The following is a 72,089-nucleotide window of genomic DNA, read 5'->3' as shown; positions in this document are numbered from 1 at the left end:
TAACCAAAAAAGGAAGAGAGACCAAGCTTTTTCCGTTTCCGCGCAAAACGTGTCTTTTTCCTCCCCTTCTTTTTCCTTTTTTTTTTCTTGATGCCGATTTTTCCATCTTTTTTTCTTGTTTTCGATACCTTGTATCGCAACTTTTGCCACGTCGCTAGGTGTGTTCGCGTGAACACGCTCCCAAGTGGATCGTAGCCGTAGACCGTAGCAGCAGACCGTAACAATAGTTGTTCCCTTTGATTTTTGTTGTTGCAATTATCAAATCAAATTGTGCGTAAAATAAAATAATAAAAATATATATGAAGCCAAAACTTGAATTGATTGCATAAATATTATAATTGCCTAAGTTGATAATATGCAATAGCTTTACCGCGGCAGTCCCCGAGTGCCACAAGTCCTTTTTTTTTTTTTTGTTTATCTGCACATTCGTGTGTTCATTTCATTCGCTCGTTCACATTAGTGCCCTATTTTTGAATATGCAACACTATCAATCAGGTCGACAATTACCTAAGCGGTTTCAACTGAAAGCGCTTAGCCAACTCAACTCGATTACTTTTTATTGTTGCTTTCCATGCAATTTGGTAAGCTAGCTAGTGTTTTAATTATACTAGTTAACAGCGAAATACAGCTACTGTAATGTTTGACAGGCTGCACAGTTCAGTAGTAGTGGTATAGAAGTATTACATATATTGTGTCGAAGCGTAACAAAACAATGCTAGCAGACTGATTACAACGTGACGATATCTAACTTTATCGGCGTTAAGCCCGAGTTAAAGTTGACATAGTCATAACCATACTTCTACTTATCCATATCAAATTGGCTTCACTTATTGGTGCCTTAACTTAAAAATCCAGAAAATTGCATAAAAATGAAGAAAACGCAGAAATTACAAACATATACCACAAAAAATGAGACTCTTAGTTAAAACGTATCAAAAACAAATAAGGAAGGCTAAGTTCGGGTGTAACCGAACATTATATACTCAGTTGAGAGCTATGGAGACAAAGTAAGGGAAAATCACCATGTAGAAAAATGAAACTACGGTAACCCTGGAATGTGTTTGTATGACATGTGTATCAAATGGAAAGTATTAAAGAGTATTTTAAGAGGGGCATAGTTCCATAGGTGGACGCCTTTTCGAGATATCGCCATAAAGGTGGAGCAGGGGTGACTCTAGAATTTGTTTGTACGATATGGGCATCAAATGAAAGGTGTTAATGAGTATTTTAAAAGGGAGTGGGCCTTAGTTCTATAGGTGGACGCCTTTTCGAGATATCGCCATAAAGGTGAACCAGGGGTGACTCTAGAATTTGTTTGTACGATATGTGTATCAAATGAAAGGTGTTAGTGTGTATTTTAAAAGGGAGTGGGCCTTAGTTCTATAGGTGGACGCCTTTTCGAGATAACGCCATAACCGTGGACCAGGGGTGAATCTAGAATGTGTTTGCACGATATGGGTATCAAATGAAAGGTGCTAATGTGTATTTTAAAAGGGAGTGGGCCTTAGTTCTATGGGTGGACGCCTTTTCTAGATATCACCATAAATGTGGACCAGTGTGGACTCTATAATGTGTTTGTATGATATGGGTATCAAATTAAAGGTATTAATGAGGGTTTTAAAAGTGAGTGGTGGTACTTGTGCATGTGAAGGCGTTTTCGAGATATCGACCAACATGTGGACCAGGATGACCCAGAACATCATCTGTCGGGTACCGCTAATTTATTTATATATGTAATACCACGAACAGTATTCCTGCCAAGATCCCAAGGGCTTTTGATTTCGCCCTGCAGAACTTTTTCATTTCTTCTACTTAACATGGTAGGTGTCACACCCATTTTACAAAGTTTTTTTCTGAAGTTATATTTTGCGTCAATAAAATAATCCAATTACCATGTTTTATCCTTTTTTTCGTATCTGGTATATGATTGTGGCATTTTTTTCATTTTTCGTAATTTTCGATATCGAAAAGGTGGGCGTGGTTATAGTCTGATTTCGGTCATTTTTTACACCAATACGAAGTGAGTTCAGATAAGTACGTGAACTGAGTTTAGTAAAGATATATCGATTTTTGCTCAAGTTATCGTGTTAACGGCCGAGCGGAAAGACAGACGGTCAACTGTGTTTAAAAACTGGGCGTGGGTTCAACGGATTTCGCCCTTTTTCACAGAAAACATTCATCGTCCTAGAAGCTAAGCCTCTACCAAATTTCACAAGGATTTGTTCGACTTATGGCATTAAAAGTATCCTAGACAAATTAAATGAAAAAGGGCGGAGCCACGCCCATTTTGAAATTTTCTTTTATTTTTTGTATTTTGTTGCACCATATCATTACTGGAGTTGAATGTTGACATAATTTACTTATATACTGTAAAGATATTAACTTTTATTTTAAGATTTGATTTAAACAATTTTTTTTTAAATTTCGCTAATTTTTATTAGGCATACATATAGTAACAGGAGTAACGTTCCTGCAAAATTTCATCATGATATCTTCAACAACTGCCAAATTACAGCTTGCAAAACTTCTAAATTACCTTCTTTTAAAAGTGAGCGGTGCCACGGCCGTTGTTCAAAATTTTACTAATTTTCTATTCTGCATCATAAGCTCACCTACCAAGTTTCATCGCTTTATCCGTCTTTGGTAATGAATTATCGCACTTTTTCGATTTTTCGAAATTTTCGATATCGAAAAAGTGGGCGTGGTTATAGTCCGATTTCGTTCATTTTAAATAGCGATCTGAGATGAGTGCCCAGGAACCTACGTACCAAATTTCATCAAGGTACCTCAAAATTTACTCCAGTTATCGTGTTAACGGATGGGCGGACGGACGGACGGACATGGCTCAATCAATTTTTTTTTTCGATACTGATTATTTTGATATATGGAAGTCTATATCTATCTCGATTCCTTTATACCTGTACAACCAACCGTTATCCAATCAAAGTTATTATACTCTGTGAGCTCTGCTCAACTGAGTATAACAATAAATTAAATCTACAAAAAGTTAATAAATTCTCCAAATCAAATATTTTTATACTCAGTTGAGCATAGCTCAGAGAGTATATTAACTATGATTGGATAACGGTTGGTTGTACAGGTATAAAGGAATCGAGATAGATATAGACTTCCATATATCAAAATCATCAGTATCGAAAAAAAATTTGATTGATAAAGCGATGAAAATTGGTAGATGAGTTGAATTTATGACGCAGAATAGAAAATTAGTAAAATTTTTGACAATGGGCGTGGCACCGCCCACTTTTAAAAGAAGGTAATTTAGAAGTTTTGCAAGCTGTAATTTGGCAGTCGTTGAAGATATCATGATGAAATTTGGCAGGAACGTTACTCTTATTACTATATGTCTGCTTAATAAAAATTAGAAAAATCGGAGAACGACCACGCCCACTTTTTAAAAATTTTTTTTTTTAAATTCAAATTTTAAAAGAAAAGTTAATATCTTTACAGTATTATATAAGTAAATTATGTCAACATTCAACTCCAGTAATGATATCGTGCAACAAAATTCAAAAATAAAAGAAAATTTCAAAATGGGCGTGGCTCCGCCCTTTCTCATTTAATTTTTCTAGGATACTTTTAATGCCATAAGTCGAACAAAAATTTACCAATCCTTTTGAAATTTGGTAGGGGCTTAGATTCTAGGACGATAACTGTTTTCTGTGAAAAAGGGCTAAATCGGTTGAAGCCACGCCCAGTATCGAAAATTACGAAAAATTAAAAAAATGCCATAATTCTATTCCAAATACGAAAAAAGGGATGAAACATGGTAACTGGATTGTTTTATTGACGCAAAATATAACTTTAGAAAAAATTTGTAAAATGGGTGTGACACCTACCATATTAAGTAGAAGAAAATGAAAAAGTTCTGCAGGGCGAAATCAAAAGCCCTTGGAATCTTGGCAGGAATACTGTTCGTGGTATTACATATATAAATAAATTAGCGGTACCCGACAGATGATGTTCTGGGTCACCCTGGTCCACATTTTGTTCGATATCTCGAAAACGCCTTCACATATACAAGTACCACCACTCCCTTTTAAAACCGTCATTAATACCTTTAATCTGATACCCATATCATACAAACACATTATAGAGTCACCCCTGGTCCACATTTATGGTGATATCTAGAAAAGGCGTCCACCCATAGAACTAAGGCCCCCTCCCTTTTAAGATACACATTACCACCTTTCATTTCATACCCATATCGTACAAACGCATTCTAGAGTCACCCCTGGTCCACGGTTATGGCGATATCTCGAAAAGGCGTCCACCTATAGAACTAAGGCCCACTCCCTTTTAAAATACTCATTTTCACCTTTCATTTGATACCCATATCGTACAAACAAATTCTAGAGTCACCCCTGGTCCGCCCTTATGGCGATATCTGAAGCACACTCCCTTTTAAAATACTCATTAACACCTTTCATTTGATACCCATATCGTACAAACAAATTCTAGAGTCACCCCTGGTCCATCTTCATGGCGATATCTCGAAAGGCGACCACCCATAGAACTAAGGCCCATTCCCTTTTAAAATACTCATTAACACCTTTCGTTTGATACCCATATTGTACAAACGCGTTGTAGAGTCACCCCTGGTCCACCTTTATGGCGATATCCCGAGAAGGCGTCCACCTATAGAACTAAGACCCACTCCCTTTTAAAATACTCATTAACACCTTTCATTTGATACCCATATCGTACAAACAAATTCTAGAGTCAGCCCTGGTCCACCTTTATGGCGACATCCCTAAACGGCGTCCACCTATAGAACTATGGTCCTCTTAAAATACTCTTTAATACTTTCCATTTGATACACATGTCATACAAACACATTCCAGAGTTACCCTAGGTTAATTTTCCTACATGGTGATTTTCCCTTACTTTGTCTCCGTAGCTCTCAACTGAGTATGTAATGTTCGGTTACACCCGAACTTAGCCTCCTTATTTGTTATGTTATGGATATGGCAAAAAACCAAAAACCAATTGGTTGGCTATGATATAGTTATGGCTTTAGCGTTATGGTATGGCAGCATAAATCGATTACATTGATTTCCATAAGTCACCATTAATTGGCCCTTTATTATGTTCAAAGCAACGCGACGCGTGGAATTACTTCACCCAAGTGAAACCAAATTCGTGTAACGTTTTACAAGACGGTGCACCACCTAATTGTTATCAAAAATTATCAAAGTTGATATCAAACGGGTTCGACCTCCGTTTTAGGAATCCGAAAGCGGAAATCAAAAATTTGATTTCTGTCGAAAGTTATTTACAAAAATGAATGACCCCGATCCATAGTTTTTTTTTTTTTTGCATAGAACACCCTTCAGCGTTGGCGGCCATCGGGCGCGCTTATAAAAAATTACCCTGGGTGGTTCCGACACCGTTTTGGGGATCAAAATTAGATGCGCGCAGAACACCTTTCTGCATTAGTGTGTGTGTGTGTGTAAATTTAAGAAAATGCAGGCATGTAAAAACACTGCCCTCATAACCGCTACGGGTTTCTTATGTCCCTTGAAGGCCATCTACACAGTGAAGGGAGGGTAATCCCATTGGGGGAAAAAATAAAATGCTGAACAAACAGTTTCTGTTGAAACCTGGGCATCACAACAGACATCTGATTAAATAGGCCTCTCCTCCCAGGGGTTTAAGAAGTCATTTCCGCAAAGCACTACTAGGAAATACGGCACCTGAGAACACAGCCGTATGAAAATGAACTCAGTGATATCCACGAAAAGGCTTCGGACCTCTATGCCACGAGTTGCCCGACGAACCCAGTTCTAAAAGATACTCGCAGAAGAGGAAAGCACTCTCCCTAGAGTTACATAAATGTATCCACACCCCTAATCCTATATATATTTATAGTACTAATACATAATTTACCTATTTACCTTCTTTGCATTCATTACCCTACAATTTCTAATTTCTTAATATACTACTCATTATTACTTACTGTATAACCGTTATTCTCTCATCAGACTTTGCTTATAAATTCCTTTTCTTCTTAGCTTTAATATTTATTACACTCTCAATTAGCTCACCAAATATGAATATATATTTTTAACTCTTACCTTAGTTTTAAGAACAAGCACTAATCAATCAATATTTAACTCTTAACCTGTGCGGATCGTTTTGTAACAATCAAAAATTTAAGCAATTAAATATCTATTAAAAAAGAAAAACACGTTAGAAAGTGAATTTTAAATAAACAAACAATATTTAACAGAAACAAAACGTTTATTTGTCATGTAATTTATTTATGAATGTATGTATGTGTACAAACATCGTACACTTTCATCAAATTGGCGCAGTCGGCTCTTGAACCTTGAAAATTGAAAACCATCAAAAAGAATAAATAGTGCTACTTATACAAACATTAATGTATAGTTAAATATAAAAATAAGACTTTTTTTTAATATAAAATGTGAAAAAACATTGCCATATATGAAACATTGAAAAGTAACGGATACAATTTTTTCCATATACTGTTATACAATAACTAAGAGACCAAGCAAAATAACTTGTGACTTGTGGTAAATTTTAATTGAGCAGTCATCTTCTCTTAAGTACATATTTGCATCAAGTAGTTGCAATGCACTCATAGCTGCATTGAGTAGCTCAACACAACTCACTCATGAGATTAACACAAACAAAGAGCGGAAGTTGGCCTAGCGATTAGCTTATCATAAGAGCGGAAGTTGGTCTCGCGTTTTATGCTCACATACATCCACACACTAACGCATGCATATGAAGAAAGTGGAAACTACTGCTGACACCATCTTTAATAAGAGTGACTTTTAATTCGCATTGTACTATTGAACATAAAAAAAAGAGAAATATTACAAATACACGGCTGTGTAATGCGGCAGTTACTCACGAACGTACGTACCAAAAACGTGTCAGCTGACACGACCTATCTTATGAGTGTGCAATGTAAACGAAAACTCACCGACGTGTAACGCCCGTACGTACGTAGCCCGGAACGTAGAAATCAAAAAAATTTTGATTTTTTCCGTAAGAACGTATCAGCTGATCGCTCTCTCACTAGACTGAGTTGCTTAGTAAACTTTTGTGCGCTAATTTTTGACCGTTTGTAATTTTATGCAAAAACACCTAATTAAAATTTGAAAGATTGTGAAAATAATTCGAAATAATTATGTAAAAGTGCTGATTATAAATATGTAATCTATTTATACTTATTTAATATGTATTCCGGCCTTTTACAATATCAAAAATTAAATTGGAAAAAGTTGATGTTTCCATAAGCATACATGCAAAATGGTCAATGGCAACAGTGCTTATCTGCAAACAATACACACACAAATATGTTATGTACATGTACACAGACGCACACATTGATTCCTACGGGCTTTAGAGTTCGGTCAAACGTGCTTCGTACGACAACCGTCCTTACGTACGGCACACGTCGGTGGGTAACTGCCGCATAAGCAAAAAGGTAACACAAACAAAAATATTTAGAACAAGAGAGCGTGATTAAAGAAATCACAAACAATAAAAACAATAGTTAACAGTATATATGCAATAACAAAACTACAAACAAACTTGTAAAGCATTATTCATCAACGACCTGTGGTATTGAACCTAGAAATAATCAACATGTCTCGACTCACAGTATTTGACTTATTAGCAGATGGTGAAGAATTCGGAGGAAAACCAGAAGAGCTGTTCTATTTATCAAAAACATTGACGAGTTGCGCGCTATAACATTTTCAGCTGATCCGAATTTCTTAAGTTTATTTGATTTAAGGGTAAGATTTAAAATTAAGGATAGGGCAATCGTGCTTATTAATAATAATAACCCTGTAGATTGGCAGAGTATAAAAACAATTTTAAAAACTAATTTCAATATAAATGAAAGCTTCGAAACCCTTGTTAATAAAATTAAAATGGCTGAAATGAGGTCTAGTATTAGTGATTTGTTTGAGTACGTTACAGACCTTTTAACAAAGCTAAATTTAAAGTCGCAAGTCAAAGAAAATAGTTGGTACAGATGCGAAACCAATGGAAAAATGGTTTTGAAAATATTTGTTAGTAAATTACCCAGCGATGCAAAATTAGTGCTTCAAGCTAGAAATCCCAATAATTTATTGGAAGCTAAAGAAATGTTAATTGAAACCGAATATTTCTATAAAAACTTAAATTTAAGAAATACAAGAAATTCTGGTGCTTTCCAACAGAATTTAGTCAACAATAGGGAAAATTTAGCAATTAGTAAACATAATAGTACAGCAAGTACTAATAACTATGCGAGAAATAGTAATAATAATCCAAATTTTACTTTTAACCCTAGAGGCTCTGTGTAAACCAACATGAGAGGCTATAACTCACAAGGGACAGGCACCAATAGTAGTGCGCGCATGCCATCTAATATGACTAGGCAGTCTAGTATTTCCAACAGAACCGCCCCAATGGAAATAGATACCATTGAAGCCGAAAAACAGCAAAATTTTCAATCAACAGCCACAGAAATCTTCCCCAATAGTGGTCAGAACTCAGTCAATACCACTTAAACTTTTAATTGACTCCGGGCAGGTACATCATTAATAAAAAACATCTTTTTCATTCCTCTTTTAGTACAAAAATAGATCAACCTATTACAGTTACAACAATTAATTCAAAATCAACTCTAAACAGTAAAGTAATTATTCCCTATTAAAAGAGTTTAACAAACCTATTATTAAAATAGAAATGCTAGAAGCAGACTTAAATACTGATTTCGACGGCATAATTGGTTGCAATATTTTAAGCCCCTTAAAAGCTAAAATTGATTTTGATAAACAACAATTAATTACGAAGAATGCTACGATTAATTTAGTTTCCTCAAACCCTAATAGTGAAATAAAATATCTTTCTAATGAGTATATTCTCAGTCTTTTTCAAATGTAGCAGATATAAAATTTATTAAGCCAGATATACAAATCATACAGGAAAAATTAATCACATATGCCCTGAATAAAGAAGAGATCGAACAACTTACCGCATTATTAAAAAAATTGAATTAAGTATTTTATCACGAAGGTGAAAAATTATCTGTTATTAGTAAATACCAGCATAAAATCCCAACTTTTAATAGGGTGCACCTCATAATCCCGACTTTCAAAATCCCGACAACTCATAATCCCGACAATTTTCAGAAATCCCGACAAGACACAATCCAGACAACAAAATTCCGACATAACGAAATCCCGACAACACAATATCCCGACAACTCAAAATCCCGACAGCACATAATACAGACAAATTTACTAAAATTTCGTTATTAAACAAATTTTAGTTAAAATTGTTAGAAGAATAATAGAAAATTATAAAATTATTAATATTTCTAAATTTTATTCAGATTATGAAATTACAAGTCAACGTACATGAGAAAGTCAATTAAAACAAAACTTAATAATGCAAATACATATTCGTCCATTATTGCTCTGTAAAAGTATTTATCCTGAATAAGTTATGAGTATGGATTTTAGTTTGCAGGTCGTGCCATATATATTTACCTCAATTACAGCAATTACCAAAATAGCAGCTCAGATTTTATATATTATTTCTTTTTTGTAGCAAATATCAAACTAAATTTATTTCGAGAACTTTTGAAGTAATGCCACTTTTCTGATAAGTATTTATGTTAAAACCATATTTAAAGTTATAAAGTTATATACAGTGATTTAGGGTAAAGTGTAACACTAGTAACAATTTATGTGACGTGCAATAACACCAAAGGAATGAAAGAGGACCGCCTCCGCAGAAATACTGTAGATCGCGTAGCCGGTGTTTGATCGGCTAAGGGTTATTTTTATGAAGCGCGGCCGAAGGCCCCCTACGCAGTAAAGTGTTCTACGCAGATATGCTGTGGATCGCGTAGCCGGTGTTGGATCGGCTAAGGGTTATTTTTATGAAGCGCGGCCGAAGGCCCCCTACGCAGTAAAGTGTTCTACGCAGATATACTGTGGATCGCGTAGCCGGTGTTGGATCGGCTAAGGGTTATTTTTTTAAAGTGCGGCCGAAGGCCTCCTACGCAGAAGGGTGTACTACGCAGAAGGACATCACCGTGGCGGTAGCCACGGTTATACCACACACCCTGAATTGGCATGGCGTAGCCCAGAGTTATTTTTTATAAGCGCGGCCGAAGGCCGCCTATGCAGAAAGTTGTTTTACGTAGAATTACAGTACATGACGCAGCCGGTGTTGGATCGACTAAGAATTATTTTTATGAAGCGTGGCCGAAGGCCGCCTATGCAGATAAGTGTTCTGCGCAGACATACTGTGGATCGCGTAGCCGGATTGGATCGGCTAAGGATTATTTTTTATGAGTCGCGGCCGAAGGTAGCCTACGCAAGAGGGGTGCCTAAAATAATAGAATAATACAGAAGATGTGTATTTTCTATGGCATCGTTTTATCACTGAGTGAAAACTGAATCCAGCTTATTCAAAAATACTGACAAAATATATAAAAAATGTTTAAGTCCCCAATTTACATGTTGTCGGGATTTTTTTGTCGGGATTTGGTCGTGTAGGGATTATGACTTGTCGGGAGTTGGTCGTGTCGGGATTATTTGTTTCGGGATTTTTTCGGGATTTTCTAAGTCGGGATTAAGTTATACACCCCTTTTAATAACACCACGATTTATTCGAAAATATATAGAGTAGCAGAGGTCCATAAAAAAGAAGTAGAAACGCAGATAAATGAGATGCTATACTCTGGAATTATTGTAAAATCTTCCAGTCCTTATAATGCCCCCATTTGGGTTGTACCCAAGAAATTAGATAATTCAAAAATCGAGAAATGGCGCTTGGTTATTGATTATCGGATTCTCAATGCCGTAACAATTGAGGACAAATTTCCAATGCCAAATATGAAGGATATGTTTTCAAAATTAGGCAATTCTCAGTATTTCACTACCCTGGATTTGGCTAAAGGGTTCCACCAAATCCCCGTAGCTCTTGAAGATAGGCATAAAACTGCTTTCTCAACCTCAACGGGTCACTTCGAATTCACAAGAATGCCTTTCGGCTTAAAAAACGCCCCGGCATCATTTCAGCGGATGATGAACGAAGTCTTTCATGATTACATTAATACGATTTGCGTAGTTTATCTAGATGATATACTTATATTTTCGACGACACTAGAGGAACATGTCCACTCACTAACAAAAATATTCACTAGATTATCTGAATTCAATATGAAAGTTCAGATAGACAAGTGTAATTTTTTCAAAAGACAATCCGAATATTTAGGCCATATTATTTCGATTGATGGTGTTAAACCCAATCCGAATAAAATAGATACCGTTCAAAAAATACCTGTGCCGAAAACAATAAAGCAAATTTGTTCATTTTAGGGCTTACCGGCTTTTATAGGAAATTTATAAAAGACTACAGTAGAGTTGCACTTCCCCTTACTTCTTGTTTAAAGAAAAAATCTAAAATTAATGTAAATGACCCTAGCTTTGTTGAATCTTTCTGTAAGCTGAAAAACCTAATAAGCACAAGTCCGGTTTTGGCTTATCCCGACTTTAATAAAATGTTTACCCTTACCACGGATGCAAGCAACGCCGCTTTAGGTACTGTTTTATCGCAAAATGGTCGTCCAATAGCATACGCTTCCCGTACCTTAAATAACCACGAATGTAATTACAGCACGATAGAGAAAGAGCTGTTAAGTATAGTTTTGTCACAGGGCCGTAGAGAGAAAATCCGGGCCCGGGACTAAACAATTTACGGGTCCCCTGTGATAAAATCCACTAATACATTTGATTAACTTCATTTAATGACGTCTCATTCATGAATCAGTTTTGATGGATTACATACAAAAAAAATTTTGCCACATCAACTAAATGATTTTTCGACTAAGAGCTGACAATAAAATTAACACAGAATATTTACCATTTATAATATTTTATTGTAACGTAGAAATAAAATATTCTTTTAACAGCCACATATTGTTTTAAATAATCTTTTCTAGTTATTTGGTAACATTTTAATACATTTCTGATAAATTGAATGATGATTATAAATTTAAATTATTCAATATAAAATGTTCGGATATCAAAGAGTGGCTTTTCTTGCTTTTCTCGCTGCAAATTTTTTTATAATAATATCAAAATTTAACTGTCTTGCCAAAACGAACTCAACACATAGCGTGGCAAGTCCTGAAACTCGCTCTTGAGATGAACACGATTTTTGATTCTTGAAAGGACGCTGAAGGAACGTTCTGCACAAGCTACAGGTATAGTGCAAAAGATAATTGTATACAGACTTTGAAGATAGATGGCATTTAGCAATTCAAATGGTGACAGACCTTTATGAAAATTTGCTTCGTAAATGTGTTTCAAGTGAATTATTTCGCATTCTAAGCTTTGAGAAATGTCCGACTTGTATTTTTCGACAAATTTTGCTGCGCTCGCCCGAATCGTAGTTTCATCAATGTCTTCAAATTGCCACAAAAAGAAAACGTCTCGCTCAAATTTCTCATAGCTGCAAATCGTCAGTAATGCCAGTGATTACCGAATCAACGATCACCAGGAATGTATTGTTTTTAAAATCAGAATTTGGATCATCCATAATCATCTCATTTAAATTATCTTCAGAACGTCTTTTCGGGTTTCTCTTTCGAATGTCGGGAAACTTTGGCGAGATGTTAAATTGAATAGCAACTGTTTTTCATTCGTTTAAAAGTGTTTCCCATTGGTTCCTGATCAACTTCAAATCACCTAATAAGGCATCTAGATGTCGGACCTCAACATCTATGGTGGCGTCTCTAGCTTGGAGGACCACGATTTTTTCATTAATGGTAGTCAGTATTTTGAACCAAATTTAGGAAAGCAAGATACATTCGAACTTGTTGATGTACTTGAGAATGCCGGTAACATCTCCGTATGCTTGCGCAGTCAAATTTGGCTTTTGTCTGAAAGACTATGAAGAGAGTTCGGTACATTTTTTTGAGGATGTCCCATCGTTGTGGAGTGCTGCTGAGAATAGTAAAACATTTGTGTACAACTCCGAAGAAAGTAAAATGTAGCCGTACAACATCAGCATGCACCATCAACACCACATAAATTGAGACTGAGGGTTGCACAAGTCGAGTAATCAGCGTTCGAGTTTTTGTCGAGAATGTGGCGAAGTGCTCTGTTGTAAGCTCGTTTCATATTGGCGCCGTTATCGTACCCTTGTGCACGACAATCTTTTAATGGGATTTCATGTTTACGTCAAGTATGGCAAATTACATCAGCGATTTTCTGACCAGTTTTTTTGGTTACAGTTACAATTCACGAAAGCCAAAAACCGTTCTTGAATTGTAAAATTTGTTGCTTTCGAATTGGAATGGAATTAGCGCAAAATGAACGTAGTCAACGTGACCAGCATCAGGCATAGCATCAACGATAATAGCAAAATACTTGGCTTTCTTGCCTTGATCTAGAATAGTTTCCCTCACGTGTTTTGTACAATTTTCTATAAACTTGTTCTGAATGTCTGGGAAAAGATAGCGAACTTGCAAACGTTTGTGCTGCTGTTGTGAAATCCTAGCTTTCTCCAAATGATCTCTGAGTATCGGATCATAATTGCTTATGAGTCTTGGATGCCCAAAAAAAAGTCCATTGTTTCGTTCACCAAGATATATACTTTCGCCTTTGAAATCTAGGCCTCTTTCACCCAAAAATAAAATAGTGTCCAAAATTCTATATAAAATTTCTTTCCACTTTTGAGTTTCAGTGATTAGCTGTTCATTGATAAGTGTATCAATTGTAGCCTGCTTTTGAATTAGATTTTGTAAAGAACGCCATTGAATATAACATTTAATGTGATCTTGAAAATTATCGTATATTCCATACCTGGAATTTCGAATATCCGCCAGGTCGATTTTAAGTGTTGGTGCTTCACAAACGACATGGTGGGCAATAAAAAGCATTGATACTGGCACTCTACACTAACCAGTCACGCTCCACTTTCTCTCCATTTGGCAAGATTCTGTGGAAAATATAACAGGACACTTTTGATGACCTCGACGAATTATTTCGTTGACTTCTTCAGATCGCAAAAACTCATTATTCACGGTACCCATATCGAAGTCGCTTAAATAATTTGAACTTTCATACAGAGTTTGTGGTATTGTTAGAAGACTTTTTGAAAATGAACCTTCATCAGTGTCACCACGAAAACTTTAGGATTTCGGATTCATGTAATCATGCATTCTTGTTTGATGTTTTTATTGTCTCCTCACTGCTCGAAGGCCCAGGCAAAAAATCATTTGTTGCTTTTGAAACTCGGCTTAAAATTTGCACATGGAACAACTAAAGACTCTCTTGAATTAAAAAAAAAATGTCTTAGTACCTCTAAATCGCGGGCCCCCTGAGAAACCCCGGGCCGGGGGGGAATCCCCCCATTCCCCCTCCCCACTCGTCGGGTCTGTTAGGTCAACAAAATATTTTAGGCCATATCTCCTTGGCAGAAAGTTTCAAATGCAAACTGATCACCGTCCGTTAGTTTGGCTAAGTTCACTGAAAGAACCTTATATGAAAATGCAGCGATGGAAGATAAGTTTGAATGAATATGATTTCGATATACAATATATCAAAGGGAAATCCAATTGCGTTGCAGATTGTTTGAGCAGGATTGAAGTAAACGCTTTTGATAATGAATGTGATGTACGAAGTGACGTAGCAACTATCCACAGTGGGCATGAAAATCTTGACCATGTTTATATAACCGAATCACCAGTAAATATTTATAAACACCAAATTATAATAGAGAAGGGGAAATCCAATAGCTATTTAAAAAAGATTATTTTTCAAAGAAAAATTAGGCATATAATAAAACTTTTAAATTACAAAGAGTGTACGTATTAAACGTTTTAAAAGATATATTCCCAATAAAAGGAACTGTTGGGGTATTTTGCGATGATTTAGACATTTCTAAATTACTTCAAAAGACTTTAGTTAAATATTTCTCAAATATTGCAGGCATGCGTATTTTAAAATGTTGTAAATCTTGAATTGCCATTGAAAAATATCATTAGGAAAAAATCATAGAGGAATTGAGGAAACATATGAGGAAATGAAAAACACAATATACTATCCAAATTTAAAACTAGAAATACATAAATTCATTAATAATTGTATAATTTGTAATATGTGCAAATTTGATAGAAGTCCCAATAAGTTAAAGTTATGTCTTACGGAAATTCCATCTGAATCTAATGAAGTATGTCATACCGATATATGGTATTTAAATAAAGTTAAAATGTTTTTAACGTGCATTGACAAGCTAACAAAACACGCTTCTATTCACACCCTTTCTGATCGAAATTCAATAACTATTGTAGACTCTCTTAATGAAAGATTTGCTATATTGCGTAAGCCTAAAAAAAATTTTTCCGGACAATGAATTTAACACAGCTTAAATAAAAAACTTTCTTAGCTCTGAAAATGTGGGATATCACTTTACATCACCCAATACTCATACTGGAAATTCAGACATTGAGAGGTTTCACCTAATCCTCAATGAACACATACGTATTTTTAGATTGAACAAAATGCACACCGATCTAGATGATAAAACGCTTGTGTTAAAAGCTGTTCAAATATATAATAACACGATCCATTCGAGGACTAAACAGAAGCCATTCGATCTGTTGCATAATCACGTTGACAAATCTGCTTAGAAAGAGTTAAAAGAAATTATTTATATTAAAAAAAATATATAGATAAAATTAACAAGAATAGAGCCGGCTCTACAGAATTTGGAGATCGCGAGCTTGTAAAAAATTTGGGATTTCAAAATTTGGAACAAAAACCGAAGTATATAATAAAGACTGTAAAGGAAAAACGAGTCACTATTTTCTTGACGAAAAAGGTCTCAAAAGAGACAGACAAATTGTTAAAAGAAAATATAAGCATCAAAATGAAGTTGAAAATGTAAATTTTGATAGAAAAATTACTGGAAGAAATATATCAAAGCGAAAATAAAATTTATTATTAAGAATATTTAAGATACCTAAGTAACTTGCTTAAACAAAGTTTTTAAATTCCATCAAATGTAGTATTTTTAGTTTTAGACATATTTATCGTTTACTAAATAGACAAAAAAAAAAAAAACAATGTATATATTCAACATTCCAGGAGTAATGTTAATCAAAGATGGGGGAGTTACATAAATGTATCCACACCCCTAATCCTACATATATTTATAGTACTAATACATAATTTACCTATTTACCTTCTTTGCATTCATTACCCTACAATTTCTAATTTCTTAATATACTACTCATTTATTACTTACTGTATAACCGTTATCCTCTCATCAGACTTTGCTTATAAATTCCTTTTCTTCTTTGCTTTAATATATATTACACTCTCAATTAGCTTACCAAATATGAATATATATTTTTAACTCTTACCTTAGTTTTAAGAACAAGCACCAATCAATCAATATTTAACTCTTAACCTGTGCGGATCGTTTTGTAACAATCAAAAAAAAATTTAAGCAATTAAAATATCTATTAAAAAAGAAAAAAACGTTAAAAAGTGAATTTTAAATAAACAAACAATATTTAACAGAAACAAAACGTTTCTTTGTCATTTAATTTATTTATGAATGTATGTATGTATACAAACATCGCACACTTGCATCAAACTCTAGGGAGATGCGCGTCACTCTAGCTCAACTTCGATCTGGATACTGTAACAGGTATGTCCTTCTTGCAATGTGTAATCACATGACACCAACACTCTCTCTAATTGCAATGTGGAACCAATACCTCTAACACTTCTCTCACTCTGGTCTACACTTGCTGAAACTACAAGTTTCCTAGGACTACCGTTAGAAGATATTGATGACAATTTGTGAGTCATTTGAGCGTGACGTCCGTTGTTACTGCACAGTAGTTGATGCTTTGTAGTTTTGTTCTCATACTTGAGGACATACATTTGTTAAAAGTGTATTTATCAATGTTACTCGTGAATACAAAATATACCGAGGATCCCAGCATCGTATACAAGATCTGAATCCGTTATATTCGACAATCCTAAAGGGTTGCATATCTGTGGCAATCATTCGAATCAAAGCATAACCCAGTTGTTTTTTTTCGCTGATCTACAGACTCAGACTTCCACATGTTGTTGTTATTAGGTTAAAACAAGTAAGGAAGGTTAAGTTCGGGTGTAACCGAACATCATATACTCAGTTGAGAGCTATGGTGACAACATAAGGGAAAATAACCATGTAGGAAAATGAACCGCGGGTAACCCTGGAATGTGTTTGTATGACATATGTATCAAATGAAAGGTATTAAAGAGAATTTTATGAGGGAGTGGGCCATAGTTCTATAGGTGGACGCCATTTAGGGATATCGCCATAAAGGTGGACCAGGTTTGACTCTAGAATGCGTTTGTACAATATGGTTATCAAACGAAAGGTGTTAATGAGTATTTCAAAAGGGCGTAGGGCTTAGTTCTATAGGTGGACGCCTTTTCGAGATATCGCCATAAAGGTGGACCAGGGGTTACTCTGGACTTTGTTTGTACGATATGGGTATCAAATGAAAGGTGTTAATGAGTATTTTAAAAGGACGTGGGGCTTAGTTCTATAGGTGAACGCGTTTTCGAGATATCGCCATAAAGGTGGACCAGGGGTGACTCTAGAATGCGTTTGTACAATATGGGTATCAAACGAAAGGTGTTAATGAGTATTTCAAAAGGGCGTGGGGCTTAGTTCTATAGGTGGACGCATTTTCGAGATATCGCCATAAAGGTGGACCAGGGGTGACTCTAGAATGCGTTTGTACAATATGGGTATCAAACGAAAGGTGTTAATGAGTATTTCAAAATGGCGTGGGGCTTAGTTGTATAGGTGGACGCCTTTTCGAGATATCGCCATAAAGGTGGACCAGGGGTGACTCTGGACTTTGTTTGTACGATATGGGTATCAAATGAAAGGTATTAATGAGTATTTTAAAAGGGCGTGGGACATAGTTCTATAGGTGGATGCCTTTTCGAGATATCGCCATAAAGGTGGACCAGGGGTGACTCTAGAATGCGTTTGTACAATATGGGTATCAAACGAAAGGTGTTAACGAGTATTTTAAAAGGGCGTGGGGCTTAGTTCTATAGGTGGACGCCTTTTCGAGATATCGCCATAAAGGTGGACCAGGGGTGACTCTAGAATGCGTTTGTACAATATGGGTATCAAACGAAAGGTGTTAATGAGTATTTTAAAAGAGCTGGGGCTTAGTTCTATAGGTGGATGCCTGTTCGAGATATCGCCATAAAGGTGGACCAGGGGTGACTCTAGAATGCGTTTGTATAATATGGGTATCAAACGAAAGGTGTTAATGAGTATTTCAAAAGGGCGTGGGGCTTAGTTCTATAGGTGGACGCCTTTTCGAGATATCGCCATAAAGGTGGACCAGGGGTGACTCCAGAATGCGTTTGTAGAATATGGGTATCAAACGAAAGGTGTTAATGAGTATTTTAAAAGGGCGTGGGGCTTAGTTCTATAGGTGGACGCCTTTTCGAGATATCGCCATAAAGGTGGACCAGGGGTGACTCTAGAATGCGTTTGTACAATATGGGTATCAAACGAAAGGTGCTAATGAGTATTTCAAAAAAGCGTGGGGTTTAGTTCTATAGGTGGACGCCTTTTCGAGATATCGGCATAAAGGTGGACCAGGGGTGACTCTAGAATGTGTTTGTACGATATGGGTATCAAATTAAAGGTATTAATGAGGGTTTTAAAAGGGAGTGGTGGTAGTTGTATAGGTGGTCGCCTTTTCGAGATATCGGCGTAAAGGTGGACCAGGGGTGACTCTAGAATGCGTTTGTACAATATGGGTATCAAACGAAAGGTGTTAATGAGTATGTTAAAAGGGAGTGGGGCTTAGTTCTATAGGTGGACGCCTTTTCGAGATATCGGCGTAAAAGTGGACCAGGGGTGACTCTAGAATATGTTTGTACGATATGGGTATCAAATTAAAGGTATTAATGAGGGTTTTAAAAGGGAGTGGTGGTAGTTGTATAGGTGGTCGCCTTTTCGAGATATCGGAGTAAAGGTGGACCAGGGGTGACTCTAGAATGCGTTTGTACAATATGGGTATCAAACGAAAGGTGTTAATGAGTATGTTAAAAGGGCGTGGGGCTTAGTTCTATAGGTGGACGCCTTTTCGAGATATCGCCATAAAGGTGGACCAGGGGTGACTCTGGACTTTGTTTGTACGATATAGGTATCAAATGAAAGGTATTAATGAGTATTTTAAAAGGGCGTGGGGCATAGTTCTATAGGTGGATGCCTTTTCGAGATATCGCCATAAAGGTGGACCAGGGGTGACTCTAGAATATGTTTGTACGATATGGGTATCAAATTAAAGGTATTAATGAGGGTTTTAAAAGGGAGTAGTATAGATGGTCGCCTTTTCGAGATATCGGCGTAAAGGTGGGCCAGGGGTGACTCTAGAATGCGTTTGTACAATATGGGTATCAAACGAAAGGTGTTAATGAGTATGTTAAAAGGGCGTGGGGCTTAGTTGTATAGGTGGACGCCTTTTCGAGATATCGCCATAAAGGTGGACCAGGGGTGACTCTAGAATGTGTTTGTACATTATGGGTATCAAATTAAAGGTATTAATGAGGGTTTTAAAAGGGAGTGGTGGTAGTTATATAGGTGGTCGCCTTTTCGAGATATCGGCATAAAGGTGGACCAGGGGTGACTCTAGAATGCGTTTGTACAATATGGGTATCAAACGAAAGGTGTTAATGAGTATTTTAAAAGGGCGTGGGGCTTAGTTCTATAGGTGGACGCCTTTTCGAGGTATCGCCATAAAGGTGGACCAGGGGTGACTCTAGAATGTGTTTGTACGATATGGATATCAAATTAAAGGTATTAATGAGGGCTTTAAAAGGGAGTGGTGGAACCTCCGCAGCATGGGCCTTGTAGCAGGACGCCAGGATAAATGCCTGCTGCACCGCTACGAGATCCTCAATGGTGTAATTAGGCTGCATATATAAATGCAGCTGTTTCCTTACCATTACTACAGCTCGCACCCGTCCTTCCGTTTGCGCATAGTAAACGACAAACCCGCGCGCGCTAAGTCCAGAAACCTTTCCTCCTGATGAGAGCCACGGCTCGACGCCACTTTACTGTGTTGGAGGCTTATCTGTAGGACTCTCAGCACCATTGGGCTGTTTGTTCCCCTCCAGCACCCTCGTCTTGACGTCGTCCACCACCTCCACCTGTCTTTTTTCCCTCAGGCTTTTGAGGTCCTTTTCGACTTCGCCCACCTCTAGCGTGTTAGGGTTTTTATCCTGAGGACGTCTTTTCCTGAGTCGCATGTAAATTTTGCCAGTGCCAAAGGACATTTTGCCAAACTGCGTGTAAAAATATCCTCCACGTGCTTGTTTATTTGGAAGATGTAGAACTGACCATCCTCGGTAGGCCGAGATACAGTAAGTACCTTCCAATCCTGTGTCGGTATGTTCGGATTCTGATTCTGCAGAAGTCGCAGTGTATCCTCCGACTTCATCACGCATGGTATCCATACCTTAACTTTTGGTACCGTGGGGATTTGCGCTTTTTCCACCACCTCAAACCGCGCGTACGTGCCTTGCCTTTGGAGGTTTAGAACCACTTCCTCCAGCTACTGCAAGCTTGCGATGTTGTCGCACGCTATCATCTTCACACCACTATACCATCCCCCCGAATCAAAGGTTGGAAGGGGCTTAATTGGTTGTTCCCGCATCATCTTAAGCATTAAGCTAATAAGTTCCCTTTCTACAGATCTCTGTCCGAAAGGACTACTACGATCAACCAGCGCCACAGTCAGTGACTGCTTTCCCACCTCACTCATCTTCTCGTGAAAAGCCGGAGTCTTAGTGTTAAATCCGTTTGGCACCTCCGAGAAAGCCGGAGTCTTAGCTTTCACTCCCTTTAGCACCTCCGTGAAAGCCGGAGACTTAGCGTTATCTGCCTTTGGCTTATCTCCTACTTCCTTAGTTGGAACTGCCCTCTGACTTGTCTTGTCTTTGCGACTGCCTGGCCTCGCGGCTCTAGGACTGGGTCCTTTCTGCCTCTTGAAAGCAGGCTTGTCACCTTCCGCCGAACGTTGCCTCTTCATTCTGCCATTCGACACTTCTTCCTCCTCTTACCGGTTGCAGAACCGAGGGTTTCTCGCAGCAAACCTTTTGAACCGCCTTCGACCTACTTCTACCGCTTCATGGGCCCATTCGAAGCGCTCGATCTCCACTTCTGTTGGGTCGACCACTGCTCCCAAGCGTTGTACAATTCTTAGTGCTGCACGGTACTGCGAGAGAGCTCTTTTACTTCCTCTGCTCCGTACCCTTCTCCACTCTTCTACTCCGTTTTCATTTGTGTGCTTCTCCAACACGGAGTTCATTGAATCAGCACTACTCTCGCTCCCCGAGTCCAACGCATCGCTTAATTCGTATTTGTCATCCTTGGATTGCGACTCAGTCCTCCTCTTTACATCGTCCTTATTACAATCAGGTAATGAGTCATTCATCTTTGTCATACGACCACCTGCCCGACAAGGCGGGCTCAGCGGTCCAGCATTATATACGGGGAAAGAACCGTCCGCCACAGCAGCGCCCCTTACTGTGGTAAGGCCATAAATACTTCCCGAGGTGGTCCGGTATCGGGAAGGCTCCATTCGAATACAGCCGAATTTATCCCCTGGCGGCAAATCGTCCAATAGGTACGGTCCGCATAACACCCTATCCCAAAGTTGCTTTGTTAAATATAAACTTTCGGTATGTGGCTCTTAATTTTAATCATATCAGAGCCATTATAGACTCCTATAAGATCATATTTCTGAGGCTCAAAATTTTCACATATTTCGGTCTCTTATTGGATTCCTAAATTATGGGCGCTCCGTGAATGTATGAGAGGTATGATTTTTCACAAATAGCACGAAATTTCAAGGAATAATTGACAACGCCAGCAAAATGTGAGTTCTTAAAATCCTTTTGTTACTTTGGCGTTGCCGTTCCGTTGCCTGTGGATTAGAAACATAGCAATGAAGGCGTGTATGTTCAAAGTCAGCTGTTGGCCCAACGTAAACGCTAAATATGCGCAAAATTCGAGTGTGTGTCACGTACACGTTGCTCGATGGTGGCCCTAGCTAATTCAGTACATTTGGCAGGCCGTGGTTCTCAACCCGCCATCTTGGAACCGGACGCACACATATATTTATTTTCTTCCGTTCAACCTCTTCGGATTCACTTACCCACCGCACACCAGGAATCCAACCCAACCTTGGACCGCTCGCATCATGCAACCCATTCTGCGGTCACCCTAATGCCATGCTCCATACTCCTACTTACCTCCTCATCATTCCATCCTTACATCCCGCCCCAAAAGAAATTAGCAAGCCATACTACTGCTCTTTTCAGTTCAATGACGTATTTTAATAATTAACATGATCTTAAACTCTGTACACTAAGGAAATAAAATCTTACATACAAAGACTCAAGCTCCGTTTAAATTAAACAATATTTTCCTTCAAACACTTCACTTACATATACATACATGCAAATTTGAAATTAACATATATGGGTTTATTCTTTATCTCGCAAAAAAAAACGTATATATATATATATTTACACAGATCTATAAAAGAAAAAAAAATAAACGTATGAAAACAGTATTTCTGAACGTATACAAAAAATATAATAAACCAAAAAAAAAAATCAAAATGCGCACATAAATTCCGTATATAAAAAATAAAAAAAAACATCTATGACAAATATTCTTTTGGGACCATGTTCCTGGGTCTTTCCGTCGCCAAAATCACCAAACTCTTATCTACTCAACTGGAGTTATGCAAAAAAAGTAGTTTTAAACACACCCTAATGCCTGCCTAAAAGAGCTCTTTTATGTGGGGATTGGGGGGCTTATTGGTGCAGGGTTTATACCCTCTGCAAAAAAAAAAAAAAGGTAAGACAAAAAAAAACAGTCTAAATCGTTTTGGTATATCTTGTGATTGATAGACACCTTACAATTTTATAGAATTTTCGATCTTCTCTGAACATTACGTTTAAGACTAAAACGAATAAGTGACTCGGATATATGTCAATGCACATACATGTGATTTTTAAATTTTAAAACATTTACAATTTGGGATACGAAAAAAGCAATTTTAAGACTACCCTGACTTGTTTGTTAATTTTCTATCTACCATAAAAAGCTTTTGTACAAATTATGGTGAACTTTTTTGCTGAATGCTATAATGAGGTAGGTCGCTCCAACGTTAGGGTAAATGGTTAGGTGAATAAACAAATCCAATTGGACGCAGCTTTCCGAGACGCAAGTAAAAGGATTTATTGGTGATGAAATGGTAATACCAAAGTCGTGATGAGATGCAATTACGATTTTTGCTTGATAAAAATGTTGTAGGGTTTTGATAGATCGGAGATCGAATTGTATCGGATTTGTAGGCAATGACGCTGAGTTTGTATAAAATGACGTCAAATATGTAGAAATAATATGGACTTTGTACAAAAACGGTGTTGATTTTATAAAAATGGTTGATACTTGTAACAATTTTGATGTTGAAGTTGCAAAAAGAACTGTTGCATTTGTAAAATTTGATACCGAATTCGTAGAAATTCGTAGTTTCGTAAAAATTCGTGATTTGTAAAAATTGTGATTCGTAATAAATGTGATTCGCAAAAAATGTGATTCCCTGGCGCTTCACTGGCCACCTCCGGTTCCCACTACGAGAATGAAATCTCAATTAGCGCCAATTAAATTCTTTCATTAAGGCTCCCAAAACCGATTTGGCGTTCACGCGCCTTATGTCACACATACATTAATATTATATTGCCCTCATACCTACACGCAATATGAAACGAATGTATCCGCAAAAAATTTATTATTTTAATCAAAAAGAAAAATCAAAGAGATAGTAAATTTTTAGAATTTGGGGATTACGCAAAAAAAAAAAACACTGCTTGAGTGGAAATCTTCACCCAGGAAAATCCGTGCCTGCGGATTTATTGAAGAGGCTGGTGACCGAAGTCAAAATTGAGGTCGCGTGAACCCCAAACGGCGCGAAAGTCTAGATGATAATAAAAAAAATCCTTTAGCATTTAAGGATTCACCTGATTAATTAATATTCCACATCTCTATGCCGCGAGGAATCCTGTCCTGGTGGTTGGGTTTTGTGTCGCCCTTCTCCTTACCGATTATCGACCGAAACCGCGCTTAGAATTGAAGGCAAGTTGCCTTATATCAAAACTATAGAATTATTATTTTCGGCACTACACTGACCCTTTCTGGGTCTCCGCGCACAGGGAATTTAAAAAAACTTAAACACACACAAAATTTCAAGGATATCTTCCTTTATCAGAAAAGCGGCGCGCGCACTTTAGCTCGATATGCTGCTATATTTTACTTTACATTTGTTCTCCTTCAGTTACCCTCTTTTATACTATCCGAACCGCTGAAAAGAACCCTTTCCTTATGCCGTTACCCACGGTCTTTCTTTTGTCTATTGCAATCATAACCACCCTATATCTATCCCTGTCCTTATTCTCACCATATCATGCACGTCCATCTGGCAATCTTCAACCTAAAGCTTTTTTCATCATTGTGAACTTACGTGAGTTCACCATGGTGTTTTTTTGGAACATTTTCATTTGACGTTTCTCGTGTTTACCTTTTTGGTAAACACAATTTTATAAATTTTTATTATGGTGTCAAGTGCGTTAGGTGCGAGGTCGATTGTTACCTACAAAAAGGTCGAAAGAGGTGTCCCACGACGCGTATTAATCTCGAGAACAATATTCCGAAGGCGGAAAATAAAAATTGTATCTGTCCGGAGATATTTGCAGTGGAAGTTGGTGATTTTCAGGTGATTGTTGTTCTGTTGTGCAATACCCAACAAAAAAACTGTGAACATAAGTGCTTTGCGTGGATATAGTTTTGGTCTCCAAACCGGTGTTGGACCCACCCAGGGTGTTGTTTTATAAGCGCCGTCGAAGGTTGCTAACTAGAAAAGCGTTCTGCGCAAATATCTCGTGGATACCACCCCCGGTTTAGGATGGGGACCCGCGGGTAAATTTGTGGTTTTTTTGTTCATGTATTCTGAACCGAGTCAAAAGCTTATTTGACTGTGTCTGTTTTAACAGCGTACTCCGCCTAATCATATGAGGCTCTATACATCCGAGCAGGCCAAGGTCTGAATGAAGCCCAACGCGGGGACGACCCACGACCTGACATGTGTTTGGGCCTTAAGGTTACTTGGCCCTACAATTCAGAGTTCACGATGTAACATCTCCTAACGGGTGGAAGTTTTGATATATGGAATTATTGATATCTGTAATACCAGGTTTCAGCATTCTTGTCTCCAGATCAAATAACACCAAACCAAATTTATAACGTCGTTGTTGTTGTTGTTGTAGCAATGTTTCGACCCACCCAATAGCTGCACAAATTTTCCTCAATATCCTCTAACGGGAGTCCAAGGAAACTTGCTGTTTCGACAGGGTGGACCATAATTAAAGGGGTGTTAGAGGCGTTGGTTCCACATTACAATTAAAGAGATGGTTGGTGTCATGTGGGGACACATTGCAAGCGGGGCATACATTTTGCATGTCGGGGTTGATTCTGGATATGTAAGAGTTTAACCTGTTACAGTATCCAGAACGAAGTTGAGCCAGAGTGACTCGCGTTTCCCTGGGGAGTATGCGTTCCTCTTCCGCAAGTTTTGGGTACTGTTCCCTGAGTACTGGATTCACCGGGCAATTCCCGGCATAAAGGTCCGACGCCTGTTTGTGGAGTTCACCAAGGACCTGCTTGTGTTTTTTTGCTTCATACGACTGAGTTCTCAGGTGCCGTATTTCCTCAAAATGCTTACGGAGATGACTCCTTAAGTCCCTAGGCGGTGCTGGCTCATCAATAAGATGTCTGTTGGGATGCCCAGGTTTCTGGGTATTCAACAGGAACTGTTTGGTTAGCATCTCATTTCTCTCCCTGATGGCGAGTATACTCGCCTCATTATGTAGATGGTGTTCTGGGGACATAAGAAGACACCCCGTGGCGGTTCTGAGCGCAGTATTTTGGCAGGTTGTAGCTTCTTCCAGTGGGTAGTTTTTAGGCTTGGCGACCATATAGGGGACGCGTAGCACGCAAACGGCTGGCCAATTGCTTTGTATGCGGTAATGAGCGTTTCTTTGTCTTTTCCCCAAATACTGCCAGCAAGGGATTTGAGAATTTTATTACGGCTGCGTGCTCACCAAAATATAGATCCTGATCAAACGTCACACCCAAGATTTTGGGGTGTAGGACAGTCGGTAGCGTGGTGCCATCGACGTGGATGTTCAAAATGGTCGACATTTGGGACGTCCAAGTTGTAAATAAGGTCGCGGATGATTTAGTCGGTAATAATGCCAGGTTTCGCGAGGCGAAAAAACTGGAGGGATGAGGGAGGTAGCCGTTTATTCTGTTGCAAAGCTCATCGATCTGTGGGCCCGGGCCTGCGGCCATTATTGTGCAATCATCGGCGTAAGAAACGATAGTAACTCCTTCCGGTGGCGAAGGTAGTTTTGATATGTAAAAATTAAACAAAAGTGGGGATAGGACACCACCCTGTGACACCTCTTGTTTAATTCTTCTTGGCTTTGATATTTCGTTTCTGAATTGCACCGATGCGTGCCGACCACCCAGATAATTTGCGGTCCACCTTTTAAGACATGGGGAAGGGTAGACCCATCCAAGTCTTGCAGTAGCGTGCCATGGTTGACCGTATCAAAAGCTTTTGATGGGTCTAGCGCTACGAGTACTGTTCTATGGTGGGGCTTCTGATTTAAACTACAATTTATCTGGGTGCTAATGGCATTTAGCGCGGTGGTGGTGTTAGGGAGTTTTCTAAAGCCATGCTGATGACAGGCAAGCTGCAAATTTGCTTTTTTTTGCGTCTTGGCTACTGGCGATAGGAGAGATATCGGGCGATATGACTCTCCTATGTTAGCTGGTTTCCCAGGCTTTAGTAGCGGGACCACCTTGGCCATTTTCCATTTTTCGGGTATGACAAAGGTGGAAAGAGACAGGTTGTAGACATGTGCTAAATATTTGAAACCCTCTTTCCCTAGGTTTCAAGCATCGACATGGCTATGCCTCTGGGCCCACTGCTTTGGATGGTTTACCATGACCGATGGTATCCTCAACTTCCTTGGTGATGGTAATTGGTGACGCGCTGAACTTATGTTTACGTGCGTGTCTGTTGGCCGTCCGTCTATTTTGGTCGACCGTAGAATGCATTACATATTGTCGGCAGAAAGCGCTCGCGCATTTTTTCGCATCCGACAGCGAATTTCGGGAATTCTATCGGCGGGAATGAAACGAACCCAGGCGGATTCAATCACCTTGCGGAAAGCACGCTCCCCTTGGCGGGCATCAGTTGGGACAGGGAGGGCAGCAAAGCGGTTGTCTTTAAAGGATTTGTATTCGTCTCATTTTCCTTTTTTAAAGTTAATGAAAGTGCGTTTTTCTGCGACGTAGATCTGCAATGCAGATCTTGTGAGTTTAGTCTCTTGAATCGCAGCAATGCGGATGTTGTGCCGCTTCATGAAATCGACTATCTCCGTGATCTTCCCAGTTGATCCATTACAGTTTAACTGCAGAATTCTGAAGTGCATAGGGGGAGACGTCGTCACTCTGGGAGTAAGTGACGGGTGACTACGCCTGGGTTGTGGAAGGCCAGGACACGACTGCTGTTGTGGCCCTGGGACTGGACGTCCTTGGGTAAGCATTGGGGTACCCGGTGTATTTGGGTATGCGGCCTGGCAACATGGCGCAATGAAACCCGTCGGGGGGTTGCCGTCGCGGAGACCAGAACATCTAGGAAAGTGGCACCGTCCATGGCAGGAGCTGCATTGGGCGGATGTCGCAAACGTATATATTCTGTGCTGGCAAACGGTGCAAAGGGGGTAGGGACTAAGAGTCTGTTTCCCTGACTTACACAATTGCTACCGGAAAAGAGGGGGAAGAAGACGGGGGCAGGGGCTGATGCTCGGCATTGCTCCCGACTCTACTACGGAGATTGTAGGTATGAGTGGGAGCAGCCGTGTGAGTTGGTGGCGCCGTGGGGCGCGTTCAACAGCGGGTACTTGTTGTGGCTTGCTGAGCAGCGGGGCTGCTGGAAGGTAGCGGGGGCGCTAAGGCGCAGACTACGGGACGTCCTAGGACGTGAACAGCAAGGAGCCACAAAAGATTAATAGAAGTTACGTGGACGTCTGATTTTGGGGTCTAGCCCAGAACAACCTGTCCGATGCAACCATCCCTTACACGAGACACTCTGAGAAGAGTATGACCGTCCTAAAAAGATTCTTTTCCGGCAGATGCAGCAAAACCATTTCTCAGGACCGGCGTCTGGAGACGGACCCGGATTGGATTCGATACCTTCCCGGAGCAAGAGAATACGGAGCAGTCCCGCTGCAAGGAGCTGCTGGGAGGATGAAAATTTGTGGGAGGGACGCAACAAATTAAATAGGGTTACACTGAAATGGCAGTCCTTGGTCGGGAAAAATCCCAAGTCGCTCCGGTACATAGAACCGACGGCCTTGGGAAGTGTTATAACATCGTCTTCTCCGGTAGTCATAGTACCACAGATGAGTACACTATCCAGGGATGCAACATCGCAAAAAAAACATCGATGTTCTCACAAAAAACATCGATGTTAAAAAACAATGGCCCAAACATCGATGTTTTTCCGATGTTTTCATTTTAAATTTAACAACCGATATAAGGTATTGCCAGAATTTTCTTTCTAACTTTGAAAGTACGAGCTTTTTCATACCAGCTCGCGTTACCCGAAAATAGGGTTTAAATGGAAAAGCCCATTAGTGTAACGCAAATGTCGGTGTAAAATAATCAATACTTACAAAATACTTACAAGCCAATGGGTTTGAAAACAACACACACATTCTTAATAAAATAGGAGCGTTTTTAAATACATAGCTTAATGTGAAAATGTCCTAAGTCAACTTTCACGAATTTTACAGGAGACAAAAAAAAACTGAATAATTTTTGAAATACCCTTCTTTTTTCAAAACTGTGAATGGGGATGCCTTAATTGCAATGCTTTTGAGTGTAGAAGCTTTGAAAAGATAAATAAAAATCATGTATGCAAACCCAGCAGCTATTTTATGACTTAGCACAATTTCCGCACTCAAAACAAATTTTTTCTCCTGACTTAGCACTTTTTACTCAATATGTTTCCCCATCACTCCTCACCTTTAATTATTGAAATATAACACTAAATATTTCACAAAAAATACTATTTATTTGTCAAACTATTTCTAAAGGTTCTGATCTCAACTCTTGCCGGATGGTGCGCAGACAATAATTTATTTTTAAATTCAAACAAATGCTGTGTTGTGTCTTATTCCAAAAAGACAATTTCCACATACTTTTTCTACAAACTAAATGCTAAATCTCTTAATCGTTGTCCAGAGAACACTTCGGTGTAATTTTTGACTCCAAACTCTCTTTTTCTAGTCACATTGACTACATTGTTTCAAAATTTGTTGCAATGGTTGGGTTCAGTAGACGTAACACCAGTGACTTTAAGGACCCTATGACGTTGAAGGCACTTTATATATCCTTGGTCAGAAGAGGTCTTGCATATTGCTCAATAATATGGAATCCTTTCTATGAATCTAACTCCTATAAAATTGAGGGAGTTTAAAAATTTTTACAAATATTGCTTTACGTATGCTTCACACGCGAGACGGCCTCACATCACATACGACCAGGCGCAAATTGCTTGGCCTTCAGGCTTTGCATGACAGAGGAACTTTTATCTCACTCATGCTTGCCTCTAATGTAATAAACGAATTGTTCTGATTATCTAATTTGTTTATTCCATATATTGCACTGCGTGATCTTCGGCATAAGAGATTACAAAGGCCGACAGCATCTCAGCTCTGGTTTTCGATATATCCTAACCTAAAAGTGCAAAAAACACCATTTTTGTCCATATTTGAGGTTATGTATCCTTGCAGTTATTTCACCAAAATTAAAGATTAAAATTGGCTTAAAATTGAATACAAGTCTTATTCTTTCAAATGGCGTTGAGTTTGCTCAAATATCATTTTTTTTTTTTGGCTGAGATATCGAATTTTGAAATTTTGTCGCGTGGTAGGAGTGGTTTCTAGGGGTTAGCCCACTTGTGGTGTGAGATATCTAGATAAATAAGACTTATTTTAGGAAAAATATGCGAGTAAACGCTGTCCCCAGGGTTAAGTGGGTTAGCCTGCTTGCGGTATGATAGGGGTGGTTTCTAGGGGTTAGGGCTGTGTGTGACTTGGTACCCGAGGGTTAGATAGTGTAGGGGTGTTGTGAGTTAGCAAAATTATGGTGCGAGACAAAATTTTAAAAAAAATAAGACTCAATTCAAGAAAATTAATAATCGACTATATCAAGTCTATGTTATCTCAATCGATTTTCAGGTGTAGGGAAATTTAGAAACATGAAAATTTCAAAATGCGATATCTCAGCGAAAGAAAATGATATCTGAAACTCAACGCCGTTTGAAAGAAGAAGACTTGTACTTAAAGATGCCATCCTTTAATTTTGATGAAAGAAAACATTTGCAAGGCTATATAACCTCAAATATGGGCAAAAACGGTGTTTTTTGCACTTTTAGGTTAGGATATCTCAAAAACCAGAGCTGATAGAGCAAGGCTAGATTTTGATTCAGCGCATCATAAACCTTCGGAAATATATAGTTTAGTTTCTGGGTCTGAATAATGGTTGAATTTTGTCGGCCTGTGTCGAAATAACTCATAAACCGAATTATGCTATGAATGAACCTATAACTAGGACTATACATCTATATAGCAAATAGATGCAGTAGAGTTATTAATTTTAATAACAGCTTATAAAAGTTTAAGCCTGAATGATTTTCTATTTTTAACTAGTCTGTAAGCAAGCATGTAGTTATCGACATGTAAAAATTGAAGTAGATAAACGTCAGCGCAAAGCATTTATCAAACACCAAATGCATGTCTCAATTGGGTGAATCAAATTTCAAGGTGTTGCCAGCGCAGTATATAGCTTCTCCAACCCAATTGTCCACCTCGCCTACCCGTGGCGAATCATGTTTCATTGACAGTCGAGGTTCTGGCTACCTCAAGTTCCTCATGGAGCTAGAGGTGGGGAGGGCGGTATGGCCTGGAAGGTTTAATGTGGTCAAATAAATCGTTCCCGAAATGGTCGGGCTAGTACCTTAATAGTGCTTTGTTACCGGAACGTACTGGATCTATATCCGGCAAAGGACCATCAACATCGGCCCAAAGCCTTCGGGGAGTGTCTTTATCGTTAATACAACCACAACAACAAAGCATGTTCTTTTACACTGAATGAATTAAATAAGTAAATAAAATGCGCGCACAAAGAAATGACTAGTAATTCAGATTGATATTACTGACTGGTTGACTTAGCACATTTTTTTTTGAACAGCTGACGACTTAGCATATTTACACATCATTGCCCACAGCACGTAAAAATTAAAAATAATTTTTTTTTTGTGATCGCTGTATTTTGAATTCAGTTTTAAAACTGCATTAAAATACAATTTTTCAAAAAAAGTGACCTAGCACATTTTCACATTAAGCTAAGGATATGTATTTTTAGGAATTTCCTTCAAGAAACTTTAAAATTATTTGCACTCATCAATAAGATTGTGATGCACAGTCAGGCGTGGATCTACGGGGGGAAATAGGGGACATGACCAAAAATATCGAGAGAGGTGTGAAAAGACGTGTATTGACCTCGGCAACAATAATCCGAAGGCGGAAAAGAAAAAATGTATCTCTAATAAGGTTTTATCAAATGTATTGAAAAAGGTTTTATTTAATATATAAGAAATGGTTTTATTAAATATATAAAAAAAAAAAAAAAACACTTATTACACTTTTCGTTTGACACCCATATTGTACAAACGCATTCTACGGTCAACCCAGGTCCACTTTTATAACGATATTCTGAAATGCGTCCACCTATAGAACTTAGGCCCACTCCCTTTTAAAATACTCATTAACACCTTTCATTTGATACCCATATAGTACAAACAAATTCTAGAGTCACCCCTGGTCCACGTTTATGGCGATATCTCGAAAAGGCGTCCACATATAGAACTAAGGCCCACGCCCTCTTAAAATACTCATTAACACCTTTCATTTGATACTCATATCGTACAAACAAATTCTAGAGTCACCCCTGGTCCATATTTATGGCGATATCTCGAAAAGGCGTACATCTATAGAACTTAGGCCCACGCTCTTTTAAAATACTTATTAATACCTTTTATTTGATACCCATATCGTACAAAATAAATTCTAGAGTCACCCCTGGTCCACCTTTATGGCGATATCTCGAAAAGACGTCCATCTATAGAACTTAGGCCCACTCCCTTTTAAAATTATCATTAACACATTTCATTTGATACCCATATCGTACAAACAAATTCTAGAGTCACCCCTGGTCCACCTTTATGGCGATATCTCGAAAAGGCGTCCACCTATAGAACTAAGGCCCACGCCCTTTTAAAATACTCATTAACACCTTTCATTTGATATCCATATCGTACAAGCAAATTATAGAGTCACCCCTGGTCCACCTTTATGGCGATATCTCGAAAAGACGTCCACCTATAGAACTTAGGCCCACTCCCTTTTAAAATTATCATTAACACATTTCATTTGATACCCATATCGTACAAACAAATTCTCGAGCCAGGCTTGGTCCACCTTTATGGCGATATCCCTAAATGGCGTCCATCTATAGATCTATGGCCCACTTCCTCTTAAAATACTCTTTAATACCTTCCATTTGATACACATGTCATACAAACACATTCCAGAGTTACCCTAGGTTCCTTTTACAACATGGTGATTTTCCTTACTTTGTCTCCACAGCTTTCAACTGAGTATGTAATGTTCGGTTACACCCGAACTTAGCCTTCCTTACTTGTTATTAATAATTTTTGTCAAGTTACCTTTTGATACCACTACATTATTTTTTGTCATCTTACTATAGCTGATTAAATTTGATTTCATGTCCTTTATATAGAAAACATTTTCCATTTCAATAAGATTGTTTTTTCCGAAAGTTTCAAAATAGCCTAGCACATTTCCGATTTTGGTCGCCTTCACAACCCTATTATCACCAAGATAAACATTTAAAGGTTTTTCAAGTACCTTACAATTTTGGAAAAGTCTTTCATCATTTATTATGTGGCCCGTACACCCACTATCTAAAAACCATTTGATTTCGTTACCTTCTACTTTGGTTGCCTTTGCCAACACATCACGTCAAATCGTTGTCACCCATGCGCTGTTTCTGTCTTCGTTTTTCTCTTCGGTTTGCTTGCTATTTCTATGTGTGCTTGCTGTACTTTTGCCATGATAATTTCCGCGGCATTTGCCGTAACCTCCTCTTCCGTCTGCTTGCTGCCTCGTGTTGATCGCCAAATGTTTTTTCCACCATTTTTGCATTCTCTTTGGAAATGCCCAACTTCGCCACAATTAAAACATGTGCGGTCATTTTTCCGCTTATTTGCAGCAAATGCATTTGACTTTCGCCCACCATTTTCTTCATTTGAAGTTTTTAATTCCACCATTACAATTTTATTTTTCACATAGTCAGCCGTCTGATCCTCCTCCTTCAGCGTATCGATTAAATCGTAACTATACGACTCCGGCAACTTATTCAACATATAACTCAGTTTTTCTTTTTTCGACACACTTGCCCCTGCAGTTTTCAAGTCATTTACGCAACGCTCAAAATCCCCAAAAAATGTTGCTGAGTCGGAATACTCCCTCAGTTTTAGCCGCTCCAGCTTGTTTCTGCCAAAGAGGATAAATATAATAAGAGCCGTCACTCGTTATTTTTAGGCATTTACTCGATGTAAACTGTGAGGTAGTCGCTACTTTTTTTGGCCGAGATGTTTATAAATGTCTTCTATATATTTACATGGGGTATTTGTGTTTAGTTTTCCGACTGTATTTAATTAATTATTTAATTCTCTTTCCAAAAAACACGTTTGCATAAAGTGACAACACCGCATGGATAAATGGAAGCAATTCAAAAATGTTCCTCATAAAACAAAAGTAGCGACTACCTCACAGTTTACATCGAGTAAATGCCTAAAAAATAACGAGTAACGGCTCTTATTATATTTATCCTCCTTGGTGTCTGCAAACAATTTGCAGTGCTGTACTCTTTCATATATAACGAGTCGAATTTTCGCTTTATTTCCAATGCAGGGTTTTTGTCGCATACAAACTCTAGTTGCTTATTAGATCTCGCACTATACATATATATAATTTATAGTGCGTAGATTTTGATCTTCCCATTCTTCCTGCTTGTTGGTCTCTGCCTTCTGCCGTTCGATTACTGCATTACATTTTTTTCATTTTTAAGAACATAATTATTCTTTTCTTCCACATCGTATAATTTTGACCATCACTATTGGTATATTGATGACACACTTTGTCGCCATTTTGTATTTGAAATTTTTACGTGACTTCTTTCGTAGGGAGCAACACACAAGACAAGAGAGTTTTCTTTAATCAAAAGTTAATTTTCGTATCAAGTTAATCGAACCTTGACTACGCTAGCATAATAAGGTTTTATCAAATGTATTGGAAAAGGTTTTATTAAATATATAAGTATTGACAAAAACGTGATTTCTTTTACAATGGTTTTCTTCTTAGTGATGATACTTTATTGTGTGTATCTAGTGCTGTGCGTACCACATATGCTTAACTAAATCTACAACTTAACATGCCTCCTTAGATTTAGTTGTATTAATTTACATTTATCATATTTCTAAATTTTTCAAATTTTTCTCGGCCAAGCGACTTTGTTAGAATGTCAGCAATATTATTATCTGAATTTACTTTTACAACATCTATAATTTTTCTTTCAACACATTCATGTACATACACTGAGAAAAAAGCCCATATCTATATCAAAGAAAACTTGTCTTTATTTTGAATACCACCAAATTGCCAAAAATTTCCCTCAAACGAGTAAAATCTTACTTGAAATATGCAACCATGGCGTTTGTTTTGATGTACGCTATTTCCTTGTTATTTTCGATTTGATGGCATTGTTGCCACCTACCATATTTACAATAAATAAAATACATATGCATATTTGTCTATGCATTGAGAGGTTTCAAAAAGTCTAATAGCATTATTTTCATTGTCGTCAAGAACCTCGAATTGTTGCGCACTCGTTATTTTCATTTTTAATATCTAAAAATGCATATTACATGTTTGTATATTTAATTAATTAAAAACGAAATGTTTTACTTAGGCATGGTGCACACGAGGCTACGCGTATTAGACGCTGCAGGCGAAATCTGTACGCTTTGCTGTCGAACACACGAGGCGTAAACTGCATGAAAGCTAAGCGTACAGCAATGTTGGTCGCTGAGCGTACGTACGCTTGAAAAATTATAAAAGTATTTCTAACATATTAATATCTTTTAACTGAAGTTATTAAATAACCCGAAATCTACCAATGCCTTTACTAACGCGTTTCAGTCGAAGAAGATATATGGCAACCATGTATTTTACCGTTTCTATGAATGTCGGCACAGTAACATCATGATGGAATTATAGAAGGTGGCGCATTGCGCATGTAAACATTAGTTCAGCTGTATTTTATGAGCAACTTTTACGTCATTTTCCTTTAGCTCTTGTTTCTTTCTCTCGTTCTTTCCAGGCATGCTTAACGAACGAAACGATATCATTTCGTTACGATAATCAACGTTAATAAACGAAACGAAGTCACTTCGTTTCGTTTATTAACGTTAAGAACGCCAAATTAACGTTAATTTGACGATCTTAACGTTAATAAACGAAACGAAGTCATTATCGTAACGAAATGATATCGTTTCGTTCGTTAAGCATGCCTGGTTCTTTCATTTGCTGAAGCAGTCAAGTGTGACGTAGATGTGCAAAACGAAGCAATTTTGAACTCGTGAATGTGTTACTCAACTCTATAATTTTTGGCGTAAGAAGTTGTTTGAGCTGGTAAAATAAATTGTGCAAATTATAAAAAATTAATAAAGAAATGGACGAAATGGACAAAATCGTAAAACAATTACGTGGAGACTTGTTCATTGACGTTTTCCGCGGTAATTAATTGGTTTATTAAATGGTTTTACTATTTTATTTACATTTAGGTACATACATATAGACGCCGGCTTTACCAAGGAATCTTTGTTGCTGTTGAAGTCAAGCCATTTGGATACCCTTCTCGGAACAGCAAATTATGGACAAAGGGTAATTTTTAAAATAAAAATTCAATTGTACAAAATCCCTTATATTCGAAGCATATTTTTCATTAAAACAAACAAGTAATTTTTCCTCATTTTGAAGAAATTTTGGCCATGCGAATGAGGATAAAATCTCTTAAGTGCCATTTCATTCCCATTTTTCTTCGTTTTTATAGCTGTTTTTCTTCAATACGGAGAAGTTTTTTTCTGGGTGTAGTGATAGTGAATTTCAATGTGTTTAGAATTTTTAGTAAATTTACCATACTTTGCAATATTTACTGCTCCGGAGTTATCTTCATACACACTAATTGGTTTTTCAAATTTTATGTCAAATGATTTCAATAATTCTATTATAAATTTCAATTCGCTTACGGCTTCTTACAATGCTACATATTCTGCAAATGTTGAAGCTTTTGTTACAGTTGTGGTGGATTTTCTATCCAAAATGTCACCGTCCAATCGGCGTCGACATAACAATCAAGGATATTAACATTTTCTTCTCTTTTGTAGGTTAATTTCAAATTTTTAGTTGAGTATAAATATTTCAGGATTCGCAGCAAGTATTTATAATTCGTTTTGTCGTAACAATTTTGATATCTACTCAAATAATTAACACTAAAGCTTATATCTGGTCTGGTAGCTGAACTTATATATAATAAGGCGCCAATTAAATTTCTATATTTTATATTTTCTTTATATATTTCTGATTTTTCAAGTTTCAAGTTCACTTCCATAGGTGTTTTAAATGCTTTGCTTATTTCTATATTGTACGTTTTAGCCAATGATTCAATGTATTTGGTTTGGTTGAATTTCATTTCACTTTTACTAGGCCCATAGTCCACGGTTATACCAAGATACTCTTTAATTTTTCCAAGATCTTTCGTTTTGAATTTTTTAGATAGCTGGCTTTTTACTTTACTAATTTCATTCTCACCCCTAGCACAGATTAATAAATCGCCAACAAAGATTAAAAGGTAAATTACCTCTTTTCCAATTTTACAAGTATATAAACAAGAATCAATTTTATTTCTTTTGAATCCAATGCCAGTTAAAAATTTGTCAAGGCATTCGTACCATGCTTGCGGACTTTCCTTTAAACCATATAATGCTTTTACCAATTTACAAACCCTGTTTGTACCATATTCATAACCCTTTGGTTGCTTAACATAAACTTCGGACTGTACCTTTCCGTTCAGGAATGCTGTTTTTACACCCATTTCCTCAACTTCGAATCCCATTTGGCAACAATATGATAACAAAATTTTTAAAGTTTGCATTTTTGCAACAGGAGAATAAATTTCGTCAATCTCATCGGTTTGTTGAAAACCGCTAACTACCAATCTCGCTTTGTAAGTGCCTTCTAATTTTCTACTATAAACCCATTTTACATCCAAAACCCTGTTATTATTTGTATTTTCAACTATCTTCCAAGTATTGTTTTTGCTTAGGAATTCAATTTCATTATTCATAGCTATTTTCCAAAAAGTACCCTCACTTGACTCAATCGCCTCCTCAAATGACGTAGGCGTACCTATGCTGCAAAGGTTTACATAAATACTATCACATGTGTAATCTTCAAGTTTCTTTGGCCTCTTTATCTCGCGCTTTTATTTATGTACCTCATCTTGGTTTTCTTCTTCACTCTTTTCAGGCTGCGTTCCAGCCTCTTCATTACCGTCAGCGTCTTTAATATATGCGCTTTTAAAACTTTCATCTAAAGATTTATCATGAGAACTTTCCTCAGCATCACTACTTTCCATCTTCATGTAAGCCAATACATTTTACACCTTCTTGAACAAATTCTACATGCCTAGCAACTATGACTTTTTATTCAACAGTACACGGTAACCAACACCGCTGTATCAAATCAAAATACCCATTTCTGCCTTTTTATCCCATTTTGAGTTTCTTCTCTGTTCTGGTTTCCTAACAAAAACTTTGCTTCCATATAACCGCAAATTTGACACATCCGCTCTCTTTCCAAAAAATATCTCATAAGGCGTTTTCTTTTCTATATTAGTTGTTAGCGTACGATTTTTCAAATAAGTTGCTGCACAAACAATTTCTGGCCAATATTTTTTACCTACGTTTGCTTCAGCTAATAAACAACGAGACACATTCATTATAGTTCTATTAAACCTTTCCGCGGTTCCATTTAGCTCGTGAACATATGCCGGACAATTATTAATAACGATCCCTCTTTCCTTTGCAAATTTATAAACTCGTCCATTCAAATACTCTGAACCATTGTCACATCTCAAAAACTTTACCCTTTTTCCCGTCAAATTTTCACTTTCATTTACATACTCAATGATACAATCAAAAACTTCCGCTTTGGATTTCAATACATACACCTTTGCCATTTTGCTATAATCATCTATGAAAGAAACAAAATATTTTTCACCTTGGAACCCAATTGTTGAAAAAGGTCCACATACATCAGTGTGTACAATCTCCAACAAATCCTTTGCCTTTCGTCTATTATTTTCAAAATGAATATTATGCATTTTGCTTTCAATACAAGTCTTACATTTCATGAATTCAGATTCAAGTTCTCTCGGCATTCCCTCTGCTATTTGGTTTTTTGACATGTGATTTCAGTATTTAAAGTTTACATGGCCCCATGATTCAATCACAAGAGGTTTGCTCGACAGACACATTTTGTGACAATTGCAGCCATTTTGCTCCCAAATCGAATTGACATCCGTTAACTGTGTTGTTTCTTTGCCAATTTTCGGAAAATATTAGTAGTAGAAATAGGAAGCAATTAGTTTACAAATACCCGATAAGTACTTAACTGCATAATTCCTTACAACATTTATTTTAATTTTATGATGAATTTATTAACTAAGGGCATGGATTTATTAGTGTGGCTGAACATAGGTTTTATGAAAAGTACGGACACCAAGGAATCGTGCACTTTCGTAAACCTATGAACATACGAAAACTAAACCAATTCAAAATTCACCGTTCAACGTCAAAACCTCGACTATTAAATCGATTCACGTAAAAATGTCATTAGTAAATAATGGAGATGCCATAACGAAATGTACTCATTGGGCATGTTAACTTATTCAGGTAAAAGTCTAGAACAGGAGTCTACTGCTAATACGTGTCCAAAACTATCGAGAGAGGTGACCAAGACAACAATAATCCTAAGACGGAAAAGAAAAATTGTATCTCTGTCCGGAGATATTTGGAGTTGAAGTTGGCAATTTTCATGTGGTTGTTGTAATGTTTTTGTGCACTGAAAAAGATTTTGTGTACAAAGGGATTTTGCACGAATTTCATTTTGATCCCACCGCATTGGTGGACCGGCCAGAGTATTTTTTATAAGCTCGTCTGAAGGTCGCTAATGCAACCCGGGCCATTTTTCGTTTTTTCTACAATATCTTTTGAACGAGCTAAAATTTTTATTTGCGCCTTCGAATTATTGTTATCGATGTCAATACGCGTTTTTGACACTTCTCTCGATATTTTTGGGGCGTATTAAAAGTTCTATTAATTCCGTATGTTCGGAACATTCGTCTCCATTTAAGAATTTGGAGAGTCGGTTTATATTTGGAATACTATGCATATTCGGACCTCGTGAGGTAGTATCAAATGAACGTATTCCGAATATTCTAAATTAAGGGTTAATGCGGAACGCTTCCATGAATGCTTAACGGAAAAGAGCTTTCCGAAATTTCCCTGTGTAGCAGGACCGCACAAAAGCTTAACTCTTCTGTCAAAGTCAAGGTAGGAATATAAAGTTCTAAGAAAATAAGCCATTTTCTTTATTTTTGTTTTTGTCGGCTGCCTCTTCAAAATCATGCTATCTCAAAATATTTCTCAAAAATTTCCCAATTCAGGATTTGTCACAAAACCGCCCTATATTAGAGTTAGATTGAAGAACCCTTCATCTCAGATTGCTTTTCGTTAACTCCCTCTTATAACAAAATGCATTGAACTTATGATCATGTAAGGAGTTTTGGAACAAATTTTGAGATAGTGCATTTTTGAATAAAATTCTAACGTACGGCATTCTTCAAACAATTTCTGAAAGAATGACCAAACCAATCAGTTCAATCAGTTCACGAAATATTTAGTAGAAAATGAATTATTTCCCCAAAAACTTTTGGCATTTACAAATTTATTTTCACTACTAATGTACTACCAAAGATACTTGTCTACTACAATTTCACTCAAGGGGATTGAATTATTCCCCGTTTTCCTTACTTCGTAAAAGCAACCCGTCCAGATTTTTCAATATGAGAGTGTCAAAGATCTGTCATCATTGAAGAGCAAACCTAGTAATTGAACCATGACATGGCCCAACAATCGGTGCCACTTCTCTTTCTCACTCATATTTTTGGTATTTTTATTTGCCATATTGACAAAATGTTCATCAAGCTTTAATTTACTTTTCATAATATACAGGCCATTAGTTTTTAACGCTACTGCAGTTACTTTAACCTTTTTATTAATAATTTTGTCAAGTTACCTTTTGATACCACTACATTATTTTTTGTCAACTTACTATAGCTGATTAAATTTGATTTCATGTCCTTTATATAGAAAACCTTTTCATATTCATATTAATATTCAGTTTATTCAGTGTATGATTTACATCTTACAGACTAGATATAGAAATTATAAAAAAAGTAAAAAATTACAATATGCATTGATAATAGCTAAAGAAAGTATATGCATAATAATAGAAAAAAGTTAAACTAAATATCTAAAAGTAAATGCAAAAGTATTTGGGACTTGAAAACATCCCTCGACTGAGAGAAATCAATATTTAGTTATCTCGAAAGTTTATTGAATTCTGATAGAGAGCGAAGAATAGGATCGAAAAGGACATAGTTCATTCTGAAAGAGGCCACATAAAAAGGTAGGGAAAACCGAAGTATTCTACTGGGCACATTGAACGTGATTTTCCCGAGCAGGTCAAGGCAGTTTACCAAACCTGCCACGAGATCAAACACGAACATAAGCCCATACAGGGTTGTTCTAGAGTACAGGGGTTGTAGGTTAATCAACGTACACCGAGACACATAAGAAGGCAGCGGATCCTCGAAATGAAGAGAAAAAGCCCAAACCGAACAAATTTCCTTTGAACCCTTTCAATTCTAGCCGCATTACAGCTGTAAATAGGGTTCCAAATAATAGAAGCATATTCGAGCTTTGAGCGAACTAAGGAAATATATACAGTCTTCCTGGTATAGGGATCCTTAAATTCCTTAGCATAACGACGCAGGAAAGCAAGGTTTTTATAAGCTTTCGGAAGAACATAACAGATATGATTAACAAAAGAAAAATTAGTATCAAATACAACACCAAGATCAACACATTCATTGACTGCATTCAAGAGACTACTTTCTAAATAGAAATGTGAAAAAAAATTATTACTGGATATGTGAAAACATTTTTTAACGTTTAGGTAGAACATGTTAGTATTACACCAATCAACTAGATTATTCAGGTCACGCTGCAAAAGGAAAACATCTGAAGGATTATCAATCCTACGAAAGATCTTCAGGTCATCAGCATAAAGTAGTAAATTGGAAAACTGAAAGCAAGCACCAATGTCATTGATAAAGAGAACGAACAAGAGTGGCCCAAGAATACTACCCTGAGGAACCCCAGAGCTTGCCACAAAAGTGTGCGACTGACAATTCTCAATATCAACACAAAGGGATCTATTAGACGGATAAGACTTCAAACAACTCAAGAATACCGAGTGGAAACCAATGAACTCCAATTTCTTCAGTAGAAGCTGATGAGACACCTTGTCAAATGCCTTGGAAAAGTCTGTATATATGGTATCCACCTGCGAACCGACCTTAAATGCTGATATACAAAAGTTCGAAAAAGAAGCCAAATTAGTGACTGTAGAGCGACCAGAAACAAACCCATGTTGGCGCGGAAGTATAATGCTCTTAACAACAAAGAAAACCTTTTCCTTAATAATTATTTCGAAAAGCTTAGAGCAAACTGAAAGCTTGGCAATGGGTCTGTAATTAGAGACATAATTCTTATTTCCACACTTAAAGATCGGCGTGATTAACGCGGACTTCCACCTGTCAATAAATAAGCCAGAAGATAGAGAAAAATTAAATATGTAGCAAAGAGGAATGCATAAAGTAGAGCTACAATGCTTCAGAACAAATACACAAAGTCCATCAGGATCACAATTTAGCGAAGGCTTTAACATGCACAAAGCTTTACTGACATCCTGCACAGATAATGACAGTGAACCGAAATCTATGCGCTCAAATAAGTATGAGCTAGAGTGGAGGGTATCCTGAATAGTAACTTTATCTTCGAAATTAGATTTGAAAAATTCTGCAAAGAATTTAACAATGTCATTTAGAGACTGTGGGCAGTTGTCATTGTACTTCATGCAAATAGGAATATTGGAAGAACCACGCTTGGACCGAATAAAATTCCAAAATGCTTTTGATTTTCTTTCAAATCCGATTCTACCTTACTCATATACCGATTATATAAAAATTTATCAAGAACATTGAACTCTTTCACACTGTTTAAATACTGATCTCTAAGAGCAGAATTCGAAGAATCAGCCTTGTACAATTTTTCATATTTATTACGTTTGTTTTTCAACTTTTTGAAAGTAATATTGTACCAGAGTAATTTATGCATTTTGGGGACTCGCCGAGGCACCTTACCAGAAGAACCTGAGCCAACGTCCTCAAGAAAATCTCGAAACAGACACTTACATCATTAGACTTCAAAATAGTTTCCCAGGGTATATCACCAAAAGTATTATTTAGTTCACTAAAGTCAGTTGACCGAAAATTAAAAGAATGGTTACTTAAATCCGAAGAAATCGGGATGGAATCAATATTAAAAAGGGTAATGACGAGCGGAACATGATGCCTATCAGGTCCCCCAACGGAAAAATGCTTTCAGAGAGGCTAAAAATCGAATTCTCATCAACAAAAACAAGATCTTAAAGCTTAGCAAGTGCATTAAATACATTATTAATTTGAATGAGATTACAACTTAAGAGGCTATCTATAAAATTTATATAAAGAGTGCGCGTAACATTAGCCGGAAACATAATACCATTATTTTGGAGATCTAACCAAGTAAAATCGGGTAAGTTAAAATCCCCGAGAATACAAAAATGAGCATCACAGTTAGATTCGCAAATATTAACAATGTTTTCAATGTGAGAGTTATATAAACTTTCCGCACTATTTGGTGGAATATAAGATACACAAATGAATGTAGATCCAGCGGAATCGATTATGCGAACACAGAGTTGGTCAATTAACGAATCATTGTGTAAAAGTTGATATTCCGAGTAGCGTAGATTTCTGTTTATGGAGATAAGAACTCCACCCCCTTCCGGTGCCCAGTCTTTACAGAGTCCCTGTCTTTCCGAAAGGTATAAAAAAAACAAGGATCAAAAAACTCTTCGTCGAAAAAGCCACTATTCAGCCATGTTTCAACGAAGACAAATACATCGTAGTCCAAACGGGACGTTACTAACAGAATTTCTTTAGATTTTGTGCGCATACCACCCATATTTTGGAAGTAGCATTTGGGGGCGTTATCATCCACATTAACAGGAACATTAAGATAATTATTAGGATGAGATCCAATTGCACTACATGTCGCTGAATTTACCTTGGAAGAAACGAAATGGCCAAACATTTGGATTCAAAATTTTTCCATAGAAGGCCGTAGTAACTCCAAGCTTGAAGTTCACGCTCTCTAAAGTATTCAGCAGAACACCACTTTTTATTAATTTACGGTAGGATAAATGGCTCCGGTCAACACCGGCACACTTCGAAACATAATCAATGACGTTCAATTCAGAGACAGTTGGTTTGAATGAGGAAACATGCAGCCATTTCTTCAAGCTCAGCATTTTCATTACGGCCATAAACGCCCCTTAACTCATTGCCACTATTGACCCGCACAGTGTTATTATGACTGCAGGGAATAGAAGTAAGAGGCGCAGAGGTAAAAGTAGCAACACGAATAGTAGCAGTATTATTATCAGATGGGGTGGCCAAACGACTAGCATAAGTTATGTTGTTAGACGGCGCGACTGCGAGCATAGAGGAAACAGCAGATAGCGAGATAGTCGAGGTAACACTTCAGCTACAGCAGGGTTAGCTATGTTATAGATTGGAGTAAACGTCTTACATGCCAACCTAATAAAACCGCACTGCGTTTTTTTAGCGCACGCAAACAATCGGCGTTTTTTGTCCTAACCCAAATAAGCATGCGTTGTCACGCAGAACAAAAATTGGAAATCGAGTTAGGTTTTCACGCAGCAAATTCAATTTGGGTTGCTCTCATACAAGTTGTATGTGCATGAGACATTTTTGACAGAAAATGACTAGCGTGCGTTTATATTAGGTTGGCATGTTAGAGGCATTAATACTGTCAACAGTGCCAACAACACTCTTTGCGACCGAAACTATATCAGCTGTCACTTTAATAGACTTCTTATTATTGCCCAATTCGACAATTGGAGCACCAATATCGCGGTTAACCTGCTTGCCGGCATTGACTACCTTGACAGAATTAACTTTGCTACCATTTTTTGCTCTACCTTTACTCGCATTTTCGTTTTTGTTATTGATTTTGTTTTTGTTTCTGTGTTTGCTCGCACTATGACGAAGATCAGTGAGCTGTGATGAGAACGAAGCAAGCGCACCAGCAACACCTTCATCGTAAAGCTTACATAAAGCGGGAGTCATTGGTGCCGTATGTCGTATCGCTGTAGTCGTATCGCTAACGTAATCAGCTGTTTATCGTTACGACGGTAAACCAAAAACCAATTGGTTGGCTACGATACGGTTACGACCTTAACAGCACCAATAATCGATTGCATTGATTCCCATAAGATTGACCGAATCAGATGTTATAAGGTTACCGATACGGTTACCGATAAAGCACCAATGTCTGCAGCTTAAATTAGTAAGCTCAGAGCGCACAAGTTCCATTTCACCTAATAACCGGTTTTTATCTGCTTGTAGAGAGTGTATGCACGCAACTGCACCGGCCTGCTCTGCTCGCAGACTTTCCAGTTCGGCAAGAATAGTTGATAAAACTTGATGTAGCTCATTATCATTTGCACAATTTATTTGGGGTTCATGCTGTTGTTGTACGGCGAGAGCACTATGCGGAGATAGATCAACATCACGATGAGCAGCCGCACACTCGCCACAAATATAAATTTCATCAGAGCATAGATGAATGGATTTGCAACTCTTTGTTTCGAGAGAGCGCTGTCAAAAATCACATTTTTTTATAACATTTATCAATGATGCCACTCCAAACAAAAATGAATAGATCTGAAAATGGAGATTTTTGACATACATTTCGGCGATTATAGTTTCAATCATTTAATAAAATGATAGTCGTAAAATATTTATTTCCTTAAAGTTATTTTACAATAATACGACTAGTTAGAGTTAAATATAAACAAATCTAAGTAAAACTAACATTTCGATTAAATTAATTAGTCAAATATTGTAACGCATTTAACTCGCAGTGAAAACAATATATTCTTTTGAAATTTCAGTAAATCGGACCTATGATATAATAGTTAGCATTATTTAATGGATAAGGCTTATCCAACATGTCTGGCGTTCCAGGTTCTGTGATCAAAATGGACTGGTTGCATCGGGAGTTCATATTTACAAAACCTGTGTTTAGTGATAACTTTTGAATGGGAAATAATATTTACCCTCCGCCTTCGAACTAATAATAGTTATACTAAAACAAGTATTTTTATCCTTTTTCCCATAATTTTTGAACGCTATTCTACAGTTTTAGGTCAAACTAAAGTTTACCAAAATTTTTGGCACGTTTTTCGTTTTGGCTGGCACATTTTTTGTTCTGGCACCCGCTTCAGCTGGCGCGAGGGATTTATCTGTGATTGTTGCCAGCAACAACTAGAAGATAAATCCCTCGTGAGATCGAAAATATGAGAGCGTAAACAAAAGATTCGTATCAATCTAATCTATGCATCAGAGCATTTGAAATAATCCAAATCAGCAGCCACAGTGCCAACAACACAATGCAAGTGGTACACTTTTTTGCACTTCTCACACTGCACACTAATTTGAGTGCGTTCAACTTTATTTTCACAAAGGCAAGGCATAATTGGGAGTAAATTAAAGTTAGACAAATGGAACTATGTATGTAACAACGTTGAAAAAATAACAAGAGAGGCTGACTCAAGCACAAATCGTTTATTAATAAATTGATTGTTTAAATATCAAATTGTTTTATAATTTTATGCATTTGTGTTACACGAAATTGATTGATACAAGTTTGAATTTGCAATTAATAATTAGCAATACACAAATTAAACAGATAGAGCAAACGAAAATCAAAGGCACAGAGCTCGAGTAAAAACACGTCTGTACACGGCAAAGACACAATATGATTGTATTTTCCGAAAGTTTCAAAATAGCCTAGCACATTTCCGATTTTGGTCGCCTTCACAACCCTATTATCACCAAGATAAACATTTACAAGTTTTTCAAGTAACTTACAATTTTGGAAAAGTACATCCACTATCTAAAAACCATTTGATTTCGTTACCTTCTACTTTGCTTGCCTTTGCCACCACATGACGTGAAATCGTTGTCACCCATGCGCTGTTTCTGTCTTCGTTTTTCTCTTCGGTTTGGTTGATATTTCTATGCGTGCTTGCTGTAATTTTGCCATGATAATTTCCTCGGCCCTGGCCGCAAACTTCTCTTCCGACTGCTTGCCGCCCTCGTGTTGATCGCCACATGTTTTTTCCACCATTTTTGCACTCTCTTTGGAAATGCCCAACTTCGCCACAACAATAACATGTGCGGTCATTTTGCCGCTTATTTGCAGCAAATGCATTTGACTTTCGCCCACCATTTTCTTCATTTGAAGTTTTTAATTCCGCCATCTCAATTTTGTTTTTCACATAGTCAGCAGTCTGATCCTCCTCCTTCAGCGTATCGATTAAATCGCCAATGTAACTATACGACTCCGGCAACGTATTCAACACATAATTCAGTTTTTCTTTTTCCAGCACACTTGTCCCTGCAGTTTTCAAGTCATTTAAGCAACGCTCAAAATCCCCAAAAAATGTTCCCGAGTCGGAATACTCCCTCAGTTTTAGCCGCTCCAGCTTGTTTCTGCAAATAATTTGCAGTGCTGTAGACTCTTTCATATATAACGAGTCGAATTTTCGCATTATTTCCAATGCAGAGTTTTTGTCGCATACAAACTCTAGTTGCTTATTAGATATCGCACTATATACATATATAATTTATAGTGCGTAGATCTTGATCTTCCCATTCTTGCTGCTTGTCGGTCTCTGCCTTCTGCCGTTCGATTACTGCATTACATTTTTTCATTTTTAAGGACATAATTATTCTTTTCTCAAACATCGTATAATTTTGACCATCAAATATTGGTATATTGATGTCACACTTTGTCGCCATTTTTTATTTCTTTCGTAGGGGACAACGCACAAGGCAAGAGAGTTTTCTTTAATCAAAAGTTAATTTTCGTATCAAGTCAATCGAACCTTGACTACGCTACCATAGTAAGGTTTTATCAAATGTATTGAAAAGGGTTTTATTTAATATATAAGAAATGGTTTTATTAAATATATAAATATTGACAAAAACGTGGCTTCTTTTACAATGGTTTTCTTCTAAGTGATGATTCTTAGTGATGATACTTTATTATGTGTATCTAGTGCTGTGCACCTAACACAAATGATCAATAATTCTAAAATTTAACCTTCAAATAAATAAATAATTAGCCTAAGGCGTACCACATATGCTTAACTAAATCTACAACTTAACAATCTCTGCCGGGAGATATTTGCAGTTGAAGTTGGCTATTTTCATGTGGTTGTTGTAATGTTGTTGTGCCCACAAAAGAAATTGTAAACATAAGTTTTTTGCGCGGATATAGTTTTGGTCTGCAAACCGCAAAAATACTATGGATACCACCTCCGGTTTCGGAAGGACCCGCGGGTCATTTTTCGGTTTTTGTTCAATATCTTTTGAACGAGTTAAAATGTTTCTTTTCCGCCTTCGGATTATTAATGCTGAGGTCAATACGCACCGTTTGACACCTCCTGATATATTTGGTAGCGTATTAGCAATCGACCCCTCAACTAGACTTTTACCGAATTGTCAAAATCGCTATTCAACTTTAAAAGAAAAAGGACAAAGAAAATTCAAATGGCGATAATTAAGGATACAGTATTTTATGGAAAATCGAAGACGAGCATTTGTTTGTATTATCGATAGCTATCAAATAATATCTTTGTTGCTCAAAAATAAGTCATGACGTTTTTCGGTGATCACTTTCAGAAATTTTCACTGTGTCTTTAAACATAACATTTATTTACATTGTTATTATCACATTGTTTTATTAGAATTACTAGCTTTTACCCGCGGCCCCGTCCGCAAGGAGAAATTTAAATATATGGGCTATTCGCGTTAGCCTGCTTATTATCTGTTTAAAATTTTGTTTTCTGTCTAATGCATTTTATTTTTGTAATTGTGTAAAAAAAAGAACTAAATGAGCTGATAACCTGATAGGATCCCAAATGATCCCGAAATTATCCAGAAAAAGCTACGAAATGACCCCCACGCTATCGCGGACGGATCCCGAAAACCATCCATAAATGCCCCGAAAGGGTCTCCAAAAGTTCCCCGAATAGTCCCAAAAAAACCCGAAATGACAGCGACACGATTCTAGACGTATCCAGAGAACCACACAGAAATGATCCCTGAAGGTGTTCCAAAATGTTCCCGAAAAGGTTCCGAAATGACCCTGACGGGCTCCTGGGCGGATCTCAAAAACCATCCAGAAAATATCCAGGAAGGGTCCCTAAATTATCCCGACATACTCCAGAAAAAGTTCCGAAATGGCTCCGAGGGGATCCACGACGGATCGCGAAAACCATACAGAAATGATTCCGGAAGGATCCCAAAATGATCCCGAAATAGTCCGGAAATGACCCAGATGGGATCCCGCACAGATCCAGAAATGATCCCGGAAGGGTGCAAAAACTATCCCGGAAAAGTAACAAAAAATCCCGAAATGGCTCCTACGGCATCCCGGACGGATCAAGAAATGATCTCGGAAGGGTCCCCAAATGATCCCAAAATAGTCCCGAAATGACCCTGATGGATCCGGCAAACCATCAAGAAATTATGCCGAAAGGGTCCCAAAATGATCCCGAAATAATACAGAAGAAGTCACGAACCGACCCCTAGAGGATCCCCAAATGATCCCGTATTAGCCCCGAAAAGGTCCCGAAATAACCCCGACGGGATCCCGGACAAATCCCGAAAACCATCCAGAAATGATGCCGGAAGGAATCCCAAATGATTCCGAAAAAGTCCCGCATTGATTCCGACGGGATCCCGACCGGATACCGAAAATCATCCAGAAGTGATGCCGGAAAGGTCCTCAAATGATCACCTAATAGTCCCGAAATGACCCTTAAGGGGTTATGGACGGAACCCATAAACCATCCAGAAATGATCCCGATATAGTCCCGAAATGACCCTGATGGGACCCGGAAAGGATCCCGAAAATTAACCAGAAATGATGCCGGAAAGGTCCTCAAATGATCTCCCAATAGTTCCGAAAAGACCCTGACGGGATCCCGAACTGATCCCGACAACTATCCATAAATGATACCAAAAGGGCCCGCAAATGATCCCGTATTAGTCGAGAAAAAGTCCCGAAATGACACCGACGGGATGCAGGACGAATCCCAAAAACCATCCAGAAATGATGTCGGAAGGGTCCCCAATGATCCCGAAAAAGTCCCGCAATTATTCCGACGGGATCCTGAACGGATCCCGAAAACCATCCAGAAGTGATGCCGGAAAGGTCCTCAAATGCTCACCTAATAGTCCCAAAATGACCCTGACGGCATCCCGGAAAAATCCCGAAATCCATGCAGAAATGATCTTGGGAAGGTCCCAAAATGATCCCGAAATAGTCTCGGAAAAGTTCAGAAATTACCCTGACGGGTTCCCGGACGAATCCTGAAAGCCATCCTTAAATGATCCTGAAAAAGCCCCGAAATGACCCTGACGGGATCCCGAAAGGATTCAAAAACTATCCAGAAATGATGCCGGAAAGGTCCTCAAATGACCCCCTAATAGTCCCGAAATGACCGTGACGGGATCCCGAACGGATCCCCACAACTATCCAGAAATGATGCCGAAAGGGTCCGCAAATGATCCCGTACTAGTCGAGAAAAAGTCCCGTAATAACCCCGACGGGATCCCGGACGAATCCCAAAAACCATCCAGAAATGATGCCGGTAGGTATCCCAAATGATCCCGAAATAATCCTGAAATGACCTCGTCGGCATCCCGGACGGATACCGAAAATTATCCAGAAATGATTCCGGAAAGGTCCACAAATGATCCCCTAATAGTCCCGAAATTACCCTGATGGGATCCCGGACGGATCCCGAAAACCATCCAGAAATGATGCCGAAAGGGTTCCCAAATGATCCTGTATTAGTCGCGAAAAAGTCCCGAAATTACCGGATGCCGGAAGAGCCACAAATGATCCCGAAAAGGTCCCCAAATGACCCCGAAGAGATCCCGGACGGATACCGAAAACCATCCAGAAATGATGCCGGCAGGTACCCCAAATGATCCCGAAATAGTCCCGAAATGACCCCGTCCGGATCCCGGACGGATCCCAAAAACTATCCAGAAATGATGTCGAAAGGGTCCCCAAATGATCACGTATTAGTCGAGAAAAAGTCCCGAAATGACCCCGACGGGATGCCGGACGGATCCCGAAAACCATACAGAAATGATGCCTGAAGAGCCCCCAAATGATCCCGAAAAAGTCCCCAAATGACCCCGACATACTCCAGAAAAAGTTCCGAAATGGCTCCGAGGGAATTAACGACGGATCGCGAAAACCATACAGAAATGATTTCGGAAGGATCCCAAAATGATCCCGAAATAGTCCGGAAATGACCCAGATGGGATCCCGCACAGATCCAGAAATGATCCCGGAAGGATCCAAAAACTATCCCGGAAAAGTAACAAAAAATCCCGAAATGGCTCCTACGGCATCCCGGACGGATCCAGAAATGATCTCGGAAGGGTCCCCAAATGATCCCAAAATGGTCCCGAAATGACCCTGATGGATCCGGCAAACCATCAAGAAATTATGCCGGAAGGGTTCCCAAATGATCCCGAAATAAAACAGAAAAAGTCACGAAACGACCCCTAGAGGATCCCCAAATGATCCCGTATTAGCCCCGAAAAAGTCCCAAATCATGAGGGGACAAACGATTTATGCTCAAGATTGAATAATGACTTAACATCCATATTTGAATGGGCTAGGAAAAATGACTTATGCATGAACAGTGAGAAATCATACGTGTTGCCTATATCTAAAAAACGAATAAGTTTCTCAAGTATTCCGCCCTTGCGCGTTGCCAGTAAATGTCTAAAACTCGTTTCAAAAGTGACTAATCTTGGTTTTGTTATTAAGACGACGTTGTCCTGTGATGGTCATGTAAATTCGGTGGTTAGGAAAGTATACTATATCTTAAGAAACTTACGAATGTCTGCTATTTATACTCCGGTCAATGTTAGAAGAAAACTTGCAATTCAATTGATTATGCCGATCATTTGCTACTCTGAGCTAGTGTAGAGTAAACTGAGCTCCCAGTCTGCTCATAAAATTGATGTAGCATTTAATCATGTTACACGTTATGTATTCGGCTTAGTCAGATTTGATCATATATCCAGCTGGAGAGCGCGTCTACTGGGCTGCGAAATCTTCGAATATCTGAAAGCTAGGAACAGCATTTTCCTTTGTCAACTTATCATATGACAAGCTATATGATAAGCTAATATTCCCCAGGTCTGCTCGAATCAACGACCTAATAGTACCAACTTATAACTATCTAACATGTGGACGGCTATTCTTTGTCAATGCCATTCGCCTATGGAACTCTATTCCAGTATCCGTACGTAGTAGTCTAAATAAAAGCAACTTTAAAAATGTTCTTTATGCTCATTTTAGTTGAAACCATTATACTTCTTGAGTTTTCGCCATCAATATGTATGAGTGTATACAATGTTTTGTTATTGAATTTAATTATTTGTTTATTTTAGATACTAGATTAAATACAAGTGATTATTTAACCTACATAACCCTCTGTTATGACTTTTGTTCTTTTTTACATTGCGATTTATCTTTTTGTTGTACTATAAAAGATCCTAGATCTTATCGCACTAATACTATTTTTGCAATAAATGATGATGATGATGATGATGACCCTGACGGGATCCCGAAAGGATTCCGAAAACAATCCAGAAATGATGCCGGAAAGGTCCTCATATGATCCCCTAATAGTCCCGAAATGACCGTGACGGGATCCCGACAACTATCCAGAAATGATGCCGAAAGGGTCCGCAAATGATCCCGTATTAGTCGAGAAAAAGTCCCTAAATGACCACGACGGGATCCCGGACGAATCCCAAAAACCATCCAGAAATGATGCCGGTAGGTATCCCAAATGATCCCGAAATAGTCCCGAAATGACCTCGTCGGCATCCCGGACGGATCCCGAAAATTATCCAGAAATGATGCCGGAAAGGTTCCCAAATGATCCCCTAATAGTCCCGAAATTACCCTGATGGGATCCCGGACGGATCCCGAAAACCATCCAGAAATGATGCCGAAAGGGTTCCCAAATGATCTCGTATTAGTCGCGAAAAAGTCACGAAATGACCCCGACGGAATCCCGGACGGATCCCGAAAACCATCCAGAAATGATGCCGAAAGGGTTCCCAAATGATCCCGTATTAGTCGCGAAAAAGTCCCGAAATGACCCCGACGGGATCCCGAACGGATCCCGAAAACCATCTAGAAATGATGCCTGAAGAGCCCCAAAATGATCCCGAAAAAGTCCTCAAATGACCCAAACGAGATCCCGGACGGATCCCGAAAACCATCCAGAAATGATGTCGGAAGAGCCCCCAAATGATCCCGAAAAAGTCCCCAAATGACCCCGACGAGATCCCGGACGGATCCCGAAAACCATCCAGAAATGATGCCGGAAGAGCCCACAAATGATCCCGAAAAAGTCCCCAAATGATCCCGACGAGATCCCGGACGGTTCCCGAAACCCATCCAGAAATGATGCCGGAAGAGCCCCCAAATGATCCCGAAAAAATCCCCAAATGACCCCGACGAGATCCCGGACGGATTCCGAAAACCATCCAGAAATGATGGCGGAAGAGTCCCCAAATGATCCCGACGGGATCCCGGACGGATCCCTAAAACCATCCAGAAATGATGCCGAATTATCCCGTATTAGTCGCGAAAAAGTCCCGAAATGACCCCGACGGGATGCCGGACGAATCCCGACAACAATCCAGAAATTATGCCTAAAGGGACCCAAAATAACCCCGAAAAAGTCCCGTAATGATCCCGGAAACCATCAAGAATTTATCTCTCGAAGGTACGCAAATGATTCCGAAAGTACCCCGACGGGATCCCGAAAACCATCCAGAAATGATGCCGGAAGGGTCCCCAAATGATCGCGAAATAGTCCCGAAATGATTCCGGAATAGTCCCGAAAATGTCCCAAAATAAACCCGACGGGATCCCGGACGGATCCCGAAAACTATACAGAATTGATCCCGGAAGGGTCCCAAAATGATCCCGAAATAGTCCCGAAAAAGTCCCGAAATTACCCCGGCGTAATCCCGGACCTATCCCGAAAACCATCCAGAAATGATCCCGGAAGGGTCTCGATATGACCCTACGGGATTACAAATAAGGTGAAGCTAATTATAAAACCATGTTAATAAGGCAGCAGGCGCATTGGAGCGAATAAAAAGTTACATAGAAACATACAGGTAAAGCTAATAAAAGCGTGCTAATAAAAACAATTGAAGGAAGGCGGATGGCGGGAGTAGAGGAGAGGACCACTCATCGTTCCTCCAAAATTGTCTAGATCTCGTTCTGTATGTACCAGATACCAAAAACTATTGATTTAGGAGAAAATTTATATTGAGTTATAACAATTTATAGATTTTACACCAGAGGGGGAGATAAAGGGGGCGGGCGGAGGGTGTCGCTGCTTACTTTGTAAGCCCTCGACTTATTTGACCCCTTGAGTCTGTGATATTGGTGAAGGCCAGTATACGTAAAGTTATAATGTGTAAAAATTATTGAAAAATAATTTCTCGAAGGGGTCGTGGGATCCCCACCCCTCTTTCCATGTTCGAAAAATATTTCGCTAGTAGACTACTGTCTGTGTCCCAAATTTTATCAAAATCCGTGTAGCCATTCTGGCGTGATTCAGTCGCAAAAACGAAAAAATATAATAATTAAATTATAACTGTTACTAGGGGGCGGATACCACGCCCCTTTTGAAAAATATATAGATAGTAGATCCTTCTAGACAATTGGCTATATGTGTGCAAAATTTCATCCAAATCGGTCCAGCCGTTCTTGCGTGATTGAGTCACAAAGACAAACGTCTGGACAAACATCCAAACATCCAAACTTTGCCATTTATAATATACTAGCCTTTACCCGCGGCCCCGTCCGCAAGGAGAAAAAAAAATATATGTGCTATTCACGTTAGCCTGCTTATCAAGTTATCTGTTTAAAAATTATTTTTGTCTAATGTATTTTATTTTTGTAATTTAGTAAAAAAAAGAACTAAATAAGAAGATAAGCTGAAAGGTACGCTTTCATGAATAGCACAATACAGTTTTCTCGAATTAAAAAAAAAAATACATTTTGTTTTTAAATTAAATTAATTGATATGAGAGGGGTGAAATAATTACTACTCATAGAACAAAGGAGTGAAACTACAATTAGCTAAAACCAAAGAGAATTTTTTAGATGAAAATAGTGTTGCTTTTCGGGTATTTAGTTGGTTAAAATATTAAAAAAAGTGTAATTATAGTTATAACAGTTCGTTACACGATTCATTGAAAAAACCTAAAAAATTGAACGAAAAAGCTCTGTTAGATTGAAGATAAAACATACCGAATTTTAATTACGAATAATTAGCAGCAAATGCACGGCCATAAAAGCTCATAATATAAAAAGGCATGTGTGCTGAACTACCGGTTGCGAAGAGACCTAAAATGATCCCGGACCCAAGATGATACCAAAATTTCCGGGCAGATCCCGAAAATCATCCAGAAATTAACCAGGAGGGGTACCAAAATGATTCCGAAATAGTCCCGAAAAATTCCTGAAATTACCGTGACGGGATCCCGAAAACCATACAGAATTGATCCCGGAAAAAGTCTGGAAAATGTCCCGAAAAAACTCCGACGGAATCCCGGACAGATCCCGAAAATCATACAGAAATTATACCGCAAGGGTCCCAAAATGATCCCGAAATAATCCAGAAAAAAGTCCCGAAATAACTCCGACGGGATCCCGGACAGATCCCGAGAATGACCCATAAATTATCCCGGAGGGGCCCCAAAATAATCCTGACGGGATCCTGCAGGGATTCAGAAAATAATCCAGAAATTATCCCTGAAGTATCTATCCTGAAATGATACCGAAATACTCCCAAAAAAGTCCCGAAATGTTTTTGCCGGAACACGATATAGCCCTGAAAAAGTTTCCAAAGTACGCTGACGGGATTCCGTATGAATCCCGAAAAACATCCCGAAATAATGCCGGAAGGGTCTCCAAATGATCTAGAAATAGTCCCGAAAAGTACCCATTTGACCCTGACGGGATCACGAAAACCATCCATGAATCTAGGGGGATCCCCAAATGATCCCGGAAAAGTCCAGAAATAACTCCGACGGGATTTCGGACGAATCCCGAAAATCATTCAGAAATTATCCCGAAATGGTCCAAAATTGATCCCAAAATAGTCCCGAAAAAGTCCCGAAATAACTCCGACGGATCCCGGACAGATCCCGAAAATCATGCAGAAATTATCCCGCAAGGGTCCCAAAATGATCCCGAAATAATTAAGAAAAAAGTCCCGAAATAACTCCGACGGGATCCCGGACGGATCCCGAAAACCATCTAGAAATGATGCCGGAAGGTACCCCAAATGATCCCGAAATAGTCCCGAAATGACCCCGACGGGATACTGGACGGATCCCGAAAACCATCCAGAAATGATGCCGAAAGCGTCCCCAAATGATCCCGTATTAGTCGAGAAAAATTCCCGAAATGACCCCGACGGGATCCCGGACGGATCCTCAAAACCATATGCCGGAAGGTACCCCAAAGGATCCCGAAATAGTTCCGAAATTAACCTGACGGGATCCCGAACGGATCCCGTAAACCATCTAGAAATGGTGCCGAAAGGTATCTCAAATGATCCCGAAATAGTACCGAAATGACCCTGACGGGATCACGTACGGATCCCGAAAACCATCTAGAAATGATGCCGGAAGGTACCCCAAATAATCCCGGAATAGTCCCGAAATGGCCCTGATTGGATCCCGGACGGATCCCGAAAATCATCTAGCAATGATGCCGGAAGCTACCCCAAATGATCCCGTATTAGTCGAGAAAAAGTCCAGAAATGACCCCGACGGGATCCCGAACGGATTCCGAAAACCATACAGAAATGATGCCGAAAAGGTCCCCAAATGATCCGGTATTAGTCGAGAAAAAGTCCCGAAATGACCCCGACGGGATGCCGGACGAATCCCAAAAACCATCCAGAAATGATGCCGGAAGGGACCCCAAATGATCCCGAAAAAGTCCCGCAATTATTCCGACGGGATCCTGAACGGATACCGAAAACCATGCAGAAGTGATGCCGGAAAGGTCCTCAAATGATCACCTAATAGTCCCAAAATGATTCTGACGGCATCCCGGACAGATCCCGAAATCCATCCAGAAATGATCTTGGGCTGGTCCCAAAATGATCCCGAAATAGTCTCGAAAAAGTCCAGAAATTACCCTGACGGAATCCCGAACGAATCCTGAAAACCAATCTTAAATGTTGCCGAAAAAGTCCCGAAATGACCCTGATAGGACCCCGAAAGGATCCCGAAAACTATCCAGAAATGATGCCGGAAAGGTCCTCAAAAGATCTCCTAATAGTTCCGAAAAGACCCTGACGGGATCCCGAACGGATCCCGACAACTATCCAGAAATGATACCGAAAGGGCCCGCAAATTATCCTGTATTAGTCGAGAAAAAGTCTCAAAATGGCCCCGACGGGATGCCGGACGAATCCCAAAAACCATCCATAAATGATGCCGGAAGGGACCCCAAATGATCCCGAAAAAGTCCCGCAATTATTCCGACGGGATCCTGAACGGACACCGAAAACCATCCAGAAGTGATGCCGGAAAGATCCTCAAATGATCACCTAATAGTCCCAAAATGACCCTGACGGCATCCCGGACCGATCCCGAAATCCATCCAGAAATGATCTTGGGAAGGTCCCAAAATGATCCCGAAATAGTCTCGGAAAAGTCCAGAAATTACCCTGACGGGTTCCCGGACGAATCCTGAAGTTATCTGTTTAAAATTTTGTTTTCTGTCTAATGCATTTTATTTTTGTAATTGAGTAAAAAAAAGAACTAAATGAGCTGATAACCTGATAGGATCCCAAATGATCCCGAAATTATCCAGAAAAAGCTACGAAATGACCCCCACGCTATCGCGGACGGATCCCGAAAATCATCCAGAAATGCCCCGAAAGGGTCTCCAAAAGTTCCCCGAATAGTCCCAAAAAAACACGAAATGACAGCGACACGATTCTAGACGTATCCAGAGAACCACACAGAAATGATCCCTGAAGGTGTTCCAAAATGTTCCCGAAAAGGTTCCGAAATGACCCTGACGGGCTCCCGGGCGGATCTCAAAAACCATCCAGAAAATATCCAGGAAGGGTCCCTAAATTATCCCGACATACTCCAGAAAAAGTTCCGAAATGGCTCCGAGGGGATCCACGACGGATCGCGAAAACCATACAGAAATGATTCCGGAAGGATCCCAAAATGATCCCGAAATAGTCCGGAAATGACCCAGATGGGATCCCGCACAGATCCAGAAATGATCCCGAAAGGGTGCAAAAACTATCCCGGAAAAGTAACAAAAAATTCCGAAATGGCTCCTACAGCATCCCGGACGGATCCAGAAATGATCTCGGAAGGGTCCCCAAATGATCCCAAAATGGTCCCGAAATGACCCTGATGGATCCGGCAAACCATCAAGAAATTATGCCAAAAGGGTCCCAAAATGATCCCGAAATAATACAGAAAAAGTCACGAAACGACCCCTAGAGGATCCCCAAATGATCCCGTATTAGCCCCGAAAAGGTCCCGAAATAACCCCGACGGGATCCCGGACAAATCCCGAAAACCATCCAGAAATGATGCCGGAAGGAATCCCAAATGATTCCGAAAAAGTCCCGCATTGATTCCGACGGGACCCCGAACGGATACCGAAAATCATCCAGAAGTGATGCCGGAAAGGTCCCCAAATGATCACCTAATAGTCCCGAAATGTCATGGACGGATCCCATAAACCATCCAGAAATGATCGCGATATAGTCCCGAAGAAGTCCCGAAATGACCCTGACGGGATCTCGAACGCACCCCTAAATGACCCAGACGGGATCCCGGACAGATCCCGAAAACTATCCAGAAATGATGCCGGAAAGGTCCTCAAATGATCTCTTAATAGCTCCGTAAAGACCCTGACGGGATCCCCAACGGATCCCGACAACTATCTAGAAATGATGACGAAAGGATCCGCAAATGATCCCGTATTAGTCGAGAAAAAGTCCCGAAATGACCCCGACGGGATGCCGGACCAATCCCAAAAACCATCCAGAAATGATGCCGGAAGGGACACCAACTGATCCCGAAAAAGTCCCGCACTTATTCCGACGGGATCCTGAACGGATACCGAAAACCATCCAGAAGTGATGCCGGAAAGGTCCTCAAATGATCACCTAATAGTCCCAAAATGACCCTGACGGCATCCCGGACAGATCCCGAAATCCATCCAGAAACGATCTTGGGAGGGTCCCAAAATTATCCCGAAATAGTCTCGGAAAAGTCCAGAAATTACCCTGACGGGATCCCGGACGAATCCTGACAACCAATCTTAAATGATGCCGAAAAAGTCCCGAAATGACCCTGATGGGACCCGGAAAGGATCCCGAAAACTATCCAGAAATGATGCCGGAAGGGTCCGCAAATGATCCCGTATTAGTCGAGAAAAAGTCCCGAAATAACCCCGACGGGATCCCGGACGAATCCCAAAAACCATCCAGAAATGATGCCGGTAGGTATCCCAAATGATCCCGAAATAATCCCGAAATGATCTCCTCGGCATCCCGGACGGATACCGAAAATTATCCAGAAATGATGCCGGAAAGGTCCACAAATGATCCCCAATAGTCCCGAAATTACCCTGATGGGATCCCGGACGGATCCCGAAAACCATCCAGAAATGATGCCGAAAGGGTTCCCAAATGATCCCGTATTAGTCGCGAAAAAGTCCCGAAATGACCCCGACGGCATCCCGGACGGATCCCGAAAACCATCCAGAAATGATGCCGGAAGAGCCCCAAATGATCCCGAGATAGTCCCGAAATGACCCCGTCCGGATCCCGGACGGATCCCGAAAACTATCTAGAAATGATGTGGAAAGGGTCCCCAAATGATCCCGTATTAGTCGAGAAAAAGTCCCGAAATGACCTCGACGGGATCCCGGACGGATCCCGAAAACCATACAGAAATGACCCGACATACTCCATAAAAAGTTCCGAAATGGCTCCGAGGGAATCAACGACGGATCGCGAAAACCATACAGAAATGAAATCGGAAGGATCCCAAAATGATCCCGAAATAGTCCGGAAATGACCCAGATGGGATCCCGCACAGATCCAGAAATGATCCCGGAAGGATCCAAAAACGATCCCGGAAAAGTAACAAAAAATCCCGAAATGGCTCCTACGGCATCCCGGACGGATCCAGAAATGATATCGGAAGGGTCCCCAAATGATCCCAAAATGGTCCCGAAATGACCCTGATGGATCCGGCAAACCATGAAGAAATTATGCCGGAAGGGTCCCCAAATGATCCCGAAATAAAACAGAAAAATTCACGAAACGACCCCTAGAGGATTCCCAAATGATCCCGTATTAGCCCCGAAAAAGTCCCAAAATGACCCTGACGGGATCCCGAAAGGATTCCGAAAACAATCCAGAAATGATGCCGGAAAGGTCCTCAAATGATCCCCTAATAGTCCCGAAATGACCGTGGCGGGATCCCGACAACTATCCAGAAATGATGCCGAAAGGGTCCGCAAATGATCCCGTATTAGTCGAGAAAAAGTCCCTAAATGACCATTACGGGATCCCGGACGAATCCCAAAAACCATCCAGAAATGATGCCGGTAGGTATCCCAAATGATCCCGAAATAGTCCCGAAATGACCTCGTGGGCATCCCGGACGGATCCCGCAAATTATCCAGAAATGATGCCGGAAATGTTTCCAAATGATCCCCTAATAGTCCCGAAATTACCCTTATGGGATCCCGGACGGATCCCGAAAACCATCCAGAAATGATGCCGAAAGGGTTCCCAAATGATCCCGTATTAGTCGCGAAAAAGTCCCGAAATGACCCCGACGGGATCCCGGACGGATCCCGAAAACCATCCAGAAATGATGCCGGAAGAGCCCCAAAATGATCCCGAAAAAGTCCCCAAATGACCCAGACGAGATCCCGCACGGATCCCGAAAACCATCCAGAAATGATGCCGGAAGAGTCCCAAATGATCCCGAAAAAGTCCCCAAATGACCCCGACATACTCCAGAAAAGGTTCCGAAATGGCTCCGAGGGAACCAACGACGGATCGCGAAAACCATACAGAAATGATTCCGGAAGGATCCCAAAATGATCCCGAAATAGTCCGGAAATGACCCAGATGGGATCCCGCACAGATCCAGAAATGATCTCGGAAGGGTCCAAAAACTATCCCGGAAAAGTAACAAAAAATCCCGAAATGGCTCCTACGGCATCCCGGACGGATCCAGAAATGATCTCGGAAGGGTCCCCAAATGATCCCAAAATGGTCCCGAAATGACCCTGAAGGATCCGGCAAACCATCAAGAAATTATGCCGGAAGGGTCCCCAAATGATCCCGAAATAAAACAGAAAAAGTCACGAACGACCCCTAGAGGATCCCCAAATGATCCCGTATTAGCCCCGAAAAAGTCCCAAAACGACCCTGACGGGATCCCTAAAGGATTCCGAAAACAATACAGAAATGATGCCGGAAAGGTCCTCAAATGATCCCCTAATAGTCCCGAAATGACTGTGACGGGATCCCGACAACTATCCAGAAATGATGCCGAAAGGGTCCGCAAATGATCCCGTATTAGTCGAAAAAAAGTCCCGAAAGGACCACGACGGGATCCCGGACGAATCCCAAAAACCATCCAGAAATGATGCCGGTAGGTATCCCAAATGAACCCGAAATAGTGTCGAAATGACCTCGTCGGCATCCCGGACGGATCCCGAAAATTATCCAGAAATGATGCCGGAAAGGTTCCCAAATGATCACCTAATAGTCCCGAAATTACCCTAATGGGATCCCGGACGGATCCCGAAAACCACCCAGAAATGATGCCGAAAGGGTTCCCAAATGATCCCCTATTAGTTGCGAAAAAGTCCCGAAATGACCCCGACGGTATCCCGGACGGATCCCGAAAACCATCCAGAAATGATGCCGAAAGGGTTCCCAAATGATCCCGTATTAGTCGCGAAAAAGTCCCGAAATGACCCCGACGGGATCCCGGACGGATCCCGAAAACCATCCAGAAATGATGCCGGATGAGCCCGAAAATGATCCCGAAAAAGTCCCCAAATGACCCCGACGAGATCCCGGACGGATCCCGAAAACCATCCAGAAATGATGCCGGAAGAGCCCCCGAATGATCCCGAAAAAGTCCCCATATGACCCCGACGAGATCCCGCACGGATCCCGAAAACCATCCAGAACTGATGCCGGAAGGGTCCCCAAATGATCGCGAAATAGTCCCGAAATGATTCCGGAGTAGTCCCGAAAATGTTCCAAAATAACCCCGACGGATCCCGTAAACTATACAGAAATGATCCCGGAAGGGTCCCAAAATGATCCCGAAATAGTCCCGAAATTACCCCGGCGTAATATCGGACCGATCCCGAAAACCATCCAGAAATGATCCCGGAAGGGTCTCGATATGACCCTTACGGGATTACAAATAAGGTGAAGCTAATTATAAAACCATGTTAATAAGGCAGCAGGCGCATTGGAGCGAATAAAAAGTTAGATAGAAACATACAGGTAAAGCTAATAAAAGCGTGCTAATAAAAACAATTGACGGAGGGCGGATGGCGGGAGTAGAGGAGAGGACCACTGATCGTTCCTCCAAAATTGTCTAGATCTCGTTCTGTATGTACCAGATACCAAAAACTATTGATTTAGGAGAAAATTTAGATTGAGCTATAACAATTTATGGATTTTACACCAGAGGGGGAGATAAAGGGGGGTGGGCGGAGGGTGTCACTGCTTACTTTGTAAGCCCTCGGCTTATTTGACCCCTTGAGTCTGTGATATTGGTGAAGGCCAGTATACGTAAAGTTATAATGTGTAAAAATTATGAAAAATAATTTCTCGAAGGGGTCATGGGACCCTCACCCCTCTTTCCATGTTCGAAAAAAATTTCGCTAGTAGACTACTGTCTGTGTCCCAAATTTCATCAAAATCCGTGTAGCCATTCTGGCGTGATTCAGTCGCAAAGACGAAAAAATATAATAATTAAATTATAACTGTTCCTAAGGGGAGGGGACCACGCCCCTTTTGAAAAATATATAGCTAGTAGATCCTTCTAGACTATTGGCTATATGTGTGCAAAATTTCATCCAAATCGATCCAGCCGTTCTTGCGTTATTGAGTCACAAAGACAAACGTCTGGACAAACATCCAAACATCCAAACATCTTAACATTCAAACTTTCCCATTTATAATATACTAGCCTTTACCCGCGGCCCCGTCCGCAAGGAGAAAATAAAATATATGTGCTATTCACGTTAGCCTGCTTATCAAGTTGTCTGTTTAAAAATTTTTTCTGTCAATGTATTTTATTTTTTAATACAGTAAAAAAAAAGAACTAACTGAGCTGATGGGCACGCTTCCATGAATAGTACAATACACTTTTTTCGAATTAAAAAAAATATATTTTGTTTCTAAGTTAAATTAATTGATATGACAGGGGTGAAAGAATTACTACTCATAGAACAAAGGAGTGAAACTACAATAAGCTAAAACCAAAAAGAAGTTTTTAAATAAAAGCAGTGTTGCTTTTTCGGGTATTTAGTTGGTTAAAATATTACAAAAATTTTAATTATAGTTGTAATAGTTCGTTACAGGATTCATTTAAAAATAGAACGAAAAAGCTGTGATATATTAAAGATAAAACATACCGAATTTTAATTACGAATAATTTGCCGTAAATCCACGGCCATGTGTGCTGAATTACCGGTTTCGAAGAGACCTAAAATGATCCCGGAAGTGTCCCTAAATGACACCAAATAGTCACGAAATGATGCCGACGGGATCCTGGATAAATCTCGAAAACTATCCAGAAATGATGCCGGAAGGGTCCCAAATAATCCCGAAGTAGTCACGAAACGTCCCGAAATGACCCTGACGGGATCCCGGACGGATCCCGAAAACCATCCAGATTTGATTCCTGAACGGTCCGCAAATGATCCCGATATAGTCCGAAAAAGTCCCGAAAAAACTCTGACGGGATCCCGGACAAATCCCGAAAATCGCCCAGAAATTATCCCGGAGGAGTCCCAAAATGATTCCGAAATAGTAGTCACGAAAAAGGCCCGAAATGACCCTGACGGGATCCCGAAAACCATCCAGAAATTACTATGGAGGGATCCCCAAATGATCCCGGAAAAGTCCACAAACCATCCAGAATTGATCTCTGAAGGTTCCGCAAATGATCCCGAAATAGTCCCGAAAGTCACGAAAAACTCAGACCCATCCCGAAAATCATGAAGAAATTATCCTGGAAGGGTCCCAAAATTACCCCGAAATAACTCCGACGGGATCCCGGACAGATCCCGAAAATCATCCAGAACTGAGCTCTGAAACGTCCGCAAATAATCCAGAAATAGTCCGGAAAAAGTCCCGAAAAAACTCCGTCGGGATCCCGGACAGATCCCGAAAATCACCCAGAAATTATGCCGGAGGGGTCCCAAAATGATTCCGAAATAGTCCCGAAAAAGTCCCGAAATGACCTTGAGGGGATCCCAGACCGATACCGAAAATCATCCAGAATTGATCTCTAAAGGGTCCGTAATTTATCCCAGATAAAGTCGCGAAAAAACTACGAAGGGATCCCGAACAGATCCCGAAAATCATAGAGAAATTATCCCGGAAGGGTCCCAAAATGATCCCGAAATAGTCCCGAAAAGGCGCGAAATAACCCTGACGGGATCCCTGACGGATCCCGAAAACCACCCAGAAATGATCTTTAAGGGCAACTGACCCCGAAATAGTCGTGAAAAAGTCCCGAAATTACCCCGACGGGATCCCGAAAACCATCCAGAAATTATCCCTGAAGGATCCCCAAATGATCCAAGAACAGTCTCGAAATTCCCTGACATTTTCCCGAAAAAGTAAAAAAATAAACCCGACGGGATCTCGGATGGATCCCGAAAACGATCCAGAGATGATGCCGGAAGGGACCCCAAATGATCCCGAAAAATTCCCGAAATTCCCCCAATGGGATCCCGGACGGATCCCGGATTATCCAGAAATGATGCCGGTTGGTACCCCAAAATGATCCCGAAATAGGCCAGAAATGACCCCGTCGGGATCCCGGACGGATCCCCAAAAGTATACAGAAATGATGCTGGAAGGTGAAATGATGAAAGATGAAAAATGAAATGATCCCCTTATAGTTCCGAAATGATCCTGACGGGATTCCCGACGGATCCCGGAAACTATCCAGAAATGATGCCGGAAAGGTTCCCAACTTATCCCCAAATAGTCCCGAAATTACTCTGCCGGTATCCCGGGCGGATCACGAAAACCATCGGGAAATGATGGCGAAAGGGTCCCCAAATGATCCCGCATTAGTCGCGGGTTCCGAAATGACCCTGACGGGATCCCCGAAAGATCCCGGAAACTATCCAGAAATGATGCCGGAAAGGTTCCCACGTTATCCCCAAATAGTCCCGAAATTACCCTGACGGTATCCCGGACGGATACCGAAAACCATCTAGAAAAGTGGCCGGAGGATACCCCAAATGATCCCGAAAAAGTCCTGAAATGATCCAGACGGGATCCCGGACGAATCCCGAAAACTATCCATCTAGGTACCCCAAATGATCCCGAAATAGTCCCGAAATGACCCCGCCGGGATCACAGGCGGATCCCGAAAAAGTCCTGAAATGACCCATGATGCCGAAATAGTCCCGAAATGACATCGACGGGATCCCGGACGGATCCCGAAAACCATCTAGAAATGATGCCGGAAGAGACCCCAAATGATCCCGCAAAGGTCCCAAAATGACCCCGACAGGATCCCGGACGGATCCCGAAAACCATCCAGAAATGATGCCGGAGGACACCCCAATGATCCCGCTAAAGTCCCAAAATGACCCCGACAGGGTCCCGGACGGATCCCGTAAACCATCCAGAAATTATGCCGGAAGAGACCCCAAATGATCTCGCAAAAGTCCCAAAATGACCCCGACAGGATCCCGGACGGATCTCGTGAACCATCCAGAAATGATGCCGGAAGAGACCCCAAATGATCCCGCAAAAGTCCCAAAATGACCCCGACAGGATCCCGAAAACCATCCAGAAATGATGCCGGGAGAAACCCCAAATGATCCCGCAAAAGTCCCAAAATGACCCCGACAGGATCCCGGACGGATCCCGTAAACCATCCAGAAATGATGCCGGAAGAGAACCCAAATGATCCCGCAAAAGTCCCAAAATGACCCCAACAGGATCCCGGACGGATCCCGAAAACCATCCAGAAATGATGCCGGAAGAGACCCCAAATGATCCCGCAAAAGTCCCAAAATGACCACGACAGGATCCCGGACGGATCCCGAAAACCATACAGAAATGACGCCAGAAGAGACCCCAAATGATCACGCAAAAGTCCCAAAATGACGCCGACGGGATCCCGGACGTATCCCGTAAACCATCCAGAAACGATGCCGAAAGGTTCCCCAAATGATCCTGTATTAGTCGAGAAAAAGTTCCGAAATGACCCCGACGGGATCCCGTATGGATCCCGAAAACCATCTAGAAATGATGCCGGAAGGTACCCCAAATGATGCCGTAATAGTCCCGAAATGACATCGACGGGATCCCGGACGGATCCCGAAAACCATCCAGAAATGATGCCGGAAGAGACCCCAAATGATTCCGCAAAAGTCCCAAAATGACCCGACAGGATCCCGGACGGATCCCGAAAACCATCCAGAAATGATGCCGGAAGAGACCCCAAATGATCCCGCAAAAGTCCCAAAATGACCCGACAGGATCCCGGACGGATCCCGAAAACCATCCAGAAATGATGCCGGAAGAGACCCCAAATGATCCCGCAAAAGTCCCAAAATGACCCCGACGGGATCCCGGACGGATCCCGTAAACCATCCAGAAATGATGCCGGAAGATACCCCTAATGATCCCGAAATAGCCCCGAAATGGTCCCGACGGGATCCCGGACGGATCCCTAAAACCATCCAGGAATGATGCCGGAAGGGTCCCCAAATGATCGCGAAATAGTCCCGAAATGATTCCGGAATAGTCCCGAAAATGTCCCAAAATAACCCCGACGGGATCCCGGACGGATCCCGAAAACTATACAGAAATGATCCCGGAAGGGTCCCAAAATGATCCCGAAATAGTCCCGAAAAAGTCCCGAAATTACCCCGGCGTAATCCCGGACCGATCCCGAAAACCATCCAGAAATGATCCCGGAGGGTCTCGATATGACCCTTACGGGATTACAAATAAGGTGAAGCTAATTATAAAACCATGTTAATAAGGCAGCAGGCGCATTGGAGCGAATAAAAAGTTACATAGAAACATACAGGTAAAGCTAATAAAAGCGTGCTAATAAAAACAATTGATGGAGGGCGGATGGCGGGAGTAGAGGAGAGGACCACTGATCGTTCCTCCAAAATTGTCTAGATCTCGTTCTGTATGTACCAGATACCAAAAACTATTGATTTAGGAGAAAATTTATATTGAGTTATAACAATTTATAGATTTTACACCAGAGGGGGAGATAAAGGGGGGCGGGCGGAGGGTGTCACTGCTTACTTTGTAAGCCCTCGACTTATTTGACCCCTTGAGTCTGTGATATTGGTGAAGGCCAGTATACGTAAAGTTATAATGTGTAAAAATTATTGAAAAATAATTTCTCGAAGGGGTCGTTGGACCCCCACCCCTCTTTCCATGTTCGAAAAAAATTTCGCTAGTAGACTACTGTCTGTGTCCCAAATTTCATCAAAATCCGTGTAGTCATTCTGGCGTGATTCAGTCGCAAAGACGAAAAAATATAATAATTAAATTATAACTGTTCCTAGGGGGCGGGTACCACGCCCCTTTTCAAAAATATATAGTTAGTAGATCCTTCCAGACTATTGGCTATATGTGTGCAAAATTTCATCCAAATCGGTCCAGCCGTTCTTGCGTGATTGAGTCACAAAGACAAACGTCTGGACAAACATCCAAACATCCAAACATCTTCACATCCAAACTTTGCCATTTATAATATATATTAGACTAGCCTTTACCCGCGGCCCCGTCCGCAAGGAGAAAATGAAATATGTGGGCTATTCACGTTAGCCTGCTTATAAAGTTATCTGTTTAAATTTTTTTTCTGTCTAATGCATTTTATTTTTGTAATTGAGTAAAAAAAAGAACTTTATGAGCTGATAACCTGATAGGATTCCAAAATGATAACGAAATTATCCAGAAAAAGCCACGAAATGTTCCCGACGCTATCGCGGACGGATCCCGAAAACCATCCAGAAACGCCCCGGAAGTGTTTCCAAAACTTCCCGAAGTAGTCCCAAAAAAACCCGAAATGACAACGACACGATTCTAGACTTATCCAGATAACCACACAGAAATGATGCCTGAAGGGTACCAAATTGATCCCGAAATGGTCCCGAAATGACCCTGATGGATCCGGCAAACCATCAAGAAATTATGCCGAAAGGGTCCCAAAATGATCCCGAAATAATACAGAAAAAGTCACGAAACGACCCCTAGAGGATCCCCAAATGATCCCGTATTAGCCCCGAAAAGGTCCCGAAATAACCCCGAGGGGATCCGGACAAATCCCGAAAACCATCCAGAAATGATGCCGGAAGGAATCCCAAATGATTCCGTAAAAGTCCCGCATTGATTCCGACGGGATCCCGAACGGATACCGAAAATCATCCAGAAGTGACGCCGGAAAGGTCCTCAAATGATCACCTAATAGTCCCGAAATGACCCTTAAGGGGTCATGGACGGATCCCATAAACCATCCAGAAATGATCCCGATATATTCCCGAAGAAGTCCCGAAATGACCCTGACGGGATCTCGAACGTACCCCTAAATGACCCTGACGGGATCCCGGACAGATCCCGAAATCCATCCAGAAATGATCTTGGGAGGGACCCCAAATGATCCCGAAAAAGTCCCGCAATGATTCCGAGGGGATCCTGATCGGATACCGATAACCATCCAGAAGTGATGCCGGAAAGTTCCTCAAATGATCACCTAATACCAAAATGACCCTGACGGCATCACGGACTGATCCCAAAATCCATCCAGAAATGATCTTGGGAAGGTCCCAAAATTATCCCGAAATAGTCTCGGAAAAGTTCAGAAATTACCCTGACGGGTTCCCGGACGAATCCTGAAAGCCATCTCTAAATGATCCCGAAAAAGTCCCGAAATGACCCTGACTGGACCCCGAAAGGATTCCGAAAACTATCCAGAAATGATGCCGGAAATTTCCTCAAATGATCACCTAATAGTTCCGAAAAGACCCTGACGGGATCCCGAACGGATCCCGACAACTATCTAGAAATGATGCCGAAAGGGCCCTCAAATGATCCCGTATTAGTCGAGAAAAAGTCCCGAAATGAACCCGACGGGATGCCGGACGAATCCCAAAAACCAGCCAGAAATGTTGCCGGAAGAGACATCAAATGATCCCGAAAAAGTCCCGCAATAATTCCGACGGGATCCTGAGCGGATACCGAAAACCATCCAGAAGTGATGCCGAAAAGGTCCTCAAATGATCACCTAATAGTCCCAAAATGACCCTGACGGCATCCCGGACAGATCACGAAATCCATCCAGAAATGATCTTGGGAGGGTCCCAAAATTATCCCGAAAAAGTCTGGGAAAAGTCCAGAAATTACCCTGACGGATACCGGACGAATCCTGAAAACCAATCTTAAATGATGCCGAAAAAGTCCCGAAATGACCCAGATGGGACCCGGAAAGGATCCCGAAAACTAACCAGAAATGATGCCGGAAAGGTCCTCAAATGATCTCTCAATAGTTCCGAAAAGACCCTGACGGGATCCCGAACGGATCCCGACAACTATCCAGAAATGATACCGAAAGGGCCCGCAAATGATCCCGTATTAGTCGAGAAAAAGTCCCGAAATGACCCCGACGGGATGCCGGACGAATCCCAAAAACCATCCAGAAATGATTTTGGAAGGGACCCCAATGATCCCGAAAAAGTCCCGCAATTATTCCGACGGGAATCTGAACGGATACCGAAAACCATCCAGAAGTGATGCCGGAACGGTCCTCAAATGCTCACCTAATAGTCCCAAAATGACCCTGAGGGCATCCCGGACAAATCCCGAAATCCGTCCAGAAATGATCTTGGGAAGGTCCCAAAATGATCCCGAAATAGTCTCGGAAAAGTCCAGAAATTACTCTGACGGGTTCCCGGACGAATCCTGAAAGCCATCCTTAAATGATCCCGAAAAAGCCCCGAAATGACCCTGACGGGATCCCGAAAGGATTCCAAAAACTATCCAGAAATGATGCCGGAAAGGTCCTCAAATGATCCCCTAATAGTTCCGAAATGACCGTGACGGGATCCCGAACGGATCCCGACAACTATCCAGAAATTATGCCGAAAGGGTCCGCAAATGATCCCGTATTAGTCGAGAAAAAGTCCCGAAATGACCCCGACGGGATCCCGGACGAATCCCAAAAACCATCCAGAAATGATGCCGGTAGGTATCCCAAATGATCCCGAAATAATGCCGAAATGACCTCGTCGGCATCCCGGACGGATACCGAAAATTATCCAGAAATGGTGCCGGAAAGGTCCACAAATGATCCCCTAATAGTCCCGAAATTACCCTGATGGGATCCCGGACGGATCCCGAAAACCATCCAGAAATGATGCCGGAAGAGCCCCCAAATGATCCCGGAAAATCCCCAAATGACCCCGACGATATCCCGGACGGATCCCGAAAACCATCCAGAAATGATGCCGGAAGAGCCCCCAAATGATCCCGAAAAAGTCCCCAAATGACCCCGAAGAGATCCCGCACGGATCCCGAAAACCATCCAGAAATGATGCTGGAAGAGCCCCAAATGATCCCGAAAAAGTCCCCAAATGACCCCGACATACTCCAGAAAAGGTTCCGAAATGGCTCCGAGGGAATCAACGACGGATCGCGAAAACCATACAGAAATGATTCCGGAAGGATCCCAAAATGATCCCGAAATAGTCCGGAAATGACCCAGATGGGATCCCGGACAGATCCAGAAATGATCCCGGAAGGGTCCAAAAACTATCCCGGAAAAGTAACAAAAAATCCCGAAATGGCTCCTACGGCATCCCGGACGGATCCAGAAATGATCTCGGAAGGGTCCCCAAATGATCCCAAAATGGTCCCGAAATGACCCTGATGGATCCGGCAAACCATCAAGAAATTATGCCGGAAGGGTCCCCAAATGATCCCGAAATAAAACAGAAAAAGTCACGAAACGACCCCTAGAGGATCCCCAAATGATCCCGTATTAGCCCCAAAAAAGTCCCAAAATGACCCTGACGGGATCCCGAAAGGATTCCGAAAACAATACAGAAATGATGCCGGAAAGGTCCTCAAACGATCCCCTAATAGTCCCGAAATGACCGTGACGGGATCCCGACAACCATCCAGAAATGATGCCGAAAGGGTTCCCAAATGATCCCGTATTAGTCGCGAAAAAGTACCGAAATGACCCCGACGGGATCCCGGACGGATCCCGAAAACCATCCAGAAATGATGCCGGATGAGCCCCAAAATGATCCCGAAAAAGTCCCCAAATGACCCCGACGAGATCGCGGACGGATCCCGAAAACCATCCAGAAATGATGCCGGAAGAGCCCCCAAATGATCCCGAAAAAGTCCCCAAATGACCCCGACGATATCCCGAACGGATCCCGAAAACCATCCAGAAATGATGCCGGAAGAGCCCCCAAATGATCCCGAAAAAGTCCCCATATGACCCCGACGAGATCCCGCACGGATCCCGAAAACCATCCAGAAAAGATGCCGGAAGGGTCCCCAAATGATCGCGAAATAGTCCCGAAATGATTCCGGAATAGTCCCGAAAATGTTCCAAAATAACCCCGACGGGATCCCGGACGGATCCCGTAAACTATACACAAATGATCCCGGAAG

General features: G+C 40.3%; 1 long non-coding RNA gene across 1 annotated transcript; it reads left to right on the top strand.

Annotated features, from left to right (window-relative positions):
* The first annotated feature begins 24,688 nt into the window (after nt 1-24,688).
* LOC137244500 (uncharacterized) lies at nt 24,689-47,993 on the top strand. The gene is made up of 3 exons (XR_010951050.1): nt 24,689-24,898; nt 36,248-36,347; nt 47,824-47,993. It is a non-coding gene; the product is annotated as an uncharacterized lncRNA (long non-coding RNA).
* Nucleotides 47,994-72,089: the final 24,096 nt, after the last annotated feature.

This window comes from Eurosta solidaginis, chromosome 3 (genome assembly GCF_040869045.1).
Source record: "Eurosta solidaginis isolate ZX-2024a chromosome 3, ASM4086904v1, whole genome shotgun sequence".
NCBI classification, from domain to species: Eukaryota; Metazoa; Arthropoda; class Insecta; order Diptera; family Tephritidae; genus Eurosta; species Eurosta solidaginis.
Note: the sequence above shows the minus strand (reverse complement) of the source record. Positions and strands in the feature narration are given on the sequence as shown.